Source organism: Arachis ipaensis, chromosome B1 (assembly GCF_059453495.1).
Source record: "Arachis ipaensis isolate K30076 ecotype BB chromosome B1, ASM5945349v1, whole genome shotgun sequence".
NCBI classification, from domain to species: domain Eukaryota; kingdom Viridiplantae; phylum Streptophyta; class Magnoliopsida; order Fabales; family Fabaceae; genus Arachis; species Arachis ipaensis.
In genome coordinates this window covers 23,508,539-23,580,627 of record NC_142436.1, presented here as the reverse complement: position 1 = coordinate 23,580,627, position 72,089 = coordinate 23,508,539, and the positions used below count along the sequence as shown (strand labels likewise).

General features: G+C 38.2%; 1 protein-coding gene across 1 annotated transcript; it reads left to right on the top strand.

The window, feature by feature from the left end:
- The first annotated feature begins 18,255 nt into the window (after positions 1-18,255).
- On the top strand, positions 18,256-51,469 carry LOC148575966 (uncharacterized). The gene is made up of 7 exons (XM_088502635.1): positions 18,256-18,702; positions 18,950-19,756; positions 19,856-20,551; positions 40,292-40,785; positions 50,425-50,504; positions 51,190-51,315; positions 51,429-51,469. Exons 1-7 carry the CDS (start codon positions 18,256-18,258, stop codon positions 51,467-51,469), a joined length of 2,691 nt encoding a protein of 896 aa, XP_088358761.1.
- The last annotated feature ends 20,620 nt before the right edge of the window (positions 51,470-72,089 follow it).

The following is a 72,089-nucleotide window of genomic DNA, read 5'->3' as shown; positions in this document are numbered from 1 at the left end:
GAGTTGTTGTCAAAGAAGAAGCCTTTAAAGGGAGATGAGACAGTGGTCCTGACTAAAGAATGCAGTGCCATCATTCAGAATAACTTGCCAAGGAAGATGCCGGATCCAGGGAGCTTCCAAATTTCATGCACCATTGGGAGCACAACCTTTGAGAAAGCATTATGTGATCTGGGAGCAAGCATCAATTTAATGCCCTTGTTTGTGATGAAGAAGTTGCAAATCCAATCTTCTGGATATTCCACAATTGGTACTCTCCAATCTTCTGGGTCTAGCTTTTCTAATGACAACACTTCTCTTTCTCTCAAAGGCATAAATATGTCCTTGATCCTTACCAATTTTTCTAGTGTTGAGGGCTTGATATTATATCTTGAAGCAATTTGAGCTAATTCATTTTCTTCTTGATTTAACTCCCTTGGAACATGCCTTAAAATGACATTGTCAAACTCGCTCAACAACTTTATAGCCACATTGAAATACTTTCTTAAATTTTCACTAACACACCTATACTCAAGTGATACTTGACGGACTACAAGCTGTGAATCTCCAAAAATTTTCACATTTTTAACTCCTCTTTCTAATAATAATTCCAGTCCCATTATTAACGCTTCATACTCTGTCTCATTGTTGGAACATGAATAATTCAATTCAAAGAGGAATTTACTTGGCTCGCCGCTTGGAGAAATAATTAAAATTCCTATACCAACACCACTCTTAGGGCATGAACCATCAAAATATAATTTCCAAGGCACCAAACCAACGAAACCCAGTAAACTCTCATCAATGTCAATATAAGGATGGTCAACCAGGAAATCAGCTTGAACTTGACCCTTAACGGCTCTTGCAGGAACAAAATGTAAAGAAATTCCGTTAAGGCCAACATCCATTTTCCTAGTCTACCATGCAATATTGGGGAAGACAACTGGGGCACGAATTGTGAATCACACGTTTCACAACTCGTACCACTAACCAGCAAGTGCACTGGGTCGTCCAAGTAATACCTTACGTGAGTAAGGGTCGAATCCCACGGAGATTGTTGGTTTGAAGCAAGCTATGGTTATCTTGTAACTCTTAGTCAGGATATAATATCAATAATAATTCTTATTTTTAATTGTAAAAAGTCAAAGGGCATAAAACAAATACTTGTTACTCAATAATGGAGAATATGTTGGGGTTTTGGAGATGCTTTGTCTTCTTTATTTAAGTTTTTCTCTTGTACTCCTCTTCACACACGCAAGGCTCCTTCCATGGCAAGCTGTATGTAAGGTGTCACCGTTGTCAATGGCTACTTCCCGTCCTCTCAGTGAAAATGGTCCAAATGCTCTGTCACAGCACGGCTAATCATCTGTTGGTTCTCGATCATGTCAGAATAGAATCCCTTGATTCTTTTGCGTCTGTCACTATGCCCAACAATCGCGAGTTTGAAGCTTGTCACAGCCATTCAATCCTTGAATCCTACTCGGAATACCACAGACAAGGTTTAGACTTTCCGGATTCTCATGAATGCCGCCATCAATTCTAGCTTATACCACGAAGATTCTGATTAAGAAATCTAAGAGATACTCATTCAATCTGATGTAGAACGGAGGTGGTTGTCAGGCACACGTTCATGGATTGAGGAGGGTGATGAGTGTCACGGATCATCACCTTCTTCATAGTGAAGCGCAAATGAACATCTTAGATAGGAACAAGCGTGTTTGAATGGAAAACAGAGATAATTGCATTAATTCATCAAGACGCTGTAGAGCTCCTCACCCCCAACAATGGAGTTTAGAGACTCATGCCGTCAAAGAGTACAAAGTTCAGATCTAAAAATGTCATGAGGTACAAAATAAATCTCTAAAAGTCGTTTAAATACTAAACTAGTAACCTAGGTTTATAGAAAATGAGTAAACTATGATAGATAGCGCAGAAATCCACTTCTGGGGCCCACTTGGTGTGTGCTGGGGCTGAGATTTAAGCTTCTCACGTTCCTGGGCTGTTTTGGGCGTTCAACGCCAGGTTGTAACCTGTTTCTGGCGTTGAACTCCAACTTGTAACTTGTTTCTGGCACTGGACGCCAAACTGCAACATGGAACTGGCGTTGAACGCCAGTTTACGTCGTCTATCCTTGATCAAAGTATGGACTATTATATTTTGCTGAAAATCCCTGGATGTCTACTTTCCAACGCAATTGAGAGCGCGCCATTTGGAGTTCTGTAGCTCCAAAAAATCCACTTTGAGTGCAGGGAGGTCAGAATCCAACAACATCAGCAGTCCTTTTTCAGCCTGAATCAGATTTTTGCTCAGCTCCCTCAATTTCAGCAAAAAAATACCTGAAATCACAAAAAAACACACAAACTAATAGTAAAGTCCAGAAATGTGATTTTTAATTAAAAACTAATAAAAATATACTAAAAACCAACTAAATCATACTAAAAACTAAGTAAAAACAATGCCAAAAAGCGTATAAATTATCCGCTCATCACAACACCAAACTTAAATTGTTGCTTGTCCCCAAGCAACTAAAAACAAAGTAGGATAAAAAGAAGAGAATATACAATGAATTCCAAAAACATCTATGAAGATCAGTGTTAATTAGATGAGCGGGGCTATTAGCTTTTTGCTTCTGAACAGTTTTGTCATCTCATTTTATCCTTTGAAGTTTAGAATGATTGGCATCTATAGGAACTCGGAATTTAGATAGTGTTATTGATTCTCTTAGTTCAGTATGTTGATTCTTGAATACAGCTACTTTATGAGTCTTGGCCGTGGCCCTAAGCACTCTGTTTTCCAGTATTACCACCGAATACATACATGCCACAGACACATAACTGGGTGAACCTTTTCAGATTATGACTCAGCTTTGCTAAAGTCCCCAATTAGAGGTGTCCAGGGTTCTTAAGCACACTCTGTTTTTTGCTTTGGACCTCGACTTTAACCGCTCAGTCTCAAGTTTTCACTTGACACCTTCACGCCACAAGCACATGGTTAGGGACAGCTTGGTTTAGCCGCTAAGGCTAGGATTTTATTCCTTTAGGCCCTCCTATCCACTGATGCTCAAAGCCTTGGATCCTTTTTATTACCCTTGCCTTTTGGTTTTAAGGGCTATTGGCTTTTTGCTCTTGCCTTTTGGTTTAAAGAGCTTTTGGCTTTTTCTGCTTGCTTTTTCTTTTTCTTGCTCTCTTTTTTTTTTAGTATTGTTTTTTTCTCTGCAAGCTTTATTCTTCACCGCTTTTTCTTGCTTCAAGAATCATTTTTATGATTTTTCAGATTATCAAATAACATTTCTCCTTTTTCATCATTCTTTCAAGAGCCAACAATTTTAACATTCATAAACAACAAATTCAAAAGACATATGCACTGTTCAAGCATTCATTCAGAAAACAAAAAGTATTGCCACCACATCAAAATAATTAAGCTATTTTAAAATTCAAAATTCATGTACTTCTTTTTCTTTTTCAGAAAACAATTTTCATTTAAGAAAGGTGATGGATTCATAGGACATTCATATCTTTAAGACATAGACACTTAGGTACTATTGATCATATAGTAAAGACACAAACATAATTAAACATGAAGCATAGTAAATGAAAAGAAGAAAAATAAGAACAAGGAGATTAAGGAATGAGTCCACCTTAATGAGGGTGGTATCTTCCTCTTCTTGAAGAACCAATAGTGCTCTTGAGCTCCTCTATGTCTCTTCCTTACCTTTGTTGCTCTTTCTTCATAGTTCTTTGATCTGCAGTCAATTGCTCTACCACTGAATTATGGAAAAACAAAAGCAATGCAATGGTGAGGTAGGTGGGGATCCTGTGGGGTCCACAGATCCAGTGGGGTCAAGGATTTAGCATCCCTGCTCCAATTAGGCGTACAAAATGCCCTTACTGTACAATCCTGGCGTTTAACGCCAGACTGCTGCCTGTTTCTGGCGTTAAACGCCCAAATATAGCCTGTTTCTGGCGTTTAACGCCAGACTGATGCTTGTTTCTGGCGTTAAACGCCAAATAGATGCTTGTTTCTGGCGTTTAAACGCCAGAATGATCTTCCTCCAGGGTGTGCTATTTTTCATGCTGTTTTTCATTCTGTTTTTGAATTTCCATTTGTTTTTGTGACTTCACATGATCATCAACCTAAAGAAAACATAAAATAGCCATGAAAAATAAATAGATATAATTAAATAACATTGGGTTGCCTCCCAACAAGCGCTTCTTTAATATCAATAGCTTGACAGTGAGCTCTCATAGAGCCTCACAGATAATCAGAGCAAGGTTGGGACCTCCCAACACCAAACTTAGAGTTTGAATGTGGGGGTTCAACACCAAACTTAGAGTTTGGTTGTGGCCTCCCAACACCAAACTTAGAGTTTGACTGTGGGGGCTTTGGTTGACTCTGCAGTGAGAGAAGCTTTTTATGCTTCCTCTCCATGGTTACAGGAGGAGAACCTTGTGTCTTATAGTTTGTAATGTCTGCAAACCACAGAGCTTCCTGAATATCAAATAATTGCTCATCCGGAAAGGTTTCAGAGATCTCAGTAGGAGGGAGGGATGCTCCTGCTACTGGTTCTATTCGGGACAGGTGATCAGCTACTTGATTCTCTGTCCCTTTTCTGTCTCTTATTTCTATATCAAACTCTTGCAGAAGCAACACCCATCTTATGAGCCTGGGCTTTGAATCCTGCTTTATGAGTAGATATTTAAGAGCAGCATGGTCAGTGTACACAATCACTTTTGATCCTACTAAGTAGGATCTAAACTTGTCAATGGCATAAACCACTGCAAGTAATTCTTTTTCTGTGGTTGTGTAATTTTTCTGGGCATCATTTAAAACACTGCTAGCATAATAAATGACATGCAGAAGCTTGTTATGCCTCTGTCCCAATACTGCACCAATGGTATGGTCACTGGCATCACACATTAGTTCGAATGGTAATGTCCAGTCTGGTGCAGAAATAACTGGTGCTGTGACCAGCTTAGCTTTCAGGGTCTCAAACGCCTGCAGACACTTTATGTCAAACACAAATGGCGTGTCAGCAGCTAGCAGATTGCTTAGAGGTTTTGCAATTTTTGAAAAATCCTTTATAAACCTCCTATAGAATCCTGCATGCCTCAGAAAGCTTCTGATTGCCTTAACATTGGCAGGTGGTGATAATTTTTCAATTACTTCAACTTTAGCTTGATCCACCTCTATTCCCTTGTTTGAAAATTTATGCCCAAGGACAATCCCTTCAGTCACCATAAAGTGACATTTTTTCCAGTTTAAAACTAGGTTGGTCTCTTGGCATCTTTTCAGAACAAGTGCTAAATGGTTAAGGCAGGAGCTGAATGAGTCTCCAAATACTGAAAAGTCATCCATGAAGACTTCCAGAAACATCTCTACCATATCAGAGAAGATAGAGAGCATGCACCTCTGAAAGGTTGCAGGTGCATTACACAGACCAAAAGGCATCCTTCTGTAGGCAAACACTCCAGAAGGACATGTGAATGCTGTTTTCTCTTGGTTCTGAGGATCTACTGCAATTTGGTTGTAACCTGAATAGCCATCCAAAAAGCAGTAATATTCATGACCTGCTAGTCTCTCTAGCATCTGGTCTATAAATGGTAAAGGAAAATGATCCTTCCTGGTGGCTGTATTGAGCCTTCTGTAGTCAATACACATACGCCACCCTGTAACTGTTCTTGTAGGAACCAGTTCATTCTTTTCATTATGAACCACTGTCATTCCTCCCTTCTTAGGGACAATATGGACAGGGCTCACCCAGGGGCTATCAGAAATAGGATAGATAATCCCAGCCTCTAGTAACTTAGTGACCTCTTTCTGCACCACCTCCTTCATGGCGGGATTTAGCCGCCTCTGTCGTTGAACCACTAGCTTAGCATCATCCTCCAATAGGATCTTGTGCATGCATCTGGCTGGGCTAATGCCCTTAAGATCACTTATGGACCACCCAAGAGCTATCTTGTGTGTCCTTAGCACCTGAATTAGTGCTTTCTCTTCCTGTGGCCCTAAAGCAGAGCTTATTATTACAGGAAAAGTGTCACCTTCTCCTAGAAATGCATATTTCAGGGATGGTGGTAGTGGTTTGAGCTCGGGTTTAGGAGGTTTCTCCTCTTCCTGAGGAGTTTTCAGAGGTTCTTTTATTTCCTCTGGTTCCTCCAGATCAGGCTGAACATCTTTAAAAATGTCCTCTAGCTCTGATTCGAGACTCTCAGTCATATGGACCTCTTCCACCAGGGAGTCAATAATATTAACGCCCAGGCAGTCGTCTGATGTGTCTGGATGTTGCATAGCTTGGACAACATTCAACTTAAACTCATCCTCATTGACTCTCAGGGTTATCTCCCCTTTTTGGACGTCAATGAGGGTTCGTCCAGTTGCTAGGAATGGTCTTCCTAGAATGAGAGTTGCACTCTTGTGCTCCTCCATTTCCAGCACTACAAAGTTAGTAGGGAAGGCAAATGGCCCAACCTTGACAATCATGTCCTCAATTATGCCTGATGGGTATTTAATGGAGCCATCAGCAAGTTGAAGACAGATCCAGGTTGGTTTGACCTCTTCAGTCAAGCCAAGCTTTCTGATAGTGGATGCAGGGATTAGGTTGATGCTTGCCCCAAGATCACATAGAGCTGTCTTGGTGCAGTTACCCTCTAATATGCATGGTATCATAAAGCTCCCGGGATCTTTAAGCTTTTCTGGGAAGCTTTTCAGAATGACTGCACTGCATTCTTCAGTGAGGAGAACTCTTTCAGTTTCTCTCCAATCCTTCTTATGACTCAAGATATCTTTCATGAACTTGGCATAAGAGGGTATTTGCTCAAGTGCCTCTGCAAACGAAATCTTTATTTTAAGAGTTCTGAGATAGTCTGCAAAGCGGGCAAACTGCTTATCCTGCTCCTCTTTGCGGAGTTTTTGAGGATAAGGCGTCTTGGCTTTGTATTCCTCAACCTTAGTTGCTGCAGGTTTATTTCCTACAGAGGTAGGTTGAGAAGCCTTCTTGAGGGATTTATTATCAGCACTTGCAGGTGTCTGATCCCTCACTGGCATTTGAAAGCCAAGGTTGGAAGCTGGAGTGGCGTTAGACGCCAACTCCTCATCTGTTCCTGGCGTCTGAACGCCAGAACTGTGCTTCCTTTGGGCGTTCAACGCCAGTTCCTTGCTTGTTTCTGGCGTTGAACGCCAGTCCTGAGCATGGTTTGGGCGTTCAGCGCCAGCCTTCCACCCAATTTCCGGCGTTTTAGCGCCAGAATTATTTTTCCCCGGGCTCTTACTGTCTTCAGATGGAATTTGGGTAATTTGCTCATTTCTTGGCTTCCTGCTGCCTTGAGGTGGGGTATTTAATATTTTCCCACTTCTTAATTGAACTGCTTGGCATTCTTCTGTTATTTGTTTTGACAGCTGCTGCTTTGTTTGCTTTAATTGTTCTTCCATATTTATATTAGCCATCCTTGTCTCTTGTAGTCTCTCCTTGAATTCGGCTAACTGTTTTGTTAGAAAATCCAATTGCTGATTGAATTCAGTAGCTTGTTCAGCAGGACTGAGTTCAGTAGTCACTATTTTAGCCTCTTCTTTCATGGAAGGTTCGCTGCTTAAGTACAGATGCTGATTTCTGGCAACTATATCAATGAGCTCTTGAGCTTCTTCAATTGTCTTCCTCATGTGGATAGATCCACCAGCTGAGTAGTCTAGAGACATCTGAGCTCCTTCTGTAAGCCCATAATAGAAGATGTCTAGCTGAACCCACTCTGAAAATATCTCAGAGGGACATTTTCTTAGCATCTCTCTATATCTCTCCCAGGCATCATAAAGAGGTTCATTATCTCCTTGTTAAAAGCCTTGGATGTCCAGCCTTAGCTGTGTCATCCGTTTTGGAGGAAAGTATTGATTCAGGAATTTCTCTGTCAGCTGTTTCCATGTCTTTATGCTAGCCTTAGATTGGTTATTTAACCACCTCTTGGCTTGGTCTTTTACAGCAAATGAAAATAGTAATAATCTGTAGACATCCTGATCTACTTCTTTATCATGTACTGTGTCAGCAATTTGTAAAAAATGTGTCAGAAACTCTGTAGGTTCTTCTTGTGGAAGACCGGAATACTGGCAATTTTGTTGCACCATGATAATGAGCTGAGGATTCAACTCAAAGCTACTGACTCCAATGGGGGGCATACTGATACTACTCCCATATGAAGCAGTAGAGGGGTTAACATATGACCCCAGAGTCCTTCTGGACTGTTCATTTCCACTTAGATCCATGATGGAGACAGGGAGATGATGTAAAATAGAGAAGAAATATTTTTATTTATTTAATTATTTATTTATTTCGAAAATAAAATAAATTAAAATAAAATAAATAAAAATGGGTGAAGATTTTCGAAAAAATGAGGAGAGAGAAAGTGGTTAGGAAGTTTTGAAAAAGATATGATTTTTTTTTAAAAAAAATTTTAAATTTTGAAATAAATAAATAAAAAAATCTGAATTTTAAAATTGATTTTCGAAAAATTGCTTTAAAATAGAGGGAAAAGATATTTTTTGAATTTAATGAGGAAAGAGAAAAACAATAAAATAACACAAGATCTAAAATTTTTAGATTTAATGCTCCTTGTTTTCGAAAATTTTGGAGGGAAAACACCAAGGAACACCAAACTTAAAAATTTTAAGATCAAGACACAAGAAAAACTCAAGAACGCCTTGAAGACTCACAAGAACAACAAGAACATGAAGAAGGAACACCAAACTTAAAATTTTTAGAAAACCAAACTAAAATTTTCGAAAAATAAAGAAAAATCAACAAGAAAACACCAAACTTAAAGTTTGGTACAAGATTTAATAGAAAAAAATTATTTTTGAAAAAGAAGATTTTGAAAAGGATATAAAAGATTCTGACCCAATTACCAAGAACACAGACTAACGCTCTAGCCAACTGAGTTATGAATGTAACACTTGTTTTGAAAAAGTATTTTTAAATAACTAAGAATGAGAATATATATATATATATATATATATATATATATATATATATATATATTTTTTTTTTTTTTTTGAAAACTAGTGTTTTGAAAAGGCACAAGAAAAACAAGAAAAATCACAAAACAAGAAAAACTAAAGATCAAACAAGAAAAATAAACAAGAACAACTTGAAGATGGAGAAGAAACAAAGAACACAATTTTCGAAAATTTTTAAAAGACAAAGAAAGGCATGTAATTGACATCAAACTTAGAATATGACACTAAACTCACAGAAAAACTAAAAACTAATAAAGAAAAATAATATTTTTGAAAAATTTTTGCAAGGAATATAAAAGACTCTGACCCAAAAGACAAAATTTTCCTAATCTAAGCAACAAGATAAACCGTCAGTTGTCCAAACTCGAACAATCCCTGGCAACGGCGCCAAAAACTTGGTGCACGAATTGTGAATCACACGTTTCACAACTCGTACCACTAACCAGCAAGTGCACTGGGTCGTCCAAGTAATACCTTACGTGAGTAAGGGTCGAATCCCACGGAGATTGTTGGTTTGAAGCAAGCTATGGTTATCTTGTAACTCTTAGTCAGGATATAATATCAATAATAATTCTTATTTTTAATTGTAAAAAGTCAAAGGGCATAAAACAAATACTTGTTACTCAATAATGGAGAATATGTTGGGGTTTTGGAGATGCTTTGTCTTCTTTATTTCAGTTTTTCTCTTGTACTCCTCTTCACACACGCAAGGCTCCTTCCATGGCAAGCTGTATGTAAGGTGTCACCGTTGTCAATGGCTACTTCCCGTCCTCTCAGTGAAAATGGTCCAAATGCTCTGTCACAGCACGGCTAATCATCTGTTGGTTCTCGATCATGTCAGAATAGAATCCCTTGATTCTTTTGCGTCTGTCACTATGCCCAACAATCGCGAGTTTGAATCTTTTCACAGCCATTCAATCCTTGAATCCTACTCGGAATACCACAGACAAGGTTTAGACTTTCCGGATTCTCATGAATGCCGCCATCAATTCTAGCTTATACCACGAAGATTCTGATTAAGAAATCTAAGAGATACTCATTCAATCTGATGTAGAACGGAGGTGGTTATCAGGCACACGTTCATGGATTGAGGAGGGTGATGAGTGTCACGGATCATCACCTTCTTCATAGTGAAGCGCGAATGAACATCTTAGATAGGAACAAGCGTGTTTGAATGGAAAACAGAGATAATTGCATTAATTCATCAAGACGCTGCAGAGCTCCTCACCCCCAACAATGGAGTTTAGAGACTCATGCCGTCAAAGAGTACAAAGTTTAGATCTAAAAATGTCATGAGGTACAAAATAAATCTCTAAAAGTCGTTTAAATACTAAACTAGTAACCTAGGTTTACAGAAAATGAGTAAACTATGATAGATAGCGTAGAAATCCACTTCTGGGGCCCACTTGGTGTGTGCTGGGGCTGAGATTTAAGCTTCTCACGTGCCTGGGCTGTTTTGGGCGTTCAACGCCAGGTTGTAACCTGTTTCTGGCATTGAACTCTAACTTGTAACTTGTTTCTGGCGCTGGACGCCAGACTGCAACATGGAACTGGCGTTGAACGCCAGTTTACGTCATCTATCCTTGATCAAAGTATGGACTATTATATATTGCTGGAAAGCCCTGGATGTCTACTTTCTAACGCAATTGAGAGCGCACCATTTGGAGTTCTATAGCTCTAGAAAATCCACTTTGCGTGTAGGGAGGTCAGAATCCAACAGCATCAGCAGTTCTTTTTCAGCCTGAATCAGATTTTTGCTCAGCTCCCTCAATTTCAGCCAGAAAATACCTGAAATTACCGAAAAATACACAAACTCATAGTAAAGTCCAGAAATGTGATTTTTAATTAAAAACTAATAAAAATATACTAAAAACCAACTAAATCATACTAAAAACTAAGTAAAAACAATGCCAAAAAGCGTATAAATTATCCGTTCATCAACAACATATATTTAAGAACATCAAACTTAGAAATTACATAAATATTCCTAGGAATTAAATAGTACTTAAGTTTTAAACAAGAAAAATATAAAGCTAAATAAAGTTTCTCAATTGGAGAATAACGGCTCTCAACATCATTTAGCACACGACTTATGTAATAAATCACTCTTTCGTTGCCATTCTCATCTTCTTGAGCCAGCATTCCACCAATTATTACTTCAGAAGCTGACACGTAAAGTTTTAGAGGTGCTTCGTACCTTGGAGGTGTCATAATAGGAGAATTAGTCAAATACTGCTTGATGTTGTCAAAAGCTTCTTGGTGCTCTGTTTTCCATTGGAACTCTTTCTCTTTTTTAGCATTTGATTTGACAACCACATCGTCAACATAAATTTTCATAAAATTTCTAATAAAGTCATGAAAAATTTTATTCATCGCCCTTTGATAAGTTGTACCAGCATTTTTGAGCACAAATGGCATCAAACCCATTCAAAAGTTCCTAAAGCACCTGGACACCTAAATGCAGTTTTTGACACATCTTCTTCAGCTATGTATATTTGATTATAACCTAAATATCCATCCATAAAAATTAACATTTCATGACCAGCAATAGAATCTATCAACATATCAACTATAGGCATTGGATATTCATCTTTTGGTGTTGCAGAATTTAAATCTCTAAAATCAATGCAAACTCTTAATTTTCCATTCTTTTTCATGACAGGAACAATATTAGAAATCCAGTTGACATACCTTACTGTTCTTATAAACTTAGCCTTAAGAAGTTTTTCAATCTCTTCTTTAATCTTCTGCACGACTTCAGGAGCAAATCTCCTTGGTGGCTGCTTGACAGGTTCGACATTGGCTTTTAATGGCAATTGATTTTCTACTAATTCACGACTCAAGCCTGGCATCTCTACATAATCCCATGCAAAATAGTTGCAATATTCCTTCAAAATCTCCACCATTTCTTTTTTGAAATCATCAGTCAATATTTTGCTCACATATGTTAGTCTAGGATAATCACCGTTACCAATATCTACTTCCTCCAAAGAATCCTGCACCTCAACCTTTTTTACAGTGTCAGTGTTATTTTTTTTAAAACCTAAAGGGCCATCATCATGTATACAATCATAAGGTACACTGTCAATGCACCCTTCTCTGTCTGCCATATAAGCTAATAGCCAAGCCAGTTGGCTCGTTAAACTCATCATCTAAGTTTCTCCTGAGGCCGTATCCGTCCCGCCTTAGGGACCACAATAAAACCATGCATATCTATTTTGCACATCTCAATACTTTCAGGATTAAATGCCTTGGTGTCATCCGTCAGTGGCTTGACTCCAGGATTATACATCATGAACTCCACAGGCATCTCATCATAGTAACATGTACTATTATCAGCAGGAACTTCTTCCACTCCTCCATCTTTATTCCAGAAATCAACTTTTGATGTAGAGTGGATGGAATAGCACCCATTCCATGAATCCAATCACGACCCAAAAGCAAGTTAAAACTAGCCTTAGAAGGAACAACAACAAATAGAGTTGGCCTATTGACAGAACCAACCTCAATTGATAGCAGAACCACACCTCTAACAGAAGAAGTCCTTCCATTAAAATCTGTTACCCCAATGCTACTTTTAATTAGATCTTTTTTAGTCTCTCCAAGCCTTCCCATCATTCTTTCAGGAATGAGATTGATAGCAGCTCCCTCGTCGACCAAAATCTTATTGACTATCCTTCCATCAACACGAGCCTTGATATGCAGTGGACGCAAGTGTTCCTTGTCATTTTTAGTAGGCTTCTCAAACAATCCTCCACCACACATATTGTTATCTAGCAATAAGCATTTGCTTCTAGGAAAGACATCATAACAATCATCTTCTAATGACTCTATTTCCCGGACTTGACTATACTCCCCAGGCAGTATTGACACCACAGCTATAGGTTGCTTAACACCAATTATTGCTTCTAAGCTGTCATCAAAACCCGTGTCAAAATTATCAGTAATTAAATCTTCATTCTTTTCTCCCTTGTTTTCAACCATTACCTTCTTTCCAGCAAGATTCTTCTTTATATTTTTATTGCATTTAGGGTGATTAGAAGAATTGCCTGTTTCTGCAGACTTGGCCATGGTTGGCAAAGGAGAAAAATCTACACCGTGTCCCTTGTATGGATCTAAAGGAACATACTCAGGTATATACTCTTTAGCTCGTTAGTTTTATTTTCTTTTTCAGCAATCTTCTTTCTCAACTCCGCCTTTTCCTTCTCTTTAACTTTGTACTTTTCAAATTCTTTTGCAGCTTCCTTGTCAAAAACAGCACTGCACTTTGGGCACTTAGCGATGGTGCTGTCAGATTCTTTAATTATCAACAAAAAATCTAAAAGATCCTCACCAGGACGAGGATAAACTGGCTTCTTGTCTCGCTAAAAATTCTCAGGTCTTTATTTTCATCTTGAGCACTAACCATTGTGGCGTCAATTTCTACCATGTTGACTGACAAATTGAATGGCTCAATATAATTTGAATCAACAGCAAATGGTTCATTGTCTATCTTCATAGTAGTTTTATCCTCAAACTTCAACCTTCCTTCTTCAATGGCTTTTTTTTTTTATCAAATCCCTAAAATGGATGCAATTATTAGTGCTGTGTGAAAATACCTTATGAAACTTACAAAATTTCTTATTCTTTATTTCATCAGCTGAAGGCATCTTTTTTCCTTCTGGTAAAATAAGCTGCTTATCTTTTAATAAAACCTCAAATATTTGATCTGCCTTGGAAATATCAAAAGAATAAGTCTTATTTTTAATTTTGGAATGAAAAAACTTTTTCTTTTCCTTTAACAGGCTTTAAAGATTTGCATACATAAGGAGGACCTCCACGTAATTCAGCAATATGAACTTCCTTCTCATCTGAATCACTACTATCAAAAAACCAATCAACATATGCAACCTTTTTAGAACCTTTTTAAAAATTTTCTTTTTCTTTCTTAATTTTCTCTATCTGTCTTACTCTCTCAGCTAATTGGAAAAGATCTAAAGTATGTTGATTAACAAGTTTCTTCCTAACTCCAAATTTTAACCCATTAGTAGCCATTTTTACAACTTCAAATTCTGAAATCGGAGTAAAACATTTATTTCTCATGTTTCTAAACTGTGCCAAATAAGTGTCAATAGATTCTCCCTCTGCACATCTGATAGAGAATAAATTCGTAAGACTAACTTTCAATTCACCTTGAAAAAACTGATCATGAAAATTTATTTCAAACTGCGCTCAAGAATGAACAGAATTTTGTAAGAACAACAACTAATCAACCGATTAATTAAGTAATTAATTTCCCAAGTTAGATTCCAAAAATTTAGAGTGAGAATTAGAGGATTTAAAGGTGATTTTTGGACTCAGTGGGTTTTTCTGAGTCAGAAAATGTGCTTTCTGTGAAAAACCGCAAAAAAACCGCGAACCTGCAGTTGAACCAGTTGAACCAGTTCAAGTCTACCTAGTACCGCACGAGAAAAAGAGAAAACCATCAAAAACCTTAGAAAAATATTAGAAATAGAAAATTGGGCGTTAATTTTAAAGGTTTGGCCCGAAGTTGGGCCAAACGGGCTAAAACCGCTAACGGGTTGGACCGGGCCCAAGTTGGGCCCAAGCCCAACATATAAAAGGTTCATTAATGAACCCATTTCCAGTACACACACACATAAACACCACACACCATGCTGAAATAGAAAGGGGAGAAGAGGAAGAAGAAGAAGATGATACTATTCACTTCAATATTCTTTTTGCGATATCTTGAGCTACAGAGCTCTGATCGCCGCACCGTTTGTGGATACGCGTTCCTTGTGAAGAGCTCTACAAAATCATATAAGAAACTGGAGAGATAAACACAAAATCCTTTCTATCTTCTCTCCAAAATTTCGGTTCTTAAGATTTGTGATTAAGTGAGTTTTTGTGATTTTGGATGTTTAGGTTTGCTCTAATCCTTGCTTAGCCTTGGATTTTTGCTATCAAATCTATTGGAAAAGGTAAGAGCCATTAAACCCTTGTGAAATTTCAAGTTTGATAAACCCTAGGTTGAATTATGGTGAATTATGTGTGTTATAGCTTGAAGTGGTGAGTAATTGAACTTGTTGGAGCTTATTGGTGATTGTTGGTGGCTTGGATTGTGATGGAAAAGCGTAGCTTGTACTCAACTTTGGTTTAAAGGCATATTGAGAATCAGCCAAGGTATGGTTTCGATTTTTTCTATGTAGTATATAATATTCATGGACACATAGGCTAGTGACCCATAGGATAGGTTTGAATTATAATGGTTGATGAATTGTTTGAATGTTGATGTATGATGATTTATGGTGGGGTGATGATTATTGAGACTAATTATGATGATTGATAATGTTAAGATATATGTGAAATTGATGTTAATGATATGGTTATGTGGTTTGAAAAGTTGAATGGGGATTCATTGTAGTATTGCATGATTGGTATTGATGGTTGGAGAATGGTGAAATGTGATGGAAAGATTTGGTAAATGGTGAATTTTGACCCAAGAGGGTAGTTTGTGTTGTAAATGAGAGGTTGGTGTTGTTTTGATTGGAGGTAGATTGAGGATTTTGGAATAGTTGGTAAATTGTGACTTTTGATAAAAGTTGGTTTTTGATGAACTTTGTTCGATCATAACTTATGCCTAGGTTTTCAAAATTTGATGAAATTTATTTAAAATTAAAAATCTTTGAAAACCCTTTAAATTGATATAAACTTTGAAAAATTTAGAATTTTGTAGAGGAAGTTATGATCATTCAAAGTTGGTGTTGAAAATCTGAAATTCTGCTAAGTTGCAGAATTTTATGATTTCTTAGGTGTGCGCACGCACAGCCTTGTGCGTACGCACAACCTTGCGAAAACCTTATTCTGTTCAGACACACACACCTGTGCGCACACACATCAATGGAGAATTGTGACTTGTGCGGACGCACCCACCCCTGTGCGCACGCACAAGTTGGGAAGAGAAGTCTGTTGGGGCGCTAGCACACCCTGTGCGAGTGAACAGACTTTATAAATTTTAGAATCTGTGCGTACGCACATCCCTGTGCGCACGTACACTTTTAAAATCTCCCTGGGCGTGCGCACGCACATACCCCTGTGTGGTTGCACACGCCTGGTTTCTCAAAATTTTATTTGTTTTTAGCTATTCTACCTTTCCAACAAGGTTGTAAGCTTCCTTAACATGATTTTGAGATTGTTGGGCTTGGTTTTGAGTATTAGAACATGGGATATAGCCTAAGGGTTTTAGTGGATGAATTTAAGACAAATTAGAAAACAGAGGTCTAGGTTTCTGGCATGCTGAGGATGATTCGGCGTTATGTGATGAATGGTTGAGGTATGCGATAAGAATTGAGGAACCATTGAGTTCGGAACTAAGATGTGAATTTACTGTGGTTGAGATGAGTCGGGGACTCTGGAATGAGATGATGGATCCATGTATATTAAAAATGTTTTTTCTGAAAAACACTGAAATAATGTTTTTATTGAGATTATGAGACGCTATGCGCGCGGCAGGGACGGTGGTTGGATCCCGCCTGTCGAGGTAGTGGAGGCAGCGTAAGGGCGGTGGTTCATCCCGCTTGCGTTGAGATGTGAGGTATGTAGCAAGAGTATCCCGCTCGCATCCCTTCGGATCTATAGAGCGTGCAGGCGCTGGTACCTGAACAGTGATCCGAGCACTATATCTCGGGGGTTCCCATATGAGAATTTCGAAGGGCGACGTCTCCATGGAGATGTGTCGGGTTGGCAGTTGAACCGACACTGTGATATCACAGCCAGTAGGGCAGGCATTCATCATATGCATTTTCTATCTTTTTGTATGCTTTGATTACTTGTAATGGCTTGCCTAATTGAATAACATGCCTAATTACTATTTGAATTATTTGCCTTATATGCTTCTACTTGTGTTTTACTTGCATTGTATATTATCTGTGCTTTCTACTAGGATTGAGGAGGTTCAGAAGGCGGTGGCGATGGGATCGCATGGAGGATCGGTTGGTAAAGGCTGTGGGACAGCGGTGTTTAGTTAAAGTAGAAATCCCTAAGATAGATTTCCCGGTTTATTTAAGTTAAGGTTGATAGAATTATGCTTATTTGTTTTAGAATGCTTTAAGTTTGAATCTTGTGAGGGATATGGAGCTTAGGATTGCCTTTGGCATCCCGGGGTCTTATATCCTACATCACTGGGTACTGTTACCATACTGAGAACCTTCGGTTCTCATACCATATTTCTGTTGCATTTTTCAGATGCAGGTCGCAACCTACCTCGGTGAGTTGCTTTGGATGGTGACAGAAGCGGAGGATCTTGGATTCTTTTGGAGTCTTTTTGGTTTAATTTGTTTATACATCTCTCCTTTTGTATTTTGTTTTGCCTTGAGGCTTACATTTGAGAGAACAAAGCTTGTATAAGCTGTTTTCACTGGATGGTTCTGTATACCTGTATATGGCTAACCGGCTTAAACTCCGTGAGCTGTGGCTAGTTTCCGATGATATTATATACTTATCTTTTGTTATATCTTATCTGTTTCTTGTGCCTTAAGCTAGTGGCTTTGTTATTACGTTTTGCGCTTTTCAAATCCAAAATTTGAGCTATATCTTTCATCAGACTTGTAGATTATACTAATCTTTCTAATATATATATATATATATATATATATATATATATATATATATATATTATGTATGAGCTTAGAACTATCGTAATCTCTGATTAACCTTTGCTTTACGACACGAGGTAAAGCTTAGGCTAATTAGGGTGTTACATTTAGTGGTATCAGAGCAGTTCGTCCTCGTGCTTCATTGCATACTTTATGTGTCTTTTTCTTTGATGCTATTAGGCTATCTATTTGATATTGCATAGCATGCTTGTTTATGAGTGCCTGTTTGGGATAATTGAAGCACTAGACTTTTGATATTGAGACTGATCACCTTAATATCGATTGTTTGGTGTAGACAGGAACCCTAATGGCCACTCACGGACGAGGTCGAGCACATTCACGCGAGAGTAGGAATGAGCAACCAGCTGATAACCATGCCGAGTTCATGGTGGCTATGGCAAACCTTGCGAACACTATGGAAGCTAATGCTGCCGAGACTCTGTAAGCTGTGCAGAGATTAGGCCAACCGGCCGGGAACGGAAATGGCAATGGGAACGGAGGAGGGAATGCCAATGATAATGTTGAGGGAAACGGAGGTAACACGGGTGGTGTTCCGATGACCTTGGCGACGTTTCTCAAGGTTCATCCATCAATTTTCATAGGATCCACTAATCCTACTGAAGCGGACCACTGGTTCTAGGCTATGGAGCGTGCTTTACAGGCACAACATGTTCCCATCAATCAATACGTCGAGTTCGCCGCTTATCAGTTAGCGGGAGAGGCCCAGCCCTGGTGGCAAGCAGAGTGTCGCTTGCTACAGCTTCAGAACGCCGACATTCCGTGGGAGGTATTCCAAACAGCCTTTTATAAGAAATATTTCCCTGGGTCTGTAAGGGAAGCAAAGGAGATGGAACTAATGCAGCTGAAGCAAGGTTCTCTATCTGTGGCAGATTACACCAACAAGTTTGAGGAGCTCTGTAGGTTTTCTAGGGTATGTCAAGGTGCCCCGGAGACTTACCAGAGCTGGAAGTGTATTAAGTACCAGAGGGGTTTAAAGGATAGCATTATGACTGCTGTGGTGCCTATGGAGATCCGTGTCTTCTCTGACTTGGTGAACAAGGCGAGAGTGGTGGAAGAGTATGCCAAGACGGTAGCTTTGTCCAAGGAAACTCATGGAGGGAGCTCTAGTCGGGGACGTAGCAAGTATTTTCATCCTAGAGGGTAAAGCTTCAAGAGAGGAGGATATGCGCCTCAAGGTCAAGGAGGCTTTAGAAAGAACACCCATGATCAGATTCAGTGTGGCAAAGGGAGAGGAAATCAGAGTAAGAGTTCTTCGGATTTAGCTTGTGATCGTTGTAGACGTTTTCATCCATATGACTCTTGCAAGATTGGTATAGGTGGGTGCTTCAACTGTGGCTTGCCTGGTCATTTTGCGAGGGATTGCACACCTGAAGAACCAAAGTGCGGGTCAAGGTCAGCACCAGGGGCGAGTCTTTGCTGTGAATGCCAAGGATGCTTCCAAGGCAGATCCGTTGATGAGAAGTATATGTCTAATTGGTGATAAGTCCTTAGTTGCATTATATGATACTGGAGCTTCACATTCGTTTATTTCATTTGCTAAAGTTGAGGAATTAGGCTTGAAAGTGTCAGAGTTACCATTTGATCTGCATGTACATACTCCACATCAGATAGTTATGACTAGGTCAGGTTGTAGACAAGTAGGTTTCAAGCTGGAGGGTAGAGACTTTGTGCATGATTTGATCTGTTTACCAATGGTGGGGCTAGAGATGATTTTGGGATTTGATTGGTTGACGAAGAATCGGGTTTTGTTGGATTACTTTGAACGGACAATTCGATTTATGTCGGAGGGAGAAAATAGAGCAGTGGTAGCTGCGGGGTATTACCTGAACTCTGTAATGGTGCATTGTAGTGGGAAAGAGTGTCAGGGTTATATTCTGTTGGCTGCTAATGCGTTGGGTGATGCCCAGAACCTGGATCAAATTCCGGTAGCTAGAGACTTTCCGGAGGTATTCCCAGAGGATATTCCTGAATTCCCACCTCAAAAGGAGATTGAATTTGTGATTGAATTGGTGTCGGGAGCCAGACCAGTGTCGATTGCGTCGTATAGAATGGCTCTGATAGAGTTGGCAGAGTTAAAGACTCATTTGGAGGAGCTTCTGAATAAGAGGTTCATTCGACCGAGTGTATCACCGTGGGGAGCGCCAGTTTTATTGGTGAAGAAGAAGGATGGAGGAATGCGGCTGTGTGTGGACTATCGACAGTTGAACAAAGTGACTGTGAAGAACAAGTACCCGCTGCCAAGGATAGATGATTTGATGGATCAACTGCAAGGAGCTGGGGTGTTTTCAAAAATTGATTTGAGATTTGGTTACCTTCAGATAAGGGTGAAAGAGGATGATATCCCTAAGACTGCGTTTAGGACACGCTATGGACACTATGAATTTGCGGTGATGTCCTTTGGGTTAACAAATGCACCTGCTGTTTTCATGAACTACATGAACAGAGTGTTTCGTCCCTTTTTGGACAAATTCGTGGTGGTTTTCATAGACGACATCTTAGTTTATTCTAAGACGGCAAAGGAGCATGAGAAACACTTGAGGATTGTGTTGCAAATCCTAAAGAAGCGAAAGTTGTACGCTAAGTTGTCCAAGTGCGAGTTCTGGAAGGAGGAAGTGAAGTTCTTGGGTCACGTAGTGAGCAAAGGAGGAATAGCCATAGATCCTTCTAATGTAGAAGCGGTGATGGAATGGGAAAGACCGACGACGGTGACGGAAGTCAGAAGCTTCTTGGGTTTAGTCGGATATTACTGGAGATTTATTGAAGGATTTTCCCGGATTGCACTACCGATGACTAAGTTGACAAGGAAGGAGGAACCGTTTGTGTGGACATCAGAGTATGAAGAAAGCTTTCAGAATTTGAAGCAGCGATTAACTTCAGCACCTGTTCTAATCCTACCGAAACCGCATGAACCTTTTGAAGTATATTGTGATGCATCGCTGATGAGAGAACTTTTGCGTGGTCTAGAAATTCGCAAATAAATCCTCGTTGCAGGTATAGCTTCTAAACCAACAAAAGCCCTTTCATACAAACGTTTGGTTGTCACAAGTAACAAACCCCTTAAAAATTGATAACCGAAGTATTTAAACCTCGGGTCGTCTTCTCAAGGAATTGCAGGGAGGTATGTTCTTATTATTGGTTATGAGTCTTGTAAATTAGGGGTTTTAGAAAGTAAGGGAGCAGTATGTTGCATAAGAAGAATAAAATAAATGAATAACTATAAAATAAACTCTTGGCAAGGTATGAAAACTGGAAGTCCTATCCTGGTTATCCTTATCAATTGTAATGAGAATTGGATTTTTCTCCCACTTTGTAAACCTCTAATTATGAAGGTAAGTTAAGTGGATGAATTAATTTTTATTCCTCAGATCCTAGTCTTTCCTTGGGAAAGGCTAGAGTTATTGGAACTCGAATTCATTCTTGAAGAATTCCAAATTTCAATCAACAATGAGTTTGATAACTCAAGTGTCTCCAATGACTCAACCAAAGCCAAAAGGGAAGAAAGTCTATTTGAATAAAAATAATTTGGATAAACTGAGAGCATTAATAAATTAAAGAGAGAAATCATAAGTCTGAAATACCTCAAATTATATTAAATAAAGAAATCAATTCTAACATGGAGTTCATAAACCAACATTAACAAACTAAAATAAAATAATAGAATAAATAAAAGTAGAAGAACATTGAACCTGGGATTGAGAGTCACTCCTAAAACTAAGAGAAATCCTAAATCCTAATCCTAAGAGAGAGGAGAGAACCTCTCTCTCTAAAAACTACATCTACTCCTATGTAAAGTGAATTATGAAAGCCTTTTTTTTAATGGATGCAATCCCTCTACTTTATAGCTTCTAATTTGTATTTTCTGGGCCGAGAACTGGGTCAGAAATAGCACAGAATTCGCTGGTTGCGAATTTAAACACGCTGATTTTTGTCACTGCAACGCGTCCGCATGGAGTACGCGGTCGCGTCGCCTAGCGTCAGGGTAACTATGACATATTATATATCAAATCGAAGCTCTGGACGTTAGCTTTCGAACGCTACTAGAATCGTGTCTTTTGGACCTCTGTAGATCAAGTTATGACTGTTTGAATGCGAAGAGGTCAGGCTGACAGCTTTGCAGTTCCTTCAACTTCTTGTATTCCTTCCACTTTTGCATGCTTCTTTTCCATCCTCCAAGCCATTCCTGCCCTATAATCTCTGAAAGCACTTAACACACATATTAAGACATCTAATGGTAATAAGAGAGGATTAATAATAAGCAAATATAAGATCAAAGAAGCATGTTTTCAATCATAGCACAAAATCAGGAAGGAGAATGTAAACTCATGCAATTAGTATGAATAAGTGGGTAAAGAGTTGATAAAATCCATTCAATTGAGCACAAGATAAACCATAAAATAGTGGTTTATCAACGTCCCCATACTTAAACATTAGCATGTCCTCATGCTAAGCTCAAGAGAAGCTATAAAAGTGAAGAGGAGTGGTAGAATGTATGAAATGCAACCTATCTATATGAATGCAACTACATGCAAAATGATTCTACCTACTTGGTTAAAAATAAATAAGTTCTCCAAGACAAACATGAATCAAATTTCACTAATTCAAATTATACAATAAAAGACAAGTAAACTTGTAAGAAGATAGCTCATGAAAGCAGGGAACATAGAATCAAGCATTGAACCCTCACTGGTAGTGTATATCACTCTAGTCTCTCAAGTGTATAGGGTAATTCACTCTACTCTTCTCTAATCATGCTTTCTAAACCTTGTTCTTCATCTAACCAATCAACAAATATTTAATGTACCAATGCAAACATCATGAAATCTTTTTAAGGTTGTAATGGGGCTGAGGTAAAGGTAAGGATATATGTATGGCCAAGTGAGCTTTATAAAGTGAATCCTTGATTAGTCTAAGATCTCACCTAACAGATACATGCTTTATATAATTTTAAAATACTTTACCTAGCTACCCAAATTTTTCCACTTTTGTATTACATGCTCATGTATCAAACTTATTTTTGAATTTTGTCCCATGTGCATTGATTCTTTTTATTTTGTATTTGGGGTAATATTATTTTTCTTCTCTTTTCTTTTCTTCTCTTTTTTTTATATCCCCTTATTTAATTACTTAATATTTTTTTCTTTTTTCAATGCACATGGTAATTTAATTATTTTGATTTCATATGAGCATGCTTCCCAAATTTTCAAATAACTTATTCAATTTAATTCCCTTCTTTTTTTTTTTATACATTTTATCATCCCATGTTCCCATAAAATTCCCCATACTTAAATTATACACAATGTCTATCTTAAGCTAACCAAGGATTCAACTTGGGATTTTTAATTTGTTTTTCTGCTTAAGACTAGTAATGTGGTTATAAAACAGAATAAATGGGAATTAAAAGGCTCAAAGTGGCTGACAAGGGTGATTTAAATGGTAGGCTTATTTGGGATAAGTGAGCTAAAATCAAACAATGGCCTCAATTATATGCAAGCAGGTAACACATTAAACATTGGACATTTAGAATGGAACAAAGCAAAGATTGCAATTATAGAGAAGAAAACACACAAGAATAAAAATTTATGGTTAAATAATGTAACCATGTAAATAAGCTCAAAATCTCACAGGTTGTGTGTTCTTTGCCTCAAAAATCATGTTTCAAATACAACTTCAAACAAGTTTTAACATAATTTTTTTTTTCAATTTAAATTAGTGAAAATTTTCAAAAATAGAGTCTTAAAAAGAAATTTATTACTTTAACCAAGTAGTAACTAAATGCACAAAATCAAATAAATATGCAATCAAACATGCAAATGCAACAACTAACAAGAAAAATAAACCATTGGTGTTGAGATAGAAGAGTAACTAACCCATGGAGATCGGTATCGACCTCCCCACACTTAAAGATTGCACCGTCCTCGGTGCATGCTGAGATGTGCAGGTGGACAGGTTGTTCCAACTGATGCTTTTCTTCAAAGAATTTGCAGATGGACTTGTCTGTCTCCCCTTTTAGAAGTTTCTCCCTTTTTTCGTCTTTGGTGGCCAGCCTGAAAGAAGAGAAAAAGAAGAAAAGTAACCCAAAAGATAGAAAATAAATAAAATATGGGTATTAATGCCAGATGATAAGGGTCTCATTTACATGGAAGCTTCAACATGTTCGTGAGAAAACAATAGAAGCACATGGCATATCAGTGGTGCAGAAATTGCAACAAAAGGGAGGAGTGTGGGTAATGAAAATATCAATATAAGTTCATATCAATGCAAATGAAGTGCAAGTATCATAAAAGATTGGCATTGGCAGATAATTAATATCATCCCACAGTGTAAAACAAGTCACTAAAAATAATTCAAGAAAAGAAGCAACAGTTGACTAAGAACATTTAACACCAATGGTAAAATAATAAATTTAGAAAAGAAAATAAAAATATACAAAATTAAAATGCAATGAATGAAAGTATGCAAATAAATAAAAGATAAGAAGAATGAGAAGGGAAAGAAATAAAGTAAGAAAGAAAGAGGAAAAGATTGAAGAAATTAGGATTAGAAAAGAAAAGATAAGATAATTGGCGCTGATCTGGATAAGTTGTGCGACGCAGGCGACGCGGACGCGTGAGTGACGCGGTCGCGTGGTGCGCGATAAGGTCAGGTGACGCGGACGCGTGGGGCACGCGGACGCGTGGCCTGATTTGTGCGATTGGCGCTAGTCCAGCCTCGCGTTCGCGCAACTCTCTGTTTGAAATACATTTTGCCAAATCTTAGGGTGACGCGGTCGCGTGGTTGACGCGATCGCGTGGATGGCCTTTTATTGAAAACGATGCGGACGCGTGGGCACGCGTTTGCGTGGTAGGGCTGGTGCCTCTAGCACGAGTCCAGCCCAATTTCAACTCAACTTTTGGTCATACACCCTTGTTACGTCGATTTACAGGGCCACGCGGTCGCGTGGGTGACGCGGACGCGTGGGGAAGTTGCAAATGACGCGGCCACGTCGGCGACGCGGTCGCGTGGGCATATTTATGCCTAAGGCACGCCTCCAGCCACGCTCTCGCGTGACTCTCTGTTCAATTCTTTTCTTCCAAAACGCACTGGCACGCAGACGCGTCAGCAACGCTGCCGCGTCGCGTGCGTGTTTTTTTTTTAATAATGCAGTATGCAGAATGCAATGCTAATATGAATGTTATGCAAAACTCCAGGTTCAATACAATAAAATAAAACTTAAAAACAAACAAAACAGACTAGAATTAAAACTGAAAAAGGAACGATCATACCATGGTGGGTTGTCTCCCACCTAGCACTTTTAGTTAAAGTCCTTAAGTTGGACATTTGGTGAGCTCCCTGTTATGGTGGCTTGTGCTTGAACTCATCCAGGAATCTCCACCAATGTTTGTATCTCCAGTAACCTCCGGGGTCCCAAACTAGGCATGTAAAGCCCTTAAGAAGCTTCAAACAGATTCTTAGGCTCCCGGAGTGACCAATGTCAGAGCAGATTCCAGGATCCCAAATCTTGCTTTTACACCCATTTTTGTCGGGATCTGTATTTTTCCAGCCGGGTGATAAGTAATTTGAATTCTCACTGCAGCTACCAAACAGCTTCCTAGACCCATTCAATTGAGCTTTACACCAACCTTGGCGTTTAAACTTAAAGCTTCCAACCATAATGAACCTTGCAGGACAATTCTTACCACTGGCCATCTTCCTCTTACTCTTAATGCCACAAAGAGCTCTAAGTTGACCATCCGTCTCCAGTAGCCCATATTCAAGTGGAATTAGAAAGCTAAGGGATATGAATTTTACCCACTTGAATGTTGTGAAGGATGATGGCAACTTAGGGGGAGGGGTCTCTAATGAACTTGCAAGCTCCACTCCTTTGTGTTCTTCTTTGACAACTACCACCTCTTTGCAAGCTTCTTAAATATCAACCTCTTCCTCTTGGTAGCTTTCTTCCAATTCAATCTCTTTTTCATTGCTCACCAAGGGCATGGGAGGCTGTGCTTCTTCTTCTTTAGTCTCCATCTCTTGATCAACCTCTACAAAGTCTTCAACCATGATCTGCCTTGGAGGTTGTACGCTCTCTTCAACATCAACATCAACATCAAACACCGTGGAAGGAGGCTCTATGACTGGACTTTCCAATGGAAGTACATCATCTCTTAAGTCTGCAACCACTTCTTCCTTTTTAATAATTGTTGCTTTGTCCAGTTTTTTAAGTATAAGATCGTACTCATCCTCGATGATTTTCTTTCCATGACAACTCCTTTCAACTACTCCTTCATCTCCAAGGGCCTCTCCTACCTTTACCCGTAGGGCCTCCTCTAGCTCTTTATGAAGTATGGATTCGCGAAGATGATTCCTTCTCTCCTGTTCCATATCAATAGCATAATTGGGATCATCTTGCTCTTGGATTGATGGATGTGGGTGCTCTTCCATGGAGGGTGGTGATGGGATGAAAAGATCATTATGTGGTTGAAAAGGAAGTGCACAAAAGAGCTTAAGGGTTGAATATTGGAGGTAGAGGGTTAGTTCATGCGGGATATAAGATTTTGGAATGTAGAGGTGAGACCAATGATGTTAGGGATGAGTGTATTGTTATCCAATAGAGGTTGGGGTGGATCTATGTATGGCTCATTTGGTTCATAGGGTGGTTGGTATGGTAGATGTGGGTTAGGGTCATATGAAGGTGTTTGGTGGTAAGGGACTTGTGAGTATGGTGGTCCAGAGTTATTTTGAGGAGAGGGTTCATAGGCATATGGTGGTGGTTGTTGATAGTCCATTGGAGGTGGTTGTTGCCATGAGGGTTGATCAGATCTTTGTGGCTCCTCCCATCTTTGATTGTTCCAACCTTGATGCCTGTTCTCCTTGTAATTTCCTCTTCCTACAACATAATTGTAACCAGACTCATAGCCAAAGGGGTGAGAGTTCATAGTAGCAAATAAAAATTAAAAACAAAAATATAAACAATTTTAAATTAAAAGGTTATTTGAAATTTAAATTTTTGAATTTGAAAATTAGAATTTTTAAATTTGAGATTTGAATTTTTAAATTTTGAATTTTGAATTTTGAATTTTGAAAATTAAATATTGAAATTTGAAATTTGATTTTTGAAATAAGATAAGATAAGATTTTGAAAAAGATATGATTTTTGAAAAATATTTGAATTTTGAAATTTAAAACTAAGATAAGATAAGATAAAAAAATTTTAAAATCAAAAATCCTTTTTTATGGAAAATTCGAAAATTCAATAAAAATAAAGAGAAAAGATATTTTTGAATTAAATGAGGAAAGAGAAAAACAATAAAATGACACCAAACTTAAAATTTTTAGATCAAAACGAAGAAAATAACTAAGAACAACTTGAAGGTCAAGATGAACACGAAGAACAAATTTTTGAAATTTTTAATAACTAAATAAAAACCGATAACCTCTTAATTTATGAAAAAGTAAAAATAAAAACAAAAATAAAAACAAATAAACAAGCAAAAGAAAATATTTACAATAACCAATAATATGGCACACGTTTGCAATTCCCCGGCAACGGCGCCATTTTGATGAGAGAACTTTTGCGTGGTCTAGAAATTCGCAAATAAATCCTCGTTGCAGGTATAGCTTCTAAACCAACAAAAGCCCTTTCATACAAACGTTTGGTTGTCACAAGTAACAAACCCCTTAAAAATTGATAACCGAAGTATTTAAACCTCGGGTCGTCTTCTCAAGGAATTGCAGGGAGGTATGTTCTTATTATTGGTTATGAGTCTTGTAAATTAGGGGTTTTAGAAAGTAAGGGAGCAGTATGTTGCATAAGAAGAATAAAATAAATGAATAACTATAAAATAAACTCTTGGCAAGGTATGAAAACTGGAAGTCCTATCCTGGTTATCCTTATCAATTGTAATGAGAATTGGATTTTTCTCCCACTTTGTTAACCTCTAATTATGAAGGTAAGTTAAGTGGATGAATTAATTTTTATTCCTCAGATCCTAGTCTTTCCTTGGGAAAGGCTAGAGTTATTGGAACTCGAATTAATTCTTGAAGAATTCCAATTTTCAATCAACAATGAGTTTGATAACTCAAGTGTCTCCAATGACTCAACCAAAGCCAAAAGGGAAGAAAGTCTATTTGAATGAAAATAATTTGGATAAATCGAGAGCATTAATAAATTAAAGAGAGCAATCATAAGTCTGAAATATCTCAAATCATATTAAATAAAGAAATCAATTCTAACATGGAGTTCATAAACCAATATTAACAAACTAAAATAAAATAATAGAATAAATAAAAGTAGAAGAACATTGAACTTGGGATTGAGAGTCACTCCTAAAACTAAGAGAAATCCTAAATTCTAATCCTAAGAGAGAGGAGAGAACCTCTCTCTCTAAAAACTACATCTACTCTTATGTAAAGTGAATTATGAAAGCCTTTTTTTTTGAATGGATGCAATCCCTCTACTTTATAGCCTCTAATCTGTGTTTTCTGGGCCGAGAACTGGGTCAGAAATAGCCCAGAATTCGCTGGTTGCGAATTCAAACACGCTGATTTTTGTCACTGCGACGCGTCCACATGGAGCACGCGGTTTCGTCACCTAGCTTCAGGGTAACTATAGCATATTATATATCAAATCGAAGCCCCGGACGTTAGCTTTCCAACGCAACTAGAACCGGGTCGTTTGGACCTCTATAGCTCAAGTTATGACTATTTGAATGCGAAGAGGTCAGGTTGACAGCTTTGCAGTTCCTTCAACTTCTTGTATTCCTTCCACTTTTGCATGCTTCTTTTCCATCCTCCAAGCCATTCCTGCCCTATAATCTCTTAAAGCACTTAACACACATATTAAGACATCTAATGGTAATAAGAGAGGATTAATAATAAGCAAATATAAGATCAAAGAAGCAAGTTTTCAATCATAGCACAAAATCAGGAAGGAGAATGTAAACTCATGCAAATAGTATGAATAAGTGGGTAAAGAGTTGATAAAATCCATTCAATTGAGCACAAGATAAACCATAAAATAGTGTTTTATCAATCGCTGAAGGGTTTGGGTTGTGTGTTGATGCAACACCGGAATGTGGTGGCTTACGCATCGCGTCAGCTGAGACCGCATGAGGTGAATTAACCCACTCATGACTTGGAGCTAGCGGCGATTGTGTTTGCATTGATGATTTGGAAGCACCACTTGTACGGAGTAAGGTTTTGCATCTTTTTTTATCATAAGAGTCTCAAGTACATCTTCGATCAGAAAGAGCTTCACGTGCGTCAGAGGAGATGGATGGATGATGAGCGGATAATTTATATGCTTTTTGGCAGTATTTTTAGTATGTTTTTAGTATATTTTAGTTAGTTTTTATTATATTTTTATTAGTTTTTATTTAAAATTCACTTTTCTGGACTTTACTATGAGTTTGTGTGTTTCTCTGTGATTTCAGGTATTTTCTGGCTGAAATTGAGGGACCTGAGCAAAAATCTGATTCAGAGGCTGAAAAAGGACTGCAGATGCTGTTAGATTCTGACCTCCCTATACTCGAAGTGGATTTTCTGGAGTTACAGAAGCCCAATTGGTGCGCTCTCAATTGCGTTGGAAAGTAGACATCTTGGGCTTTCCAGAAATATATAATAGTCTATACTTTGCCCGAGAATTGATGGCTCAAATCGGCGTTCCAAGTCATCTTAAGAATTCTGGCGTTTAACGCCAGAACTGGCACAAAAGCTGGAGTTAAACGCCCAAACTGGCACAAAAGTTGGCGTTTAACTCCAAAAAAAGTCTCTACATGTGAAAGCTTCAATGCTCAGCCCAAGCACACACCAAGTGGGCCCCGGAAGTGGATTTCTACACTAATTATTCTAGCTTACTCATCTTTCTGTAACCCTAGGTCACTAGTTTGTTATAAAAACTACTTTTAGTGATTCATTTTGGACCTCATGACATTTTAGACATTTCATATTGTATTTCTGACGGCATGAGTCTCTAAACCCCATGGTTGGAAGTGAGGAGCTCTGTTGTGTCTCGATGAATTAATGCAATTACTTCTGTTTTCTATTCAATCACGCTTGTTTCTATTCTAAGATACTCGATTGTACTTAACCGTGATGAATGTGATGATCCGTGACACTGATCATCATTCTCAACCTATGAACGCATGCCTGACAACCACTTCCGTTCTACCTTAGATTGAGTGTGTATCTCTTAGTCTCTTGGTTCATGATAAGAGTCTTCGTGGTATAGGCTAGGATTATTGGCAGCCATTCCTGAGATCTAGAAAGTCTAAACCTTGTCTGTGGTATTCCGAGTAGGATCTGGGATGGGATGACTGTGACGAGCTTCAAACTCACAAGTGTTGGGCGTAGTGACAGACGCAAAAGGATCAATGGATCCTATTCCAACATGAGTGAGAACTGACAGATGATTAGCCGTGCGGTGACAGCGCATTTGGACCATTTTCACTGAGAGGACAGATGGTAGCCATTGACAACGGTGATCCACCAACATACAGTTTGCCATGGAGGAGACTTGCGTGCATGAAGAAGAAGACATTAGGAAAGCAGAGATTCAGAAGACAAAGCATCTCCAAAACCTCAACCTGTTCTTCATTACTGCATAACAAGTATTTATTTCATGTTCTTTTACTTTTTACAATTAAATCTGAGAATTATTGATATCCTGACTAAGATTTACAAGATAACCATAGCTTGCTTCAAGCCGACAATCTCCATGGGATCGACCCTTACTCACGTAAGGTATTACTTGGACGACCCAGTGCACTTGCTGGTTAGTTGTGCAGAGTTGCAAAAGTGTGATTGTAATTTCGTGCACCAAGTTTTTGGCGCCATTGCCGGGGATTGTTCGAGTTTGGACAATTGACGGTTTATTTTGTTGCTTAAATTAGGAATATTTTATTTTTGTTGGTTTAGAGTCTTTTATTTGAGTCTAGTTTCATATTTTAAGTTTGGTGTCAGTTGCATGCTTTTATTTTCTTTTAATTTTTCGAATTTGCATGTTCTTAGTTCTTTCTTGATCTTTAAAAATTCTAAGTTTGGTGTCTTCTTTGTGTTTTCCTTTAAATTTTCGAAAAGTTGTGTTTGATTTTCTAAAAATTTTAATTTTGGTGTGTTTTTGCGCTTTTATTTACTTAAAAATTTTTCAAAAATTTGTTCTTGGTGTTCATCTTGATCTTCAAAGTGTTCTTGGTGTTCATCTTGACATTCAAAGTTTTCTTGTTTGTTCTCTTTGTTTTGATCTAAAATTTCTAAGTTTAGTGTCATTTTGTTATTTTTCTCTTTCCTCATTAAAATTCAAAAATTAAAAAAAATATCTTTCCCTTATTTTACTCATAAATTTCGAAATTTTGCATTAAATTAGTCAAAGATTTTCAAAATCATATCTTTTTTTTTAGTCAAGTCAAAATTCTAATTTCAAAAAAATTGATCTTTTCAAATCTTTTTCAAAAATCAAATCTTCTTAATTTCTTCAATCATATCTTTTTAAAATAATTATCAATCATATCTTTTGATTGCTAATTTCCAAAATCTTTTTAATCAATTAATTAATTTAGTTTTCAATTTACTTTTATTGCATTTTCTTCTAATTTTCAAAAACCATATCCAAAATTTTTCAAATCTTTTTAATTAATTAGCCATTTTAGCATTCGAATTATTTATTTATCTTTTTACTTTTTCTTAATTTTTCGAAACTTTTATTTTATTTTTCATTTATTTTGTTTTATTTCATTCGGTTAATTTTAATTAAAATAAAATAATATATATATATATATATATATATATATATATATATATATATATATATATATATATATATATATATTATTTGCAATCCACATCATCTCCCTTTCTCCATCATGGACCTAAGTGGAAGTGAACAGTCCAGAAGGACTCTGGGGTCATATGCCAACCCCATTACAGCTGCATATGGGAGTAGCATCTGTATGCCTCCCATCAAAGCAAGCAGTTTTGAGCTAAACCCTCAGCTTATTATCATGGTGCAGCAAAATTGCCAGTATTCTGGTCTTCCACAGGAAGAACCTACTGAGTTTCTTGCACAGTTCTTACAAATTGCTGACACAGTACGTGATAAAGAAGTGGATCAGGATGTCTACAGATTATTATTGTTTCCATTTGCTGTAAAAGATCAAGCTAAGAGGTGGTTAAATAACCAACCCACAGCAAGCATAAAAACATGGACACAGTTAACAGACAAATTCCTGAATTAATTTTACTCTCCAAAAAGGATGGCACAGCTAAGGCTGGACATCCAAGGCTTTAAACAAGAGGATCATGAATCCCTTTATAATGCCTGGGAGAGGTACAGAGGGATGCTAAGGAAATGCCCCTCTGAAATGTTTTCAGAGTGGGTACAGTTAGACATCTTCTACTATGGGCTTACAGAAAAAGCTCAAATGTCTCTAGATCACTCGGCTGGTAGATCTATACACATGAGGAAGACAATTGAAGAGGTTCAAGAGCTCATTGATACAGTTGCTAGAAATCAACATCTGTACTCAAGCAATGAGTCCTCCATAAAAGAAGAGGCTAGGGCAGTAACTACTAAACCTGATCCTCAAGAACATATTATTGAACTTAATCAGCAATTACTCCTTATGACAAAACAATTAGCAGAATTTAAAGAGATACTCCAAGACACTAAAAAAGCTAACAAGAATATGGAAGCACAATTAAATCAGACAAGATAGCAGCTATCTAAACAGATAACAGAAGAATGCCAAGCTGTTCAACTAAGGAGCCGGAAGACATTGAATAGTTCAGCTCAAAATAGTAAAAAGCCAAGAAAGGAACAACTGACAGAGGATGACCAAACCACAGCCCAAAATCCCTCTGAGGACAGCAAGAGCCCAGAGAGGAATAACTCTAGCGTTCAAACGCCAAAAAAGGGAGAAAAGTTGGCGTTAAACGCCCATTCCTTGCCCAGTTCTGGTGTTCAAACGCCAGAAAAGGGTGGGAAACTAGCGTTAAACGCCCATTCCTTACCCAGTTCTGGCGTTCAAACGCCAATGAGGGATCAGACACCTGCAAGTGCTGATAGTAACCCCTCTAAGAAGGCTTCTCTAACCACCTCTGTATGGAATAAACCTGCAGCAACTAAGGTTGAAGAATATAAAGCCAAGATGCCTTATCCTCAGAAACTCTGCCAAACGGAACCGGATAAACAATTTGCCCGCTTTGCAGACTATCTCAGGACTCTTGAAATAAAGATCCCGTTTGCAGAGGCACTTGAGCAAATACCCTCTTATGCTAAGTTCGTGAAAGAGATCTTAAGTCATAAGAAGGATTGGAGAGAAACTGAAAAAGTTTTTCTCACTGAAGAATGCAGTGCAGTCATTCTGAAAAGCCTACCAGAGACGCTTCAAGATCCAGGAAGCTTTATGATACCATGCACATTAGAGGGTGTTTGCACCAAGACAGCTCTATGTGACCTTGGAGCAAGTATCAACCTAATACCTGCATCCACTATCAGAAAGCTTGGCTTGACTGAAGAAGTCAAACCAACCCGAATATGTCTTCAACTTGCTGATGGATCCATTAAATATCCATCAGGCATAATTGAGGACATGATTGTCAAGGTTGGGCCATTTGCCTTTCCCACTGACTTTGTAGTGCTGGAAATGGAGGAGCACAAGAGTGCAACTCTCATTTTAGGAAGACCTTTCATAGCAACTGGACGAACTCTTATTGATGTACAAAAGGGGGAAGTGACCCTGAGAGTCAATGAGGATGAGTTCAAGTTAAATGCTGTAAAAGCTATGCAGCATCCAAACACATCAAATGACTGCATAAGCACTGATATTATTGACTCTTTGGTGGAAGAGATCAATATGGCTGAAAGTCTTGAATCAGAGCTAGAGGACATCTTTAAAGATGTTCAGCCTGGTCTGGAGGAATCAGAGGAATGAAAAGAACCTCTGAAAATTCCTCAGGAAGAGGATAAGCCTCCTAAACCCGAGCTCAAACCACTACCACCATCCCTGAAATATGCATTTCTGGGAGAAGGTGACACTTTTCCAGTGATCATAAGCTCTGCTTTAAATCCACAGGAAGAGAAAACACTAATTCAAGTGCTAAGGACACACAAGACAGCTCTTGGGTGGTCCATAAGTGATCTTAAGGGCATTAGCCTAGCAAGATGCATGCACAAGATCCTATTGGAGGATGATGCTAAACCAGTGGTCCAACCACAGAGGCGGCTAAATCCAGCCATGAAGGAGGTGGTGCAGAAAGAGGTCACTAAGCTACTAGAGGCTGGGATCATTTATCCTATCTCTGATAGCCCCTGGGTGAGCCCTGTCCAAGTTGTCCCCAAGAAGGGGAGGCATGACAGTGGTCCATAATGAAAAGAATGAACTGGTTCCTACAAGAACAGTTACAGGGTGACGCATGTGTATTGATTACAGAAGGCTCAATACAGCCACCAGAAATGATCATTTTCCTTTACCATTCATAGACCAAATGCTAGAGAGACTAGCAGGTCATGAATATTACTGCTTTTTGGATGGCTATTCAGACTACAACCAAATTGCAGTGGATCCTCAAGACCAAGAGAAAATAGCATTCACATGTCCATCTGGAGTATTTGCTTACAGAAGAATGCCTTTTGGTCTGTGCAATGCACCTGCAACCTTTCAGAGGTGCATGCTCTCTATCTTCTCTGATATGGTAGAGAAATTCCTGGAAGTCTTCATGGATGACTTTTCAGTATTTGGAGACTCATTCAGCTCCTGTCTTGACCATTTAGCACTTGTTCTGAAAAGATGCCAAGAGACTAACTTAGTTTTAAACTGGAAAAAATGTCACTTTATGGTGACTGAGGGAATTGTCCTTGGGCATAAAATTTCAAACAAAGGAATAGAAGTGGATCAAGCTAAGGAGGAGGTAATTGAAAAATTACCACCACCTGCTAATGTTAAGGCAATCAGAAGCTTTCTGGGGCATGCAGGATTCTATAGGAGGTTTATAAAGGATTTCTCAAAAATTGCAAAACCTCTGAGCAATCTGCTAGCTGCTGACACGCCATTTGTATTTAACACAGAGTGTCTGCAGGCGTTTGAAACCCTGAAGGCTAAGCTGGTCATAGCACCAGTCATCTCTGCACCTGACTGGACATTACCATTCGAACTAATGTGTGATGCCAGTGACCATGCCATTGGTGCAGTGTTGGGACAAAGGCATAACAAGCTTCTGCATGTCATTTACTATGCCAGTCGTGTTCTAAATGACGCACAGAAGAACTACGCAACTACAGAAAAAGAATTGCTTGCAGTGGTTTATGCCATTGACAAGTTTAGATCCTATCTAGTAGGATCAAAAGTGATTGTGTACACTAACCATGCTACTCTTAAATATCTACTCACAAAGCAGGATTCAAAACCCAGGCTCATAAGATGGGTGTTGCTTCTGCAAGAGTTTGATATAGAAATAAGAGACAGAAAAGGGACAGAGAACCAGGTAGCTGATCACCTGTCCCGGATAGAACCAGTAGCAGGGGCGTCCCCCCTCCTACTGAGATCTCTGAGACCTTTCTGGATGAGCAACTCTTTGCTAATCAGGAAGCACCATGGTTTGCAGACATTACAAATTATAAAGCTGTGAGGTTCATACCCCAGGAGTACAGCAGGGTGCAAAAGAAAAAACTAATTTCTGATGCAAAGTACTACTTATGGGATGAACCATATCTCTTTAAGAGATGTGCAGACGAAATGATCCGTAGGTGCGTACCAACAGAGGAGGCACAGAAGATCCTATGGCATTGCCATGGATCACAGTATGGAGGACATTTCGGAGGTGAGCGGACAGCCACTAAGGTCCTCCAATGTGGCTTCTACTGGCCTACTATCTATAAAGATGCCCGAGAGTTTGTGCGTAACTGTGACAGTTGCGAAAGAACTGGTAACTTGCCCTATGGTTATGCCATGCCTCAACAAGGGATCTTAGAGATTGAGTTGTTTGATGTATGGGGCATTGACTTCATGGGTCCCTTCCCACCATCATACTCAAACACTTACATTCTGGTGGCAGTAGACTACGTATCTAAATAGGTAGAAGCAATTGCCACACCCACTAATGATACTAAGACTGTGCTGAAGTTCCTCCAGAATCATATTTTCAGCAGATTTGGTGTTCCCAGAGTACTAATTAGTGATGGGGCACTCATTTCTGCAATAAATAGCTATACTCTGCTATGGTACGATATGGAATTAGCCACAAAGTAGCAACTCCATATCACCCACAGACAAATGAGCAGGCTGAAGTCTCTAATAGAGAACTAAAAAGAATCCTGGAACGGACTGTAATTGTCCGTAAAAAGGATTGGGCAAAAAGCTTGGATGATGCTCTGTGGGTATATAGAATAGCATTCAAGACTCCTATAGGAACCTCTCCATACCAGCTTGTGTATGGCAAGGCCTGTTATTTGCCCGTGAAACTGGAACATAAGGTCTACTGTACAACCAGATTCCTATACCTAGATGCTAAGTTAGCTGGAGAGAAAAGATTGCTCCAGCTGAATGAGCTAGAAGAATTCAGACTCAATGCTTTTGAAAATGCTAAAATTTATAAGGAGAAAGCAAAAAAGTGGCATGACAAGAAACTATCATCTAGAGTCTTTGAACCAGGACAGAAGGTTCTGCTATTTAACTCTAGGCTCAGACTATTCCCCGGGAAATTGAAATCCCAGTGGAAAGGACCATATGTGATTACAAGTGTGTCACCATATGGATATGTTGAGCTTCAGGATATTGATTCTGACAAAAAGTTCATTGTTAATGGACAGAGGATCAAACACTATCTTGAAAGCAATTTTGAGCAAGAATGCTCAAAACTGAGGCTTGAATAAAGCTCAGTCAAGGTCCAGCTAAAGACAATAAAGAAGCGCTTATTGGGAGGCAACCCAATTTTTATTTATCTGTGTTAATTTTCCATTTTTCATTGTTATTTTATGTCTTCTTTAGGTTGATGATCATGTGGAGTCACAAAAACAACTACAAAAATCAAAGCAAATTAAAAAAACAGAATGAAAAATAGCACACCCTGGAGGAGAAGCCTACTGGCGTTTAAACGCCAGTAAGGGCAGCAGAATGGGCGTTAAACGCCCAATCTGGCACCATTCTGGGCGTTTAACGCCAGAAATAGGCACCAGACTGGTGTTTAACGCCAGAAAAGGGCAAGAAGCTAGCGTTAAACGCCAGAAATGGTCAGCAACCTGACGTTTAACGCCAGGATGGGCAGCAGAGGGCATTTTGCACGCCTAATTGGTGCAGGGACGAGAAATCCTTGACACCTCAGGATCTGTGGACCCCACAGGATCCCCACCTACCTCAACTCAACCTCTCTCCTCTTCACACATTCCAATAACGCCCTTCCCCAAACACCCTTCCCCATATACTTTTCCCCATCACCTCTTCACCACTCACACATCTCCATCTCCTCCATTTTCTTCTTCTTCTCCTTTCTTCTTTCTTCTTTTGCTTGAGGACGAGCAAACCTTCTAAGTTTGGTGTGGAAAAAGCATTGCTTTTTATGTTTCCATAACCATTTATGGCACCTATGGCCGGAGAAATCACTAGAAAGAGGATGGAGCAAACAAGAGAGTCCACTCGTGAACCTCAACAAAAGCAACCCATTATCCTCCATGAAATTAGAGAGGACCAAAAGGCCATGAGAGAGAAGCAACAAAGGCAAGGAAGAGACATTGAGGAGTTCAAGCACTCCATAGGATCTTCAAGAAAGAGAACTAGCCGTCATCACTAAGGTGGACCCGTTCTTTAATTTCCTTGTTCTTATTTTTCTGCTTTTCGTTTTCTATGCTTGATGTTCTATCTATGTTTGTGTCTTTATTACATGATCATTAGTGTCTTAGTGTCTATGCCTTGAAGCTATGCATATGAATCCATCACCTTTCTTAAATAAAAAGTGTTTTTAATTGAAAAAGAAAAAGAAGTGCATGAATTCCGAATTTTAAAACAATTTAATTATTTTGATATGGTGGCAATACTTTATGTTTTTCTGAATGAATGCTTAAACAGTGCATATTTTTGAATTTGTTGTCCATGAATGTTAAAATTGTTGGCTCTTGAAAGAATGATGGAAAAGGAGAAATGTTATTGATGATCTGAAAAATCATAAAAATGATTCTTAAAGCAAGAAAAAGCAGTGAAAAGCTTGCAATATATATATATATATATGTGAAAAAAAAGAGGCAAAAAAAAAGAAAGAGAAAAAAAAAGAAAAAGCAAGCAGAAAAAGCCAATAGCCCTTTGAACCAAAAGGCAAGGGTAAAATAAAAAAGGATCCAAGGCTTTGAGCATCAGTGGATAGGAGGGCCCACAAGAATAAAATCCTGGCCTAAGCGGCTAAACCAAGCTGTCCCTAACCATGTGCTTGTGGCGTGAAGGTGTCAAGTGAAAACTTGAGACTGAGCGGTTAAAGTCGTGGTCCAAAGCAAAAAGAGTGTGCTTAAGAGCTCTGGACACCTCTAATTGGGGACTTTAGCAAAGCTGAGTCACAATCTGAAAAGGTTCACCCAGTTATGTGTCTGTGGCATTTATGTATCCGGTGGTAATACTGGAAAACAAAATGCTTAGGGTCACGGCCAAGACTCATAAAGTAGCTGTGTTCAAGAATCAACATACTGAACTAGGAGAATCAATAACACTATCTGAATTCTGAGTTACTATAGATGCCAATCATTCTGAACTTCAAAGGATAAAGTGAGATGCCAAAACTGTTCAGAAGCAAAAAGCTAATAAGCCCCGCTCATCTAATTAAAACTGATCTTCATGGATGTTTTTGGAATTCATTGTATATTCTCTTCTTTTTATCCTATTTGATTTTTAGTTGCTTGGGGACAAGCAACAATTTAAGTTTGGTGTTGTGATGAGCGGATAATTTATACGCTTTTTGGAAGTGTTTTTAGTATGTTTTTAGTATATTTTAGTTAGTTTTTATTATATTTTTATTAGTTTTTATTTAAAATTTACTTTTCTGGACTTTACTATGAGTTTGTGTGCTTTTCTGTGATTTCAGATATTTTCTGGCTGAAATTGAGGGACCTGAGCAAAAATCTGATTCAGAGGCTGAAAAAGGACTGCAGATGCTGTTGGATTCTGACCTCCCTGCACTCGAAGTGGATTTTCTGGAGCTACAGAAGCCCAATTGGCGCGCTCTCAATTGCGTTGGAAAGTAGACATCCTGGAATTTCTAGCAATATATAATAGTCCATACTTTGCCCGAGAATTGATGGCCCAAATCGGCGTTCCAAGTCAGCTTAAGAATTCTGGTGTTTAACGCCAGAACTGGCACAAAAGCTGGAGTTAAACGCCCAAACTGGCACAAAAGCTGGCGTTTAACTCCAAGAAAAGTCTCTACATGTGAAAGCTTCAATGCTCATCCCAAACACACACTAAGTAGGCCCTGGAAGTGGATTTCTACACTAATTATTCTAGCTTACTCATTTTTCTGTAACCCTAGGTCACTAGTTTGTTATAAAAACTACTTTTAGTGATTCATTTTGGACCTCATGACATTTTACACATTTCATAGTGTATTTCTGACGGCATGAGTCTCTAAACCCCATGGTTGGAAGTGAGGAGCTCTGCTGTGTCTCGATGAATTAATGCAATTACTTCTGTTTTCTATTCAATCACGCTTGTTTCTATTCTAAGATACTCGCTTGTACTTAACCGTGATGAATGTGATAATCCGTGACACTCATCATCATTCTGAACCTATGAACGCGTGCCTAACAACCACTTCCGTTCTACCTTAGATTGAGTGTGTATCTCTTAGTCTCTTGGTTCATGATCAGAGTCTTCGTGGTATAGGCTAGGATTACTGGCAGCCATTCCTGAGATCTAGAAAGTCTAAACCTTGTCTGTGGTATTCCGAGTAGGATCTGGGATGGGATGACTGTGATGAGCTTCAAACTCACAAGTGCTGGGCGTAGTGACAGACGCAAAAGGATCAATGGATCCTATTCCAACATGAGTGAGAACCGACAGATGATTAGCCGTGCGGTGACAGCACATTTGGACCATTTTTACTGAGAGGACGGATGGCAGTCATTGACAACGGTGATCCACCAACATACAGCTTGCGATGGAAGGAGACTTGCGTGCATGAAGAAGAAGACATTAGGAAAGCAGAGATTCAGAAGACAAAGCATCTCCAAAACCTCAACCTGTTCTTCATTACTGCATAACAAGTATTTATTTGATGTTCTTTTACTTTTTACAATTAAATCTGAGAATTATTGATATCCTGACTAAGAGTTACAAGATAACCATAGGTTGCTTCAAGTCGACAATCTCCGTAGGATCGACCCTTACTCACATAAGGTATTACTTGGACGACCCAGTGCACTTGCTGGTTAGTTGTGCGGAGTTGCAAAAGTGTGATTGTAATTTCGTGCACCAATGGAGTTGCTTAAGGACTATGATTTTGAACTTAGTTATCATCCCAGAAAGGCGAATGTGGTAGCAGAGGCATTGAGTCGGAAATCTTTAACAATAGCTTGGATGAGAATCAAGGAAGAGGAGCTAGTAGATAAGTTTGTGGATTTTAAGTTGGATATTGGTGAAGTTTCCAGAAGAGCTTGTTTGAACCAGTTACAGGTCTCAAGCACATTTAAATCAGAAATATAAAGGACTCAGCAAGATGAGCAGAAGCTTCAACAATTATTTCAACCAGTTGGCGAGAAGAGGCTTGGAGAATTCACCAAAGATGATGAAGGATTATGGAAATACAAGGGAAGGATTTGCATACCGGATGTTGGGAGTTTGAGGCGAGACTTGTTGTTGGAAGCTCACAACAGTGGGTTTTCTATTCATCCCGGAAGCACGAAGATGTATTATGACTTAAAGAAGATGTTCTGGTGGCCTGGGATGAAGGGTGATATAGCTACAGTGGTATCCAAGTGTTTGACTTGCCAGAAAGTAAAGATAGAGCACCAGAAACCATCAAGAATGCTACAACCACTTGAGATTCTTCAGTGGAAGTGGGAAGGAATCGTGATGGATTTTGTGACCGGTTTACCGAGGACTAGGTCGGAATTTGATGTAATTTGGGTGATCGTGGATCGCTTAACCAAATCTGCTTATTTTCTGCCTATCCGAGTAAACTGTTCTATGGAGGAGTTGGCAAGATTGTACATCAAGGAGATAGTAAGGTTGCATGGTGTGCCATCAAGCATAGTGTCGGACCGTGATCCCCGATTCACTTCAAGGTTTTGGGGAGCTTTCCAAAGAGCTTTTGATACGAAGCTATGTCTCAGTACCGCATCATCCGCAAATCGATGGACAGTCGGAAAGGACTATTCAGACGTTGGAAGATATGCTTAGAGCATGTGTTTTGGATCAACCCGGGAGTTGGGATCATTACATGCCATTGGTGGAGTTTGCGTATAACAACAGCTTTCATGCGAGCATAGGGATGGCTCCGTATGAGGCATTGTATGGACGGAAGTGCCAATCTCTACTTTGTTAGTATGAATCTGGTGAAGCAAGTGTTTTGGGTCCTGAGGTAATAGCAGAGACTACTTAAAATATTAAGAAGATTCATGCAAGGATTCTAACTGCTCAGAGTCGACAGAAGAGCTACACGGACCAGAGAAGAAAACCATTAGAGTTTGAAGTGGGAGAACATGTATTTCTTCGGGTGACACCGACAACTGGGATTGGAAGAGAAATTAAGAACAAGAAGTTGAACCCAAGGTATATAAGACCGTTTGAGGTTTTAAGGCGATTCGGGCCGGTGGCGTATCAAGTTGCTTTGCCACCTCATCTGTCTAACCTGCATGACGTATTCCACGTGTCACAACTTCGCAAGTACACGCCGGATGCAGCTCATGTGTTGGAGCCTGAATCGGTTGAGTTGAGGGAAAACTTAACCTTCCAAGTAACGCCAGTGAGGATTGACGAAGTACGAAGAAGCTACGAGGAAAAGAAGTTCAGTTGGTTAAGGTTGCTTGGGAGTGAGCAGGAGTTGAAGAGCATACTTGGGAGTTGGAGTCTGAGATGCGAAAGGATTAGTTCGAGATGCGAAAGGATTATCCTGAGCTGTTCTCAGGTAATTCAAATTTTAACGGCAAAATTTCTTATTTGGTGGGGAGAATGTAAGAACCGCAACTAATCAACCGGTTAATTAAGTAATCAGTTGCCTAAGTTAGACTCCGAAAAGTTAGAGTGAGAATTAGAGGATTTAAAGGTGATTTTTGGACTCAGTGGGTTTTTCTAAGTCAGAAATGTGTTTCCTGCAAAAAATCACAAAAAAACCGCGAACCTGTTCAAGTCTGCCCGGTACCACACGAGAAAAAGTGAAAATCGTCAAAAACCTTAGAAAAATATTAGAAATGGAAAATCGGGTGTTAATTTTAAAGGTTTGGCCTGAAGTTGGGCCAAACGGGCTAAAAACGCTAACGGGTTGGATTGGACCCAAGTTGGGCCCAAGCCCAACATATAAAAGGTTCATTAATGAACCCATTTTCAGCACACACACACACACATAAACACCACACACCATGCTGAAATAGAAAGGGGAGAAGAGGAAGAAGAAGATACTATTCACTTCAATCTTCTTTTTGCGATATCTTGAGCTACAGTGCTCCGATCGCTGCACCGTTTGCGGCTACGCGTTTCTTGTGAAGAGCTTTACAAAACTCATACAAGAAAATGGAGAGGTAACTACGAAATCCTTTCTATTCTTCTCTCCAAAATTTCGATTCTTAGGGTTTGTGATTAAGTGAGTTTTTGTGATTTTGGATGTTTAGGTTTGCTCTAATCCTTGCTTAGCCTTGGATTTTTGCTATCAAATCTGGTTGAAAAAAAGGTAAGAACCATTAAACCCTTGTGAAATTTCAAGTTTGATAAACCCTAGGTTGAATTATGGTGAATTATGTGTGTTATAGCTTGAAGTGGTGAGTAATTGAACTTGTTAGAGCTTATTGGTAATTGTTGGTGGCTTGGATTGTGATGGAAAAGCCTAGCTTGTACTCAACTTTGGTTTAAAGGCATATTGAGAATCAACCAAGGTATGGTTTCGATTTTTTCTATGTAGTATATAATATTCATGGTCACATAGGCTAGTGACCCATATGATAGGTTAGAATTATAATGGTTGATGAGTTGTTTGAATGTTGATGTATGATGATTTATGGTGGGGTGATGATTATTAAGACTAATTATGATGATTGATAATGTTAAGATATATGTAAAATTGATGTTAATGATATGGTTATGTGGTTTTAAAAGTTGAATGAGGATTTATTGTAGTATCGCATGATTGGTATTGATGGTTAGAGAATGGTGAAATGTGATGGAAAGATTTGGTAAGTGGTGAATTTTGACCCAAGAGGGTAGTTTGTGTTGTAAATGGGAGGTTGGTGTTGTTTTGATTGGAGGTAGATTGAGGATTTTGGAATAGTTGGTAAATTATGACTTTTGGTAAAAGTTGGTTTTTGATGAACTTTGTTCGATCATAACTTATGCCTCGGTTTTCAAAATTTGATGAGGTTTGTTTAAAATTAAAGATCTTTGAAAATCCTTTAAATTGATATAAACTTTGAAAAATTTAAAATTTTGTAGAGGAAGTTATGATCATTCAAAGTTAGTGTTAAAAATCTAAAATTCTGCTAAGTTGCAGAATTTTATGATTTTTGATGTGTGCGCACGCACATCCTTGTGCGCGCGCACAACCCTGCAAAAACCTTATCTGTGCAGACGCACACACCTTTGTGCACGCACAGGCAGGGAAGTGCCTACAGGTTGTAACGCTAGCACAGCTGGTGCGCGCACACATCAATGGAGAATTGCGACCTGTGCGGACGTACCCACGTCTGTGCACACGCACAAGTCGGGAAGAGGAGTCTGTTGGGGGCGCTAGCGCACCCTGTGCAAGTGAACAGACTTTATAAATTTCAGAATCTGTGCGTATGCACACCCCTGTGCACACGCACACTTTTAAAATCTTCTTGGGCGTGCGCAGCACACACCCCTGTGCGGCCGCACACGCCCTGTTTCTCAAAATTTTATTTGTTTTCAACTATTCTACCTTCCCAACAAGGTTGTAAGCTTCCTTAACATGATTTATAGACTTTTGGGCTTGGTTTTGTGTATTAGAATATGGGATATAACCTAAGGGTTTTAGTGGATGAATTTAAGACAAATTAGAAAACGGAGGCCTAGGTTTCTGGCGTACTGAGGATGATTCGGCATTATGTGATGAATGGTTGAGGAATGAGATAAGAATTGAGGAACCATTGAGTTCGAAACTAAGATGTGAATTTACTGTGGTTGAGATGAGTTGGGGACTCTGGAATGAGATGATGGATCCATGTATGTTAAAAATGTTTTTCTGAAAACCACTGAAATAATGTTTTTATTGAGATTATGAGACGCTATGCGCCCGGCAGGGACGGTGGTTGGATCTCGCCTGTCGAGGTAGCGGCAGCGGCGTAAGGGCGGTGGTTCATCCCGCTTACGTTAAGATGTGAGGTCTGTGGCAAGAGTATCCCGCTTGCATCCCTTCGGATCTATAGAGCGTGCTGGCGCCGGTACCTGGACAGTGATCCGAGCACTATATCTCGGGGGTTCCCATATGAGAATTTCGAAGGGCGACGTCTCCATGGAGATGTGTCGGGTTGGCAGTTGAACTGACTATGTGATATCACAGCCAGTAGGGCAGGCATTCATCATATGCATTTTCTATATGTTTGTATGCTTTGATTACTTGTAATGGCTTGCCTAATTGAATAACATGCCTAATTGCTATCTGAATTATTTGCCTTATATGCTTCTACTTGTGTTTTACTTGCACTGTATATTATCTGTGCTTTTTACTAGGATTGAGGAGGTTCGGAAGGCGGTGGCGATGGCATCGCATGGAGGATCGGTTGGTGAAGGCTGTGGGACAGCGGTGTTTGGTTAAAGTAGAAATCCCTAAGATAGATTACCTGGTTTATTTAAGTTAAGGTTGATATAATTATGCTTATTTGTTTTAGAATGCTTTAAGTTTGAATCTTGTGAGGGTATAGAGTTTAGGATTGCCTTTGGTGTCCCGGGGTCTTATATCCTACATCACTGGGCACTGTTACCATACTGAGAACCTCTGATTCTCATACCATATTTCTATTGTATTTTTCAGATGCAGGTCGCAACCCACCTCGGTGGGTTGCTTTGGATGGTGACAGAAGCGGAGGATCTTGGATTCTTTTGGAGTCTTTTTGGTTTAATTTGTTTATACATCTCTCCTTTTGTAATTTGTTTTGCCTAGAGGCTTACATTTGAGAGAACAAAACTTGTATAAGTTGTTTTCACTGTATGGTTCTGTATACCTGTATATGGCTAACCGGCTTAAACTTTTCGAGCCGTGGCTAGTTTCCAATGATATTATATACTTATCTTTTGCTATATCTTATCTGTTTCTTGTGCCTCAAGCTAGTGGCTTCGTTATTACGTTTTGCGCTTTTCAAATCCAAAATTTGAGCTATATCTTTCATCGGGCTTCTAGATTATACTAATCTTTCTATATATATATATATATATATATATTATGTATGAGCTTAGAACTGTCGTAATCTCTGATTAACCTTTGCTTTACGACGAGAGGTAAAGTTTAGGCTAATTAGGGTGTTACAAATTTGGTCTCAAGTTGGAGAACCATGTAAATGCATTTTTTGTTAAAGAAGAAGGGAAATATCTCATCTTGAGATATTCATTAGAAGCTGCTTCCCTAATTTCAACAGTAGATCGTGTAATATGCTCTACTGTAGACTCATTTTCTTCTCCAGAAAATTTTGTAAGGGATTTTGGAATTTTCCAACCTCTTGGAAGCTCTGCTTGTTGAACACATTCAGGAAAAGTAGACACAAAATATGGTCTATTTAAACAACCCACACTAAATTCCAAACGGTTTAAAACTTGTTCGACATTTCTTGCTAGATTATTATGCCCCTAAGTTGTTTTGCCTAAGTCTTTACAACATATCATCAGCATTTTGACCATGTCTAGGCATATGAACATCATAATTAGGAATTGTTCCACCGTTCTGATTGACATTATCAAATCTTAAACCCTGGTTATCATTTTCTTCTAAATTCACCACAGTAGCAATCCTATTAACTTGCCTATTTAATTGTTCAATTCTAGTGTTTGTGTTTTTAAAAGAGGATTTAAAACTGTCACCGTTTGATGAGTTAACATGTTTACTAGATTATGGTGGATTTCATCCATCTGTTGCCTAATATTTGCTAAAGATCCAACGGTTTGACTAGGTTGATTAACAGGCATTGCTCTTGACATGTCAGGAAACACAGACCTAGAGTTTTCTACCCTAGTAACAGTGGGTGTAGTAGGATTAGATGCGTGGTTATTTCCTGTGTTAATGGCATGTGAAAAATTTTGTTGCGACATATGTGAACCTGACACCCCAGAAATAGGTACATTTGACATGCCATATGCATTCTGGTAAAGAGGATTTTGAAAAGTTGAGTAGAGAGGCACAGGCAATCCTTGTGTCACCATGGGGGGGGGACATACCCCGGTGGCAAGCCATATGGCGGCCACTGATAAACCACTATTTTATGATTTATCTTATGCTCAATTGAGTGGTTTTTATCAATTCTTTACCCACTTATTCATATGATTTGCATGATTTTACGTTTTCCTTCCTGATTTTGTGCTATGATTGAAAACATGCTTCTTTGGACTTAAATTTTCTATGTTTAAATCTTCTCTTATTACCATTCGATACCTTGATATGTGTGTTAAGTGTTTTTAGAGATTACAGGACAGGAATGGCTTAGAGGATGGAAAGGAAGCATGCAAAAGTGGAAGGAATACAAGAAACTGAAGGAACTGCTAAAGTTGTCCAGCCTGACCTCTTGGTACTAAATTGATGATAACTTGAGCTACAAAGGTCCAAATGAGGCGGTTGTAGTTGCATTGGAAAGCTAACATCCGGGGCTTTGTAACGATATATAATTTGTCATAGCTGCCCCGAAGATAGGTGACACACACGCGTGGATCACGCATACGAGTGACCTGGCAAAAATCCAATCCACGCCCATGCGTGGACAACGCTCACGCGTGACTTTGCCGTATGCTGGACGTATCAGAAATCGCTGGGGGCAATTTCTGAGCTATTTTTGACCCAGTTTTTAACCCAGAAAATACATATTAGAGGATATAAAGTGGGGGAATCAATCAATTCATTAAGACAACATTCATAATTCACAATTTTAGGTTTTAGATGTAGTTTCTAGAGAGAGAGGTTCTCTCCTCTCTCTTAGGTTTTAGGATTTAGGATTTCTCTTAGGTTAGGTTTACTTCTTCTTCATTCCAGGTTCAATGTTCCTTTAATTTAATTTCTCTTCTACTTTTATTTATTCTATTACTTTAGTTTGTTTATTTTCCCAAATTGATTTATGAACCTTCCAATGTTAGATTTGATTTTATATTTAATGCAATTCGAGGTATTTCAAATTTATGGTTGTTTTTTCTATTTATGATATAAATAATTTGGATTTTTTCCCTTTTGGCTTTGGTTGAGTAATTGGTGACACTTGAGTTGTCAAACTCAGCTGTTGATTAAAAATTGGAAATTGTTGATTGATTTGGATCCCTCTAAAGCTAGTCTTTCCATAGGAGTTGACTAGGACTTGAGGAATCAAATTAATTAGTCCACTTGACTTTCATTTATTTAGTAAGGGTTAACTAAGTGGGAGCAATAAACAATTCTCATCACACCTGATAAGGATAACTAGGATAGGATTTCCAATTCTCATACCTTGCCAAGAGTTTTTATAGTTAGTTTGTTTCCATTGCCATTTACTGTTGTTGCTTCTTATCTTAAAAAAATCCAAAAAGATACTTTTTCCATAACCAATAATAAACACACCTCCCTGCAATTTCTTGAGAGACGACCCAAGGTTTCAATACTTCGGTTATCAATTTTATTGGGTTTGCTTAAGTGACAACCAAAACTTTTGTACGAAAGGATTCTCTGTTGGTTTAGAAACTATACTTACAACAGGAATTTATTTGTGAAAATTCTTTACTAGCAGAAAATCAGTTCATCAAAATGGCGCCGTTGCTGGGAAATTGCAAGCGTGTGCCTTATTATTGGTTATTGTAAATATTTGCTTTTTCGTTTCTTTGTTAGTATTTTTAGTTTTAGGAGTTTATTTTCATTAATTTTTATTAATTTTATTTTCTTTAGCTACTATGAATTCTCACCCCTCTGGTTTCAAGTTTGGTTCCAATGTTATTGTAAGGAATAGAAACTATAATGAAAACAGGCATCAAGGTTGGAAAAATCAAAGATGGGAGGAGTCACAAGGATTTGATCAACCCTCTTGGCAACAAACCCATATGGTTTCCAATGAGGACATGTTAGCTTTCTGACGTTCGGACACTCAAAGAACCCCCATGGCTTCATGTAGAGAATCTAATGAAGAACGTAGCATGAAGGAGACACTAGAAACTTCGGTGGACAGTGAGCAGCATGACTTTGTATTGGAACAATTGGAGGAAGTCGTAATCGTTAAAGAGGAAGAAGTGGTCAAAGACTTAGGAGATGCGGAACGTCCATGGGAAAGCCCAGTCATAGAACCCCCTTCTAAGGAGTTTGAATTTAATGTTGAGGAGGGTGTACAACCTCCAAGGCATATCATGATTGAAGACTTTGAAGGGGATGATCAAGAGATGGATTCAATCATTGATGAATTCTTATCTACATTTGAATCATCTCCCATATGACTTGACATAGAGATTAAAGAAGAAGAAGCACAACCTCCCATGCCCTTGGTGAACAATGAAGAAGAGATCGAATTGGAAGAAAACTACCAAGAGGAAGAGGTTGAAATAGAAGAATCTTGCAAGGAGGTGGAAGTTGTCAAGAAAGAGCTCAAGGGAATTGAGTTGGAAATCACCTTGCCAAAGTTGTTGGAGACCTCTCCCCCAAAGCCATCACCGTCCATTCCTTCATTCAAGTGGGTAAATCTTTCATCTCTAAGCTTAATTAGCCCACTTGAATATACTTTGCTTCAGACGGATGGGCAACTTAGAGCTCTTTGTGGCTATAAGAGTAAGAGGGAGATGGTCAGTGGTTGGCAACACAATCCTAGGTTCATTGTGGTAGGAAGCTCACGGCTGAATTATCATGGTTGGAAGAATACTAAATTGTATGGGTCTAGGAAGCTGTTTGGATGCCTCAGTGAGAATTTGGATTGCTTACCACCCGGTTGGAACAAAGATGGTCAACAAGAATACGGGTGCAAAAGCAAGGTTTGGGACCCCGGAATTCATTCCAACAACCAACACTCCCGGAGCCTTGTCACTTGCTTTAACTTGCTTGAAGGCTTTATACAACTGGTTTGGGATCCCGGAGGATATTGGAATTACAAACACTGGTGGAGATTCCTGGATGAGTTCAAGCACAAGCCTCCATGACAAGGAGCTCGCCAAATGTCCAACTTAAGGACTCTAACTAAAAGTGCTAGGTGGGAGACAACCCACCATAGTATGATCATTCTTTTTCAGTCTTAGTTTTATTTTATTTTATTTTATTCTTAGTTTTATTTTATTCTATTTTTCTTAGTGTTCATGCATATAGTCTGCATTTGCATCTGCATTCTGCATAAAAAAATGCACGCGACGCGCGAGCGTCGTTGACGCGTTCGCGTCATATGAGCATTTGAAACAAGAAGAAAAGAAGCAGAGAGTCACGCTGGAGCATGGCTGGAGGCGTGCCTTAGGCACAAACACGCCCACGCGAACGCGTCCCTGACGCGTCCGCGTCGCTTGCGAAATCAGCCATCCACGCGTGTGCGTCACCCCCGCATACGCGTGACCCTACAAATTGGCGTAAAAATGTGTTTAGAAAGAAAGTTGTGATTGTGTGGTGCTGGAATGGTGCTGGAAGCACAAGCCCTATCACGCGTACGCGTCCCTCGTGCGTACGCGTCATTTTTTAAAAGTAAGGCCATTCACGCGTGCGCGTCCCTCACGCGCACGCATCACCCTAAATTTTGGCAATGTGCGTATGAAACAGAGAGTTGTGCGTGCGCGAGGCTGTTCTCGCGCCAATACCACAATTCAGGTCACGCGTACGCATCACTTGAAAATATCACAAACCACGCGAACGCGTGCCCCACGCGTTCACGTCGCATGCGACGCACAGTTTATCCAGATCAGCGCCAGAATTCCTATCTTTTCTTCTCCAATCCTATTTATCTTTCTATTATCATTCTTTCTTCTTTCTTCTATCTTTTCTTATTCTTTCTTCTTCCTTTCTTACTTTCTTCTTCTTCATCTCTTTAACTTCTCATCCTTCTTTTCTTTCATTCTATTTTACTCAATTTATTTGAATACTTTCATTCATTGCATTTTAATTTTTTGCATATTTTTATCTCCTTTTCTAAATCTATTATTTTTTCATTGGTGTTAAATTTTCTTATTCAACTATTACATCTTTTCTTGAATTATTCTGGTGCTTCATGACTTGTTTTATTCTGATTGGGTATTATTCATAAGTCAATGCTAATATTTTATGATACTTGTATTCCATTTGCATTACTATGCACTTACACTATCTTTCATTACCAAATCTCTCTCCCCATTGTTGCGATTCTTGCACAATTGATATGCCATTTGCTTCTATTGTTTCTCACGTATATGTTGTAGCTACCATGTAATTGAGACCCTTATTATTTGCATTAACCCAACCATATTTTAATTTGTTTTCTATCTTTGTTTTTGGGTTACTTTTCCTCCTGTTCCTCTTCTTTCAGGGTGGCCATCGAGAAGGGAAATGAGAAGTTTCTAAATGGGGCGAACAACAAGACCATCTGCATAATCTATGGAGAAAAGCGTCAGTTGGAGCAACCCATCCACTTGTACATCTCTGCATGCACCGAGGATGGTGCAATCTTTAAGTGTGGGGAGGTCGATACCGACTTCTGCAGGTTAGTACTTCCTGACTCAACACCAATGTTTAACTTTTTTTTTCTAGGATAGTGATTTCATTACTAGAAAAAGGTCCATTAAGGACTTACATGCACTAAGGGGGTACATAAGGAAAAGTTCCACCAAATGAATTTAATTAAAGTTTATTACATTAAAGAAGTATGAAGAATTGGTAAAGTCAGTTCATCCCCATTCGTTCTTGTTGCATAGTACGGGCTTCTTCAACACAAAGGGATGGAGGCTTCCTGTACCCATCGAATATGAAGCGATTTTTGGCCTTCCAAAGCTGCCATAGAAGGTTAGCCGCTAGCTCCATTCGATCTGATTTGTCACTGAAGGCTTCCATTTTCTCTGTAACTTCTTTCCAACATCGCTAAGGGTGTTCATCTGGGTTTGGGATGGGGAAATAAGCTTCCAACGAATCAGTGCAGAACCACAGACAATGGTGGACTGACTCTTCTGCCGAACACCTAGGACAGGTCGAGTTCACTGTTTCAATTCTGGCACTAATTTTGAGCTTTACCGGTAAGGTATTATGTAGTAATTTCCAAAGAAAGCTTCTAATTTTTGGTTGGCTTTTCAAATTCCAGATGCTAGACCAAAGGGATTTCGAGTGGCATTGTTCCGGAAGAAACTCAAGCGGCGGATGATTGAATTGGAAAGCAATGTTGTACCCAGACGCAACCGTGTATGCACCAGTTTGGTTCATCATCCAGGTAACCTTATCTTCTCCTTCCTGGATATTTGTTTGTAAAATAGCTGTTGCTACTGTTGGGCTGAATGTCTCTGTTATTTTTTGTTGATTCCACTGGCCATTTGATTGAATTAGTTCAGACACCCATTTTAGAGCATGATCTGAGGTTGGGGTAGGATTAGGAGTAATAGCCACAAAGTTTATGACCCAAGAATCTTTCTTAATTCTGATTGATCTGCCATTTTCAACTCTCTAGAGAATTCCTTTTTCCAACACCTTTCTGCTTTCTATGATGCTACGCCATCTCCAAGAGGGGTTTGTTCCTGTCTCAACACTCAAAAATGTGGAAAATCTAAAGTATTTGCTTTTTAGGACCTTGTAGATTAACGAATGAGGTCTTGTTAAAAGCCTCTATCCTTGCTTTGCAAGCATTGCAAGGTTAAAAGCTTTTATGTCTTTAAAATTGAGTCCACCTTGTGATTTTGGTCTACACGTTATCTTCCACCCCACCCAATGTATCCTCCGTTCATTACCTTTTTGTCCCCACCAAAACTGCATAATAGCTTTTTGAATCTCTTCTAGTAGAGTGTCTGGTAGCTTGAAATAGCTTAAGGTGTAAATCGGAATCGCCGTTGCGACAGCTTTAATTAGGATTTCCCTACCAGAAGAAGACAAGAGAGACCTTTTCCATAACTGGAGTTTCTGGTTTACCTTGTCTTTGATATAGTTAAAAGTAGCTCTTTTTTACCTCTGAATTACCGCTGGGAGTCCGAGATACTTGTTCTGGTTTCCCACATGAGGCACTCGAAGGATATTAGCTAGGTGATCTCGAGTAGGTCCCGGGGTATTCCGACTAAAAAACACAGATGATTTATTCAGGTTCACCACTTGACCGCTCACTTCCTCATATGTCTTCAGTATTCTGATAAGACTATCATAATCTTCCTCAGAGGCTCGGTAGAAAAGGATAGAATCATCTGCAAAAAATAGATGACTGAGTTTTGGACAGCTGTGATTTAGTCTCAATCCAGAAAATTTGTGTCTCTGTTCTCCTCTGTGGAGCAGATGGGATAGTCCCTCTGCACAAAAAAGGAATAGATATGGGGAGAGGGGGTCGCCTTGTCGTAATCCCCTACATGGTTTGAAAAAACCATGAGGTTGTCCATCCACAGTAACAGAGTAAGAAACCATCATCACACATTCCTTGATCAAGTTAATCCATTTGTTGCAAAATTCAAATTTTTTCATTATCTCCCAGAGAAAAGACCATTCAACCCTGTCATACGCTTTGCTCATATCCAGTTTCAAAGCCAAATCATACTGACCAAATCTCTTATTCTTTAGAAAGTGCATAAATTCATGTGCTATCAAAATATTATCACTGATCAAACGACCCTTGATAAAAGCACTCTGGGAATCATTAATAACTCTGTTCATGACCAAATGAAGTCTGTGCACCAGAATTTTAGAAATAATTTTGTAGAAAACACTAATAAGGCTTATGGGCCTAATATGTGTCATAGAGGTAGCATTTTCAATCTTTGGAATAAGGCAGATATTTGTATGATTAAAAGCTTTTAAAAGTTTACCTCCAGCAAAAAAGCTCTTGACCGTTTGTACCACATCCTCCTTAATTGTTTCCCAGAAGAAGTGAAAAAACTTGGCCATGAAACCATCATCACCAGGGGCTGAGAATGGGTTTATAGAAAAAGCAGCAGCTTTAACCTCTTGTTCTGTGACTGGCCTGGTTAACATACGGTTGGTGGAAGCATTGATCTTAGGTGAAATATCACGAATCTCTTCTACGGGGTCCCTCGGTTCACTGGTTGGGAATAGTTTTGTGAAGTAATTCTGAGCAATAGAAGCTATTCCCTCTGTATCCGTTGCTATATGCCCTTCTTCATCCTCTAATATATGGATCTTATTCTTACAATTCCTTGTCTTGAACTTAGAATGAAAGAATTTAGTGTTACGGTCCCCCCAGTTAATCCATTGAACTCTTGATTTCTCTTTCCAGTATCTCTCTTCCATTTCTAATTCATCTTCTATTTCTGCCTCTAAACACTGGATTGTCACTGGATTGGCTTGGTCAGCTTTTTCTTTCTCGTTTTCTAATTGTCCCTTTAACTCAGAGATTTTACTTTGGGAATTGGAATTAGAATGTTGCTGCCACACCACCAACTTGTGTCTGCATAACTTGAGTTTTTCAGCTAGTCTAAACATGGAAGACCCTATTATTGTATGTTTCCAATAGCTCTTTATCAAATTCACCACTTCAGATTTTTCGCACCACCTTTTCCTGAAACCGGAATCTCCTCTTTGATCTTCTTTCGAGTTTCTCTGTGCTAAGGAGTAAAGGCCTATGATCAGACCCAATATCGTTCAAATGAGAGACATAAGCATTGGAAAATTCTTCTCTCCAATCTTTAGACACCAACACTCTGTCAAGTCTTTCTCTAATCAAGTTACTGCCAAATTGTCTATTACACAAAGTGAAATTCTCCCTCTCATAACCCAGATCCAATAGTCTACCCTCATTAATAAAATCATTAAAATCTTGGATAGATGTATTCGATTTAGGTCTACCTCCTTCCTTTTCATGGCTAGCTAGTATGGCATTATAATCACCAAGAACTGCAATATTATCCCTGTTGTTTTCCATGACTTCCATTAGTTGACAAAATTGTTCCTCCTTTTTTTGCTCTTCTGTGCTCAAGTATACCCCTATAGCCTCCCATTGTTGTCCACCTTGTTGACTCTTATAAGAGAATTGAATAAAGAAGCTTTCTTAACGTAAAATCTACACCTCCACCTCTGCTTTCCATGCCACCACCAGTCCACCCGAGAGGCCATTAGGATCTACTGTTTTCCAAAACTGAAAACCAACTTTCTTCATCACACCCTCCACTAACGAGGCATTGTTCTTAGTTTCGCAAAGGAACATTACCTCGGGGGAATGTGATTTAATAATTCCTTGGATGTTGTGAACTGTCAGGGGTTTTCCCAAACCCTGACAATTCCACATCAACATCTTCATATCTCCTTCGGTGCCTCTTTTTGGGTGGCACCATCTCCCTTTACAGTTGATGTTTTGTCTTCTTGGAAAAATTTCTTGTTGTTACTTGGGTTTCCTGAATCCTCCGAAACTCTTTTTACTCCTGAGACTGATTTTGATTTAAACCCCCTCCTCGCCAACTGCTTCAAGCTTTGCCTTTTGCCTTCTTTTTTGCTAATCACCTCCGCTGAACTCCCAATAGAAAATTGAAGGACATGTTCTTCTCCACCATCTTTCCTTCGTTTTCCTATAGTACCTCCACTATCAGCCACTTCCTCGCCTACCTCCTCTCCTCCATACCTCAGATTTTCCTTTTTTCCTTTCACGTCAGTCCCCCTGGTTTGAGAATTATTGTCTTGGACCGAAAGACTCGCAAAACTTCTTATTAAGCTGACTAGCGTAGGCTTTTTCTGCTTCTGTCTCCTATTCTCTTCCCTCTCAACATTGTTAGGGTTTTTATTCTCTTTCACGCTTGCAATTCTCCAAACAGTTTGTTCAGCCCTTAGCCACGGTCCCCATTGTTCTTCCCTGACATTGCCTCCCGCCGAATCCTCCAAATGCAAATTACAAGCTCGAATTTCATGTCCTATATGACCACAATAATAACAAAAATTACCAATGCGCTCATATTTGAGTTTGAGTTCTATCACTTTTCCATTGCTGCCCGCAATTTTAAGTGATCGACGCAGCGGTTTGGTAATGTCCATCATAATTTGGATCTTCAGCACCTTTTTCTCCTGTCCTCTCATTTTAAACAGGTCTGAATCTAGAACATCCCCCAATAATTCTCCTATTCTTCTTCCCAAACTGCTTGTTTTATAGTGTTCGGGAAGCCCCCATAGTTGCAGCCATATGGGAACGTGGGTAAATTCTTCCTCTCTAATTGCAGTCTCATCGTTCCACCTCTTTAAATTAAGAATGTAGTTCTTGAATAGCCACGGAGCGCCTTTCTCAATTCTTAGAAGATAAATTTCACTACCAAAGAAAAATTAAAAAGGTTTCCTCCGTGATCAATTACCTTGAATCCCTCTGGTTGTCTCCATATTGCAAATAAGGCAGCTTCTAAAGTCCCTGCACTGAAACCTCTGTCAGCAAGAAGTCTCCCAAACAAGCTCCTTGAACATCTCTCGATACCTTCTTTTATGTCTTCATCAATAAATTGCATTATATGATCCTCCTCAGATCCTGGTGCATGGCTGTTGTCCAGTCTGGGAGCAGCGATTGCTGCCATTTAATTGATCACACAGGGTGAAAATTTCACAATTAGGATTTCTCAGAAACCCTAACAGAGCACTCAAAAAACCCTAGGATTTCACAATTTAAGATTTCACAATTTAACTTTTTTTTGTTAAATTAGTTGTTGCATTTGCATGTTTGTTTGATTTTGTGCATATTTTACCACTTGGTTGAAGTAATATTTTCTTTTTCAAGAAATTTTTTATAGCATTTCACTAATTTGAATTAAACTTTTTGAAAAACTTGTTTGAAGAAATTTTAATTTGGAACATGGTTTTAGAGCTCGAACACACAAAACCAGTGAGATTTTGAGCCTATTTGATTGGTTGCATTTTACCAACCAATATTTTATTTTTAGTGTGTGTTGTTCTCTCTAAAATTGTGATCTTTGTCTTGGTTAATTCTATATTTCTATTATTTGATGTATGTATGCACTTATATGATTGAGGCCTTCGTTTCACTAAGCTTACATACCCATATGGCCTTACCCTTTCATTATCCTTTGCAAACCAATGTTGAGTCTATTATACCCCTTTGTTCTTTACTTTAGCTCATCACTAACTCTAAGAGGAAAATAATAATGTCCTTAATTTGAATCCTTGGTTAGCTTAGACTAGTGAGAGTGTTCATAATTTAAGTGTGGGAAAAAGTGGGTTTGGAAATATTTGGTTTAATAATTGGGTGTTATATATCTTTATGAAAATATGAAAGAAATGTTTAGGACATGTTCATGCATTCAATAATTTAATCATATGCATAGAGAAAAAAAGGAAAATATATATATATATATATATATATATATATATATATATATATATATATATATATATATATATATAATAAAGGAGAAAAAGAAAAGAAAAAGAGAAAATAATAAAAAGGGGACAAAATGCCCCAAAGTAAATGGTGATCGCAATGCATATGTACTGTACTCGAATCAAGATGCATGAATATGTGAAAAAATGATTAATGGACAGTTAGGTTTTGTATTTTGATTACATGGATTGTCTTAAGTTAGGTGAGAAGTTTAAGTTAATTAAGGATTCAGATTTTAGTCCACTTGGCCAAATACAATCCTACCTTGACCCTAATCCCATTACAACCCTTAAAAGACCTCTTGATATGTGTATTTGTGTATTAGTTCTTTGTTGATTGGTAGAAGAAAAGCAAGCCTTAGAAATTAAGGTTAGTAGAGAATTAAGAGAGTCGAACCTTAAACACTTGAGTGATTAGAGTGTATACACTTCCGGTGAGGGTTCGATGCTCGATTCTTTGTTCCCGGCTTTCATGGGCTATCTTCTTCTTGAAAGTCTATTTGTACTTCATTTTTATGATTTGAATTAGTGAAATCCAGTTCATATTTGTTCTTGAAAGATTTATTTACTTTTCACCAAGTAGGTAGAAGTATTTTTGCATTTAGTTGCATTCATATAAGATAGGTTGCATTTCATAAGTTTTACCATTCCTCTTCACTCTTATAGTTTCTCTTGAGCTTAGCATGAGGACATGCTAATGTTTAAGTGTGGGGAGGTTGATAAACCACTATTTTATGGTTTATCTTGTGCTCAATTGAGTGGTTTTTATCAATTGTTTACCCACTTATTCATATGATTTGCATGATTTTACGTTTTCCTTCCTGATTTTGTGCTATGATCGAAAACAAGCATCTTTGGCCTTAAATTTGCTATGTTTAAATCCTCTATTATTACCATTCGATGCCTTGATATGTGTGTTAAGTGTTTTCAGAGATTACAGGGCAGGAATGGCTTAGAGGATGGAAAGGAAGCACGCAAAAGTGGAAGGAATACAAGAAACTGAAGGAACTGCTAAAACTGTTCAGCCTGACCTCTTGGTACTAAATCGACGATAACTTGAGTCACAGATGTTCAAATGAGGCGGTTCTAGTTGCGTTGGGAATCTAACATCCAGAGCTTCACAACGATATATAATTTGCCATAGCTGCCTTAGAGATAGTTGACGCGCATGCATGGATCACGAGCACGCGTGACTTGGCAAAAATCCAATCCACGCTCACGCGTGGACGACGCTCACGCGTGACTTTGCCGCATGCTGGACGTATCAGAAATTGCTGGGACGATTTTTGGGCTATTTTTGACCCAGTTTTCGGTCCAGAAAACATAAATTAGAGGCTATAAAGTGGGGGAATCAATCAATTCATTAAGACAACATTCATAATTCACAATTTTAGGTTTTAGATGTAGTTTCTAGAGAGAGAGAGAGACTCTCTCCTCTCTCTTAGGTTTTAGGATTTAGGATTTCTCTTAGGTTAGGTTTACTTCTTCTTCATTCCAGGTTCAATGTTCCTTTAATTTAATTTCTCTTCTACTTTTATTTATTCTATTACTTTAGTTTGTTTATTTTCCCAAATTGATTTATGAACCTTCCAATGTTAGATTTGATTTTATATTTAATGCAATTCGAGGTATTTCAGATTTATGGTTGCTTTCTTCTATTTATGATATAAATAATTTGGATTTTTCCCCTTTTAGCTTTGGTTGAGTAATTGGTGACACTTGAGTTGTCAAACTCAGCTGTTGATTGAAAATTGGAAATTGCTGATTGATTTGGATCTCTCTAAAGCTAGTCTTTTCATAGGAATTGACTAGGACTTGAGGAATCAAATTAATTAGTCCACTTGACTTTTCTTTATTTAGTAAGGGTTAACTAAGTGGGAGCAATAAACAATTCTCATCACACCTGATAAGGATAACTAGGATGGAATTTCCAGTTCTCATACCTTGCCAAGGGTTTTTATAGTTAGTTTGTTTCCATTGCCATTTACTATTGTTGCTTCTTATCTTAAAAAAACTCAAAAAGATACTTTTTCCATAACCAATAATAAACACACCTTCCTGCAATTTCTTGAGAGGCGACCCGAGGTTTCAATACTTCGGTTATCAATTTTATTGGGTTTGCTTAAGTGACAACCAAAACTTTTGTACGAAAAGATTTTCTGTTGGTTTAAAAACTATACTTACAACGGAAATTTATTTGTGAAATTTTTTTACTAGCAGAAAATCAGTTCGTCAGCCACCCCATGGTATTTATGTGAGTTGCATTTAACCATGTATGGGCATAGCCAACGCCATCATGCCTCACTGACAGCAAGGTAGGCTCTGCGTTTGAAATCACAGGAGAATTTTCGGATTCATTTCCTCTAGTCTCATGACTGGAAGTAGAAGAAGATGCTGTAGAGGTATTTGACATGTCAACTGACGCTGATTTCTTTGCCTCTGGACGCACGAACTTACCACTGCGCAACCACATGCAAATTCAAAACTCCTGGTTTTCCTTTTGACAATTATAATCTATTGACAGTGTCCCACCGGGCGTGCCAATTTGTTTTACTCAAATTTTGTTTATGTTTAAAAGAAAACATGGGTATCTCAATGTCGTAATTGTAACGTCAAATAAAATTAAATGGAATAAAAGTAACAAATAAACATATAAATGCAGGTGCTGATGGCGAAGTAAATTGCAGAAATTGAAACAAACAGGAAATTAAAAAGAAGATGAAGGAAGAAACACGAACATAAAAGAGAAGAAGACGTAAAAGTAGAGGAATTTTATTAATAAAAACTGGGAAAAAGTAAAGTACAAGTGTTTGAGTTCAGAGGAATTACTTAAGATTCCCAATTTTACTCTGTGATGTCAAGGGGCAGAGAGCATTTTGGATTTCTAAGTGTTTTTTAAGAAGAACTGAACTTCTTACAATGTGTTCCTAAAAGTTTATTTATAGACTAGCCTAATGTCAGCTGACAGTTAGCATTTGTACACCTTTTGCGAAAAATTTAGATTAGCCCGTAACCGTTCCGGCACCTTTTGTGAATTTCAAAAATCAAATAGATAACCGACTGTCAAATGATCTAATTTAATTTAAAATAGATATAAATATTATATATAGAAACATCACCATGTAACTAACTATTTCTTTTTATAATTTTCTTATAAAAATAATATTTTGTCTAACACTTTCATAACTTCATTTTGATTTAGTTGATTTACATCTATATTCCTTTGATCAAGTTTATTTATACCTGTACACTTAAAAGTAAAATCAGTCAATTAAAAGGTGTAATCTAAAACTAATTAATTAGCATGAAAATGAAGTTGTAAATTGTTTATTAGATGTAGTAATGATGTTTATAGTTCAATTCTCATTTGGCTAACTCGTAATTGTCTCTCGTTCAATGCTGTTTGCATCTCTAATATAAAATCCAAAATGAAGTTACAAATATGATTGAATAATAGTCAGCAAAAAATATGATTGAATAATACTAATTAGAAAAAAAGATTTTCACAAGCTACTTGGACAAAATTATTTTACATTATCATCTAATTATATTGTAATTATATATAAAATTTTTGAATTAATGAATATGAGAACGAAGCATTTTACATCATAGAATTTTGGCATCATTAATCCTTAGATGAATACGAAAGTATCCTTTCCCTTTCATGTTGATTAAAATTTTCTTCTACTCAATGATCTTTCAAAAATATCTGAAATGATTTCCAGTGTAATATTTTACAGCCCTATTCTACCCTGAATTTATATTTATATATTTAGTTGTATCTTGAGTGGCCGCTTGACATCGGACTAGGTTCTATTATACCTAATAAAGGTAATATATATACCCACTAATTAATTGATCAATTTTGTTAGGAAGACAATAAAAAATTTAAACAATGTGAACAATAGACTATAAATTTAGTTTAATACATATAAAAACTAAAAAATATTTTATAAATTATCTAAATAAAAAAATTTATTTTGTTAGCAGTTTTAACTTGTCTTTTCGCCTGTGAGTACTCAACCGAGACAAATACCTGCCAAATTTCTAACCCATTTAGCAATTTCCAAAATTTAGAGTCCATGAATTAAGTTCACCATTATCCATGATTATGACTTTTGAGATCCCAAATCTTGTTATAGCCTCTACAAACAAACTTTTGATACTAAGTTGAACTAATACTTGACAGTGACATAATTTCAATCTATTTTGTGAAATAATCTATAGTCACTATGATATATTTTATTTGACCTAGTCCTTGTAGGAAGGGTCCTAACAAACCCAAACCCCACTTGGCAAATGGCCTCGTTGGAATAATGGACACAAGTTTGTGAGGTGGTGCCTGATGGAGGTTTTTGTGAACCTGGCGTTTGTCACATTTTTTCACATACTCCATGGCATCCTTGAGCCAGTAATATTCTACTCGAATGACCTTCTGAGTTAGTGATTTACCCTCAGGTGATGTCCACAGCAACCCTCATGAACTTCCTACAATACGTACATTATTTTGTTGAGGACCTAAACACTTTAACAATGGTTGGGATATTCCTCTCTTGTATAACTACCCATTTATCATGGTATATTTAACTGCTTTGAGTCGCAACTTTCTTGCCTCTTTGCCATTACTAGGCAAAGTCCCATGTTCTAAGTACAAATGTATTAGGTCCATCCAAGTACTAATATCGGAAGAATGTGAAATTGTGACATGAATTTTGCTACAGTAGGCTTTGTGAATACCTCTTGTATTAGAATACGATTTTTAAATTGGGGCTTAGTGCTTGCTAATTTGGATAACACATCAGCTCGTGTTTTGTTCACTAGGTACGTGTTAAATTAAAAAGGAATCGAAGGATTGTATCTCTTATTGTACTTTTTTCAAATACTACTACAGCAACGGGTCCCGTGCCTGATATTTCCCATTAACTTAGGATATCATGATCTGTGAATAACTAAATACAATTACCTCTGTAGCTTCAACATCCTGAGATAATGTTAAACCTGCAAGTAAAGCTTCATACTCAACCTGATTATTTGATATGGAAAAATCAAACTTGATGGAGGCCTCAATCACCATGTCCTTTTCCCTCGTGAAGATGCGACCAACACCTCCATACCTAACATTGGAAGCTCCATCTACATGAAGCTCCCACATCGATATATCGGTGGTCGGGTGAGTCATCTTGGCCAAAAAATCTACAATCGCCTAAGCCTTAATGGTGGAGCGTGGTTTATATCGTATATCAAATTGGGATAGTTCTATGGACCAATCTATCATCCGCCCTGCTAGGTCAAGTTTCTGCAACACTTTCTTAATTGGTTGGTCAGATCGCACTATAACTGAATAACTTTGAAAATACTAGCATAACCGACAAGGCGATGTAAGTAAGGCGAACGCTAATTTTTCAATTTTTGAATATCGGAGTTTAGGTCCTTGAAGAACCTTACTAACAAAAAACACAGAGTGTTGATGTTTATTCTTAGCCCTATCCTCTAAAACTAAAGCCGAAGCCAAAGTTTCTTCGGTCACAGATAAGTATAGGTATAAGGGTTTCCCATGTTTCGGTTTTGTTAAGACAGGAGGAAATGAGAGCAAATTTTCAAAATGTTGGAAAGCTGCATTACACTCCTCTGTCCATGCAAATTCCACATCTTTCCTCGTTAATTTAAAAAATGGTTTGGCTTTTACCGCGGAAGCTCCTAGGAATCTTGATAATGCTGCCAACCGACTTGTGAGTCTTTGAACCTCTTTGAGGTTCTGAGGACTCGACATGTCTAGAACAACTTGGCATTTCTCTGGGTTAGCTTCTATTGTAAGACCCCAGATTTTTAGAAATTAAATAATAAATTAATTATGATTTATTTTATTTATTTAGGATATTAATTTCAGAAATTTTTATATTGATCGGATATTTTTTTATTATTGATTTGAAAACTTGAGTAATTGAAAAATAATGAGAGTTTTAGATATATGATTTAATTTGAATAATTAGATTTTGAACTTTATTTTATGATTTTACAAAAAGTTAATTTGATTATCTCTAATTATTGAATTAGAGTATTTATTTAAAAAAAATTAAGTTGATAATTAAATAAGTATTTTTATAGATATTATTAATATTAAATTAAGATTGGTTTTTAATTACTCTATTATCTTTAATTCTATTAAAATTACTTAAACTACCCAAAAATTTTCAAATTGAACCCACTAACTCTAATCTAATCTAGCCACGCCATTCACCACCACACTTCCCTTTTTTTAACCCCCCTTCCCCTTTTTCCTTCACGTAGCACACACACAAAACGGCAAGAGAGAGAGAGAAGCAAAGGAGAAGATGAGCACGCCGGCAAAGGAAGGCACCGCCGCATTCCTGCGGCGTCACTGTCGTGTCGCGAGCAGAAAGAAAGAGAGGAGATCCGAGAGGAGAGGAAGAGAAGCCGCGCCGCGTCATCATCGAATCTTGAGGGATTGCGTTCGTGGAAGGAACCAGAGGAGGGAGTTGAGCGCGAGCCAAGAGCAGGAGGAAAAAGGCACCGCCATGCCTCCCATCGTCGTCGTCATTTGTGCTCTGTCGCCGCGCTCCATGCCACTACATGTCGCCGCCGCCGCCGCTTCCAACCGTTTCCGTTCAAGCCCAGTCGCAATTACCTTGCTTCGTTGTCACCAAAGGAGAGGGAGCCGTGTTGAGCGTTGCTGTCATGGACGAGCAGAATGCGAATAGTGAGGAGAGAAACCCGCCGCTGCACCGCTGCGCCTAGCTATCGGAGAACGGTGCCGTGGTCACCGGAAAGCACGCCAGAGGTGCTGTTGTCCCTGTCCTTCCTTCCTAGTGGTCCAGTAAGCCATTTTTGCTCAAAAAACCTCTCATTGTCGCTGTTCTGTTATAAATTATTGAGTTTTGCGCGATGATTTTATGTCAGGGTTGAGTTACTGTTGTTAGCTGGTGCTCCTGTGGTTGTTATTGCTACAGAACATAGTTGGAGTTGACGTCCTTGTTTCTGGGCCGAGGGTAAAAGGTTTTCTTTAACACGTTGGTTCAACTTTTTGAGGTAGGGGATATTTTATTAAATTAAATATTTTAAGTTTGAATGCCTAACGAGTTTACTGGATTATTGCAAATATAGGAATGCTTGATATGTGATGGATTTTGGATGTGGATTAAGGGCTTGTTTGGGTGAGCTTCTAAGAAAAGATCTTTTTTCGAGTTATCTTTTTTTAAAAGATTTTATAGAAAAGTAAAAGTAATTTTATGTTTGGGTATCTCATACAAAAAGATCTTTTTATCTATCAATTATGTTTGAATATAACAATATAAAAGTACTTTTTGTTTATTTATTACATGAAAAATATCTCTTTTTTTTAAGGAAAAAAGATCTTTTAAAAAAAGATGTAAATTACAGCTTTTAAAAAAAGATGTTTTCCTGATTTTTCTAGTACTTTTACTTTTACTACTCGAAATTTGCCAAATACGCTAAAAAATAAAAAAAGATCTCTTTTCATTGAAAAAAAGATCTTTTTTTATCAAAATAATGGTGCCCAAACAAACACTAAAATATGTGACTGGTTGTATCTCTTGTTAGAATATGTTTGAATGATAGCTTAAGGATGCTTGGCAATGCTGATTTTGGTTTTTAAGATTAATTTTGAGTAAAGATCATGCTTGTGATTGAATTGTTTATTTGACGAGGTTGTGATTATTGTTAATGTTGATTTATGATTAATTAAAATTGATTTCGAGGATTGTTAAAAGATTGAAGTTTGGTTATTGAATGGTTTTCTTGAACTTTGATTGTTATTAAAATAAAATTGTAACTTTGCTAATGAGTAATTAACTCTAAAATAGTTGAAATTATGTGAAGTTGATTTTTGAATAGCAAATATGAAATTCTTGAAGTTGGACAGGTTTACTTTTAAAAGAATGATAGTTGTCAAATTGGTTTATGATAAGTTGTTTATCGAGAATCTATTGTTATGATAATTGTTGATGAAAAGAGCTGGTGATTCGTTGAGAAAGAGGGAACCCATAAGGGTGGCTAAGTCCGAATTTTAGACGAAGTGCTGTCGAAATTTTTATAAAATTTGGGACTTTATTTGAAATGCTATTTTAAAAGATTTGGTTTTGGAAAGTTAGATTATTTGAGACTTATTTAGTTGGAAAAAGATTTATTCTATTTTGAATTCGATTTATTAAGAAAAGTATAATGTTTTAAATTCAATCTTTTGAAAAGGGATTTTGCTTTAAGTTATGTTTTGAGTTCGGTTTGATAAGAAAGAAAAGAAGAGAACAAAGACTAAAGGAAGATATTAATTAAAGGAATGTCTGCCACAGGAGAGCAGATGCGACTTTGTTTAGGACTTAGTGCCAAATGTATAGTGGGGACGCCCACACACTGAAAACTATTTTCCAGATGTAAGCTCATTGATTTGAAAGTCACACTGTATGTGGTGCGAAATTTATAACCCACAAACTTACCGGCAAGTGCACCGGGTCGTACCAAGTAATACCTTACGTGAGTAAGGGTCGATCCCACGAGAATTGATGGATTAAACAACAATAGCGTTTGATAGGATTAGTTAGACAAACAAAAAATAGTGTTGGAAGTTCAAAAGCATTGAAAAATAAATTCAAGAATTTCAAAAAACAAGCAGCAAATGAGTTGTGAAATATATATATGGAAAAACAGTTAAGGCTTCAGAGTTATCTATTTTCTGGATTGACTTTTCTTATTAACTAATTTTAATCATGTAAGATTTAATTCATGGCAAACTATTTGTGACTAGACCCTAATTCCTTAGACCTTCCTAGTCTCCTCTAAAATTCATCAACTGCCAATTCCTTGGTCAATTAATTCCAATTAGAGGGTGATGATCAAATTCTAGTTTATATGCCACACAAATCCTAATTATCCAAAAATAAATGGATTATATGTCACGTATCCCGTTAAATACAAACAATTAGAAATTCAAGATAATATGTTTTCAAGCTATTGTTCAAGTAAAGAGCTTTTCCAAGTTATACGAGAACTCAATTAGAACATGGGTCATACTTCCGTTCCACCCAAATTCATAAAGTGAAGAACGAAAATAATTATTGAAATATAAATCAAAACATGAATTAAAATAGAAAAATAATAATATCAATCTATACAATAGACAGAGCTCCTAACCTTAACAATGGAGGTTTAGTTGCTCATGGTTCAGAGAAAATACGGATTGTAAATTGGGATGGAATAGGATCCTCCCCTGGACCTCCCCAAAGGAAGGAAAGCTTCTTCCTTTTATAACTAATCATAATAAATTTAAAATCTAATATCTAAAACTAAAAATTAAAATAATATCTTTTCCTAATTTAAGATTTGAATTTAAATTTGAATTAATTAACAGATCTTCAGTTGATGGGTGGGGACCACTTGTTCTGTCTATTCTACAGCTTCTAATATGTGTTTTCTGAGTTAAAAATTGAGTTAAAACAGCCCAGAAATTGCCTCCAGCGTTTTTCTGCGTTTTCTGCACGTGGCACATATGACGCGTCTGTGTCGTCCACGCGTTCGCGTCATTTGTGCAGATTCCAGTCCACGCGTTCGCGTCAGGCACGCGATCGCGTCATTGCGATCTCCTCCATTCCGCGCGGTCGCGTGAGCCATGCGTCCGCGTCGGTATTCGCTGGTCATCTCCTTGGTTTCTTCTCTTTCTCTGCAGAAACTTCATCAAATCCATCCGAATGCTACCTAAAATAAATAAAATTGCACAAAACTCAAAATAGCTTCCATAGTAACTAAAATATAATTAATTCTTAATTAAACTCAACAAATTAGATGCAAATTCACTAGGAAAAGATAGACAAGATGCTCACGCATCACAACACCAAACTTAAACTGTTGCTTGTCCTCAAGCAATCAAAACTAATATAAGCTTAGGATATGAATTTGCATGAGAATGAGAGTTCGATTAAGCCCATGTCTCTTCTTATAGTGGGGTTTACAACTGCAATCCTGAACAGTTTTGGCATCTCACTTTATCTTTTGAAGTTCAGAATGACTGGCCTCCATAGGAACTCAGAAATCAGATAGTGTTATTGATTCTCCTAGTTCAGTATGTTAATTCTTGAACACAGCTACTTTATGAGTCTTGGCCGTGACCCTAAGCATTTTGTTTTCCAGTATTACCATCAGATACATAAATGCCACAGACACATAACTGGGTGAACCTTTTCAGATTGTGACTCAGCTTTGCTAGATGTAAGACCCAGAACTTTTGAAAAGTCTTATTATGATCAAGTCTCAAATCATATAGTTATTTATAGCCTTAATTTCGGAAATCATTTTATTAAAGATGATTAAGGCAAGTTTTGATTTATTGAATTTGAGATAAGTTATGGTTATTATCCAATTTTACAATTATTGGATTATTTTCTATATTTAAATCATATAGTTGGTAGTTGTGAAATAATAAGGATTTTTATATGATTCGGATTAAATAATTAATATTTTAAATATTAATACTGTTACTTTGGAAAATAAAGGGTTTAATTATATTACTTCTAATTATTTTGATTTGGGCATTTTATGGAAAATAATTTGTAAGATTGATGAGCAAATAGTATTTTCTATATACAGTAGTGTTGGATTTAAATTGGGTTTCAATTACTATATTTTTCCCAATTTTATTTGAAATTACCAAATTACCCTTAACCCTAATTTTCAAAATAGTGAAACCCTAATTCCCCAAACCCAGCAGCCATCACCCCAACCCCCATCAGTAACAAACACACGCACACAGTGAGACAAAAGGGGAGAAAGGAAACAGACAGAGGGAGGAGGAAAGAGTTTGCCGGCGTGGAGGAAGGGAGGGAGCTCGCCGTCGCTGTTGCCCTCACGAGCCCGCCGAACCCACCACGCCTTGCCGCCAGCTGCGAGCCACCGCCGTTCCGTTAACGCTGCATCCCGTCGCGCTCATCGCCGCCACTTCCAGGCGTCGTCGTCAAATCGCCAAGGGAGGGAGAGGGACGCGATGGAAGTGAGGATGGAGGAGCTAGCGTCGCTGTCGAACTGTTGTGGAGCCACCAGAGCCGTCGCGTCGCCGCCGTCGTCCTCACTGCGCCGCCGTCGTCCTCACTTCGCCGCCGTCGCCCTTGCCGCATGGTCAGTCGCCGATCTGGTCTGAGAGAGAGGGAACGCGAACAGAAGGCAAGACCGGGAGCCACCATCACTGCTCGCTAAACCCCAGTGCTTCCTATCGCCTCTGCCGCCTGGAGCCGCGTCGCCGCACCTGGTGGCCGGAAACCGCCACTGAAGCCGGTGTCGTTTGGTAAGCGCTAAACCGTCTTCAGCTTCGTTATTCGTTAAAATTCATCTCTGCCATGAGAGTTGTACTGAGGTTGTTTGTGCTAGGAGTTGTCGCGAGTTGCCACCGCCAGACCCACGCCGGAGCTTCTGGCCGAGCCTCAACCGTTGGGAACGCCGCTGTCGCCACCGAGCTCCACTGCCGGTAAGGCGTTTAAGTTGAGTTTCCCTTCAGTTGAGTTTCCTGGAACTTCATTGTCGCTGCGTGTGGTTCAGATCGTCGCTGCTGCTTGGGGCTGACTGCCGGGCTGCCGCCAAGCCGGTTCGGAGACCGCCGCTGTGTCGGTTCAGCCGTTCCTCCTTCGGTTCGGTAAGCGTTTTCGATTTGAAAGCCCTTTAGTTACTGTTCTGTTATCATACGCTGAGGTTTGTGGCATTAATTGCTATACGATTAAGTTTCGGTTATTGTATGTTGCGATTAGAGTTGTTGAGACTGTTGCGAAAGTGGCTTGGAACCGAGGTTTTGGCTACCGGGATTTTGACTGTTGATCTCTGGTTGAGGCGGAAAGGATTCTATGACGCGTTTGGATTATGGAATTGCGTTTCGAGGTAGGAGCGCTTTCCAAAAACTATATTTTTATATGTTGGAATTATTATATATGGATACTGATGTGAGAAAATGTGTATTTGGTGATTGTGTCGGCCTTATGTATTATTTGATTGACTCGAATGTTTATGGATGTTGGTTTGGCTGAGTTGTTGTGCGGCTTTGTGAAATGTAATGTTTTGAAGCTGATTCTTTAAATATTTGAAATTTGAGTTTAATCCGTTGAGGATTGGTTTGAATTGAGTCAATTGTTTTGATGATGTGAAAGATAGAATACTCTTTGGAATTCAGCCTGGTTTGCTTTCACTGATTTGGTTTTGATAAATGATTTGTTGCTGAACCGATTCTTTAAAGCTTTGGAAATGAGTTAAATTGATTGATATTGAGTTGATTTCCGAAATGGTTTCCTTGAGATATGCCACTGAGGCGACTGTTGGATTTAGTTTGCTTTTGAATTGATTTCTGGTTTTGGGCTGTCAAAAAGGAATGAGAATCGGTTTAGTTGGGACCCGAACCGGGTGGCAAAAGTCCAAGTTTTAGGGGAGGTGCTGCCGAAATTTCTACAAAATCCTACTCTTGTTTGTAAAGTTATTTAAAAAGGGTTGGATTTGAGAAATTGTATTAATTGATTTATTAAGAGAATATTTATGTTTTCAAGCTTAATTTATTTAATGAACTTTATGCGTTGAGTTCGGCTTATTTAGAAACGAACTATTTGTACAGTTTGAATCACTGAAGGAAAGAATGATGCTCTAATATTGATTTCAATATAAAAAGGAGCTTTTAGTGATTTTAAAGGAATTTAGACTTTTGATTGAGTAATCAAGTTTGAGGCATTTTGGAAGAGCTAGAAAAATGGGTTCCAAAAAGAAACCTGAAAGTGGTTTGATTCAAATGAACCGGTTCCGTTTCAAATGAGTTGATTTTTTGGACCGGGTTGGAACTTGTGATTTTGTATGATCGGTTTCATAATAAATTCAGTTTTGTTTACTTGAACCGGGAATCTATGATTTTAAAAGTTTCAATGAATTTTAAGGAATTTATATAAGTTGACCTTCCCTAAAGACTTGGGACTCTGGCAAGAAACTTTTGTTATAAAATCCCATTGTTGGATGGGTGATTTTGAATGTTCCCAAAAAGAATCTTTAACTTTCCATGGTTTTGGAAGTTTTGGAAAGGGAATGCCGAGAGTGGCTTTGTTTTAAAAAGGGAACTCACTTTGAGTAAAATTGGCTTATGAGCCTGAGATGATTTGAGAAATGAGATCTTTAAAGCCAAGGCTAAAAAGAGTTGAAATTTGATTTCAAAGTGAAATGGCTTGAGAAAAGTGATTTATGGCTTAAATGCCGGTTTTATGAATTTGATGATGTTGAATGGTGGAAGTGTTGTTTTGTTGTGAGCCGGAATGGCCGTGTATGCTATTGAACTATGGCTGATTGCCGAATGAGTTGTGAGCCGTATGACTGATTATGAATTATGAACTTAAGCCGAAGGGCTGTATTTATTGATAAATTGGCTGGTTCTGAATTGAACCGTGAGCCGGATGGCTGAGATGAATGTTGTATGCGAGTATGCTTGTGTTTTCTCTCTGGTTGTAAGGGTGACAGGGCACCGATACCCTCTAATGGCGACAGGGCGCAGATACCCTCTAATGATAATAAAGCGCAACAGAGAGACTGTGTCCGGGTTAGCTACCGGACACGTCGGGTTGGCTTGGTAACCGACAGATGATATCATCAGCCACTAGGGACAGGCATGCATCATATGCATTTGTGTGACATTGGTTGGGTGTGCATATTATACTTGGTTTGCCTATGTGATTAATTGCTAACTGTTCTACTTGTAATAACTGTTTGTTTGTGCTTGAACTCTCTATTTGTGTTTGCTACTGGGATTCTGTTGGACTGTGGTGATTGGTTGATTGTTGGATCGTTTGGGCCTAGGGCCGTGGTTGGAATGAGATGGACCGATGGTTGATTTCGGTTTTATGTTTCTGATTTGGAGTAAAATATGAAAGCCTATTTTGTTTCAGTATAGATAAACCGTTTTGAAAGGCTTTTGAGTTTTTGAGAATTGAATGGTTCCTCTTTCAGAAAAGATTTCCGACTTTACTTCTATTGTAAACCGTTGTTTTTGAAAAGAGGCATAAGACGGTTATGAATCACTGGTGCGGTTTATCTTCATGTATCCTATTACAGTAATTCCCAAAAACCCTCTACTGAGAACCCTTTCGAGGATGATGTTCTCACCCCCCTACATTTTTCCCCTTTCAGGATATGGGCGCAGAAGTTACGAAGAGCTTATTTAATTGTTGTGATGCTCTGTATTGTTTTAGCTATGGTTTATTGTACCCTCGCCTTTATCTTGATATAATCTGTAAGAGGGATAGGAATTGTATTGGATTATGGTTGTAATATTACTTATATATATATGTATGTATATATATGGATGTACTCTTTATGAGTTTTGTAAGTTGTATGGTATTTATGGATGTATGATATCGGATGAAAGTATTTTTGGATCGGTATTGCGATTTAAATTTTTAAACAGGCTCATATTTTAGTATTAAATAGTATAAGTGTCGTCGTAATGCCCGAGTTATCAGAGTTGCGCAGCCGGAAGCGTGAGCTTTGGTAGTTAGGGTGTTACACTAGAGTCCCCGGTTAGAGGTGCCCAGAGTTCTTAGGCACACTCTTTTTGCTTTAGATCACGACTTTAACTGCTCAGTCTCAAGCTTTTCACTTGACACCTTTACGCCACAAACACATGGTTAGGGACAGCTTGATTTAGCCGCTTAGGCCAGGATTTTATTCCTTTGGGCCCTCCTCTCCATTAATGCTCAAAGCCTTGGATCCTTTTTACCCCTTGCATTTTAGTTTAAAGGGTTATTGGCTTTTTCTGCTTGCTCTTTTTCTTTTTCTCTTTTTTTTTTATTATTATTTTTTTTCGCAAGCTTTGTGTTTTTCACTGCTTTTTCTTGCTTCAAGAATCAATTTTATGATTTTTCATATTATCAATAACATTTCTCTTTTTTCATCATTCTTTCAGGAGCCAATAATTTTAATATTCATAAGCTTCACTATCAAAAATATGTACTGTTCAAGTATGCATTCAGAATCACAGAAAAATACCACCACATCTAAGTAAATGAGACTATTCTAAAAATTAAATTCAAATTCTCATGCACTACATCTGTTCTTCTTTCTTTTTGATTTCAAGCTTAGTGGGCAATACATGCGACATCTTTTAGAATTAAACCACTTAACAGAAAAATTAAACTATAACCTATGAATCTACTAATAAAGGATCATGCAGCAAACAAAGCAAGCTAGCAGAAAACCAGAACATACATAATAAAAGCGGGAAGGAAAAAAATGAAAGGAACTCAACCACCTTAGTTATCTGAGCGGTCATTTTATTCTTCAGGTTGTGCTCCTTTATGAAGATGATTCGCCTCCCTTTTGGTGCCATAGGAATAAACAAAAAACCCTTAAGCGAAGCGTCAACACCAAACTTAAAGGTTTGCTTGTCCTCAAGAAAAGAAGAACTGAAAATAGAAAGAGACAAATATTATTATGAAAGAAAAAGGAAAGGATAAAAGAACAAGAGAGAATAGGGATTGGGAGAGAGAGAGAAAGAAAAATGGGCGGCGCAAATGACGCGTTCGCGTACAGCACGCGATCGCGTAAGTCACGCATTCTTCATAATGACGCGTTAGCGTCAGGCACGTGTCCGCGTGCCCTGGATTTTGTGCGATTCGCGCAAAGCCAGCCGCGCGCCCGCGTGACTTTCTGTTCGCATGG

Excerpts from the sequence above, each read along its gene's own strand:
- LOC148575966 (XM_088502635.1), top strand. The coding sequence starts at position 18,256 with ATGGAGCGTGCTTTACAGGCACAACATGTTCCCATCAATCAATACGTC. Across the intron at positions 18,703-18,949 it reads TGGAAGAGTATGCCAAGACG|GTGGGTGCTTCAACTGTGGC; the intron begins GTAGCTTTGTCC and ends AGATTGGTATAG. Across the intron at positions 51,316-51,428 it reads CAGTTTGGTTCATCATCCAG|TTCAGACACCCATTTTAGAG; the intron begins GTAACCTTATCT and ends TGATTGAATTAG.